Here is a 71,899-nt window from a genome sequence, read left to right as displayed (position 1 = left end):
AGCTCTAACCTTCACAAGCTCTCTTTCCGTTCACATTTTCCATCGACACTTCTTTACACTCCTTGCCAATTGTTCTAGGCCCGGCGCTACGTTTTCAACCGATCGCAGAGCTTTTTAGCTATGGAGGTTTATGAAGGACTGCAACGCATGCTTCCGTTTCAACTTTAGTTCAACAAACCAATGGCTTATCAAGTTCAGCTCTTGGTCGTCATTCTTTCATGAGTTAACGGGTGATCGACTCGGTTCCCACTCAGTTTTGTGAAGTTTGCTCAATCTGCTCAATTTGAAAGGTTTGATGTCGGCAATAACAACCCTCTTTTTGAAAGATATCCTCTGGCTTCCGAAAATGCTTAGGTAAAGTTAGCTTCAAGTTTCTTCAAGTTGCTCGATTAAGTGTAAGTGCTTAGGAATACAGCCACCTATCAAAATCTTCTCGATCACATCATTGCTCACCTTGACTTGGCAGATGGACAAGGACTTGAGCGAAGTCTAGTCGATCCTTGACCGTCTAGCTTTGATACCACTTATTGAGGGAAAAAGTATCGAAAAAGTCATAAACATATTGTATCGGTACCAATTCAGTTCTAAACCTTTCTATTGAATCAATTTAGCCTTAAACATTTTTCACATTGATACCAATTTAGTTCATCAAGCCAATTTAAGCTAGAAATTGTTGACATGAATGCCGATCGGGCAATTGGCACTAAAATGGACATTTTAAATAATTTTTTAATAATTTTTTGAATTTATTGATTTTTTTTTCTTTTTTTCCTTTCCCTTTTGTTTTCTCCAATGGCCATTGCCAATCATCAGCCAGAGCCATGGTTGGCGAGGGTCGGCCTTATCAAGCCACGCTTGGGCGAGGGCAAACGTTAGCCATGCCCTGCTAAGGCGAGGCCCCCCTCCCCGAATCTAGCAAGGCCGACCAAGGCATTTTGAGCAGAAACTATGGGCAATCAAAGACTCATTTATAACATGCAACGAACTTTAGAAATTGACGATAAGTATGCCTAACATATACAAATAAATAAACATCTATCCACATCTCAATTTTGTAGGATAGACAATTTTCATCACATTAATGTCTAAGATCAATGTGACACATGAGTAGAGGAACATTGCCATTTATGTGAGTCCTGTAAGGGCATACACAGTTACTCTTGAAAACATTCTTAGTAAATAAATTTACTCTATTGTTTCTAATTAAATAATTAAAATAGAATATAAAATATGGTTGATTAATTAAAGCCCTCAACCTTCTACCCACAAGACTGCACTGATAACTAGCCCTAATATCCATTGAATCATCCCCTTTAAAAGCATTTCCTTCCACTTTCCAATCCCATAAAGTGTCACACCAATGCGTGAAGTCCATGAGAGCATGCAATCTAAAATAACTAAGGCATGATAAACTAAACGCTGAAATAGGCCAAAAGCATCAACGTGGGTCCAGTAATTTTTGTTAAATTTAGTCTAGATTCTTTTGTATAACTTTAAGTTTAACATGATCACCATCATTCAAAAAGTGTCTCTTAAGGTTTATTTGTATTTTTCGTTTCCTAATACATGGGAAAAACTAAAGAAAGGACAATTTACCATATCATAAAGTCGAAATATATTGTAAGACTAATTAGGAAGGAAAGTAAAATTAGTCATAACAGAGCCAAAAATGCCAACTATCATTAACCCATAGTTGAAGGAACACGGAGGCTCGGAAGCGACAATGGTAATACTGTACCTTCTTAACAGAAGCATTCACAAGTCGACAATTGGCAGCCATGCCTTATATACGATAAATTGTAAGGTGCTAGAATTTATTAAAAGTATTTTATATATATAAAAAAATATAAATCATTAAAAAAGGGGAAAAATGGGGAAAAAAAGTGAAGGGGGTCCGGACCGCGAGGACAGAGACGCGAGGGCACGGCGAGCGTCTCACCGGAGTTGGTGGTCGGAGAAAGACCGGCAGCGACAGCTTGTGTGGCAGGAAGCCATGCGCGCCGGGTAGAGAGCTTAAAAGGGAGGATTTTTGGAGAGAAATAGAGTGAGAGAGGGAATAGAAAGGGTTGAGAGACCGTGAGAGCGACCGAGAGAGAGAGAGAGAGAGTTTGAGAGCGAGGAGCCCTCCGGCAGTCCGGTCACGCCCGAACCCCGTCTGACGACTCCTGGCCGCGCTCTCGAGCCGGGTAGGGACTCTCGGCCGACACCCCTGTTTGTGCCCCTGCCTTGCCCCGTTTCGGGCTCGCCGGACCAGGCTTCCTCGTCGTCCGGTTCGCGCGAGCACCGGCCCCATTCGTCTGTGCGCTGCTGTTTTGGATCACTACTGCTTGTTGATTATTATTGCAAGTCCCGGCGCGAGTTGGTACTCGGTTTTTCCCCCCTTTCAGCCAGCGCGCTTCAAACGTTCGATGAAATGCCCGAACCAAACCCCGTTCGGTTTAATCTCTACTCGAAGTTATCGAAAGTGGTTTGGACCGTTCGAGGCCGTAGCGGCCCGTTGGGTCATCTCTTACGTTATTTTTCGTATGATGAACGAGCCCGGAGAAGAAGTTTAGCCCGACTTATGGCTCAATCCGGCCCGGCTCGGCCCGTATCCTCTCTCTCTCCTCTTCCTCATTGCCTCTCTCCCGCCTGTTCTTCCTCTCCCGCAATTTTCTCTGCAAAATTCTCAGGCTCCAGTGCACTTCGTTACTCTCTCGCTCTTCTCTTCCAACAGGCTTTCTTCTGGGGTTTTCGGGCTCTACCCTCCGCCATTGGCTCTCCCTCTCAGTTCGCATTTGCCACCGGACGCTTTGGCCACTCCCGGATCTTTTTCGGCTATGGAGACCGACGAAGGGTCGCGGCACGTGCTTCCCTTTCAGCTACAGTTAGACAAACCTCTGGCTTCTCAGGTTCGGCTTCGGCCCGCCTTCTTTCACGACCTAATAATGGGCGGGTCGATTCGATTTGTTTTCCCATTCGGTTTTGTGAGGTTTTTGCTCAATTTCTTCCGATTGGCAGGTGAAGATGGCGGAGTGGAATCCGGAGAAGGATTTGCTGGAGATGGTCATGGAGGACTCGAAGGTGGTGCTTCATTGCTTCACTTGGCAGAGGCTGTGGACGATCTCTCCTGGTAATTGCTTCGACTCAAGAAAGTTCTCCTTTTTTTATTTTTCTTTTTTTTTTTTTAAATTCAGTGTCTTCCTTTCTTCAACAGTGGCTTGGTGTGCACCCTTTGAGTCATTGGCCTTATTCCCCCTTTGCTTTTCCTTAAATGTGCTACGATCTTTTCCTCAAATAAATCACTTCAATTGCCTACCCCGTTCAAATTGCGTTTGATGGAGAGTTGGTGAATATAGGGGTAAGGTGCTTGAAAGTCTAAATGAGAACATGACATTGAACTAAGGAGTTGGCGTTTTACACAAAAATGAGGAGTGAATGATGGTAATGGGAGTGAAAATTTGGATGCGACATAGTTGCAAGTAAAGAATCCCAAGCTGATATTAGTTGAATGAAGGGATTTTTATTTACAAGCACGATAGATTCCTATAAACTTTTAGACAAGATTGGTGCCTTAGGAGATTTCCAAAACATAACTGACAATCATCTAGACCAACCTGAAGTGTACCCTACTCCTGTATTGCCATTTTGCTGCCCTTTTTGGTACACCCGTCAAAGTGTTCACGAAGATAAAGAACTTGAATTTGAGGGGATGTCATTTATGTTAGATAGACTAGCTATGTCAGATGCAGAAATGCTAGATGCTCACATGGAGTCGGCAGGTTTAACCCTGTTGTAAAAATGGTAACTTGGAGTTACCAAACACATTTTCTGGACCGTTTACATTCTCAAATAAAATGAGAACAGATTTCTGAGAATCTTTATCGGCCGAATACCTCCTTAGATTCTCAATCCCTTCCTATCCGCAGTAAAAATGAACATCATCAAGTTGCTCAACAGGCTTCCGACATTGAAGATTTACTTCATGTTGTCCGGACATCATCATTGGTCATGCACAAGCAGTGGGCTGATGCCATGGACATATTTCATGAGAAGTTTGATTTGTTATGAAGCTTTATTAATGACCATGGTTAGTGGTCCTGTTAATACAGAGCAGTAGATGGCTTTCCATTTGTTCTTCATTTGACTGTTTCTGTTTGCTTATCTAGGTCTTGGCTCTTCTCCTCAGGAGGAATTTTTGAGTCTTCTAGGTGGTGCTAGGACCAGTCCTACAGTCCATCAGTTTCTTGTTAATTCTCTGGGTGAAGTGGTACGACTGGTTTTTGAATCTCCAGTGTCGCTTTTGGACTTTGGTTCTTTTTGTTGGTTTTATAATCTTAGTCAGCTGGTTTGTTCGATGATAGGGTATGAAGTGTGTATCAAAAGTTGGTTGTGCTGCTGGAAAAGAACTTCTGCTGGTTGTCCTCAATCATCTACAGGTGCACGTTATTACCTTTGCATTTGGCCTTTCTCTCTGATAAATTATTGAGTTTAAGTATCACACAGAACAGTTATAGTAAGTTATGCTTTGCACATCTTGAGACATGCTGTATCTTTCAGAGCATCCTGATGTTAAACAGATAAAATAACTGGCGGGTGCTTAGATGATAGTGAATTGAGCCAACATTGATCTCATGTGATGCTTAACCTTGGTTATGAGAGCTTCTGTTCGCAACAATTTGTTAATGTACTTAGATGTAGGAATTTGTTAATTTATATTTTTTTTACCAACTATTTTTCCAGTTAGAGCGCCATCTTTTTAAGCTAATGACCATTTTTTGGGAGAGTAATGTTAAAGATGTTTAGTCCTAGTAAATGAAAATGGTTTACTAAGTCACATGCAATATAGATCTGTATTAGGTGTCGGTGATCTACTTGCCTAATTACTTGGATTTTACCGTGAATGGGTTTTGTATGCTAGTCTTTGTATCCATAGTATTGTTCTGTTTTGGGAATGTGTTGGTATCCCTTTGGATCCAAAGTTTCTCTTGAACTTTTTAGATCTTGACTTTAGGCTGTAGAGGCACCCTTTTGTCACTATAAACTTACTCATAAAAGGAACTGCAACTGTGAGTTCTTTTTTGCTTTTTGGTCATACAACTGTGAGTTCATGGAGTGTTTTTGCGCTCAATAAAAACATGCAATGTCCATGAACGGTGAAGGAGGAGATGCTGCAGGGATTCTGCCTCCTTCTGGAGGAAACACCTGATAACCAGTGTTTTGGCCTCTTCATTTTAGGTTATCTGAAGCAAGGATATGTTCCCAAGTTGCTTCCCAATCAGAAAGAGAGACTCTAATCAGAACCTTCACTTTCCGGATGGCTTCTCATGGAAAATCCGTTCTACCACCAACAATCTCCCTATTGAGCAGCTTGTGGTGAGACTTTACCAGAAAGATTGCATCTAGGGTAGAACCAGTCGTGGCAAGGACTCGAGAGATTTCGATTGGTGTCCTCCACTGCTCTTGACGTTTATGACCTTCTCCAGCAGGAGTGCATCCCTTGGTAAAAGCAGCATTGGCAAGGCGAGCTTACATCCGTCACCTTCTACTTCTTCCAAGTGCAGGAATTCTGCAGAGGGCAAAATTCCTCTGCATTGCAGACATGAGGATGGCTGGATCAGACATGGCCTGCACATATATTGCTAACTAGACTTAGTGATCCATCCGAAGTGTTGATGAGGATTAAGCATAACAGGAATGATGTTTGCCGCTCGGCTAGAGAATGATTGCATATGTTCAAATTCGATACCCAATCATCACAAATTGGAAAATAAATAAAAAATGGTGTGCGGGAAGGGATTCGGTTTCGGACGATGATGGCAAATGACGTGGTTTGAGTATTTCTATCCGGCTGAATGTTTGGAGCTTGGGTGGTGATGGCTTGGTCAAGTTCGAGCAAGGCCAGTCGTCTCGACATTTAAGCAAGCGTGAATGTTCGCTCTTGTGAGATGTTGATTTGAATTCATCAGCATATGTTTTTTAATTCAAAAGTAAATGAGGATGGATTATCACATTCCTTTTTGACAAATTACATTCGCATCTATGTGATGTCCCATGACCCCTCCTATGCTTCTGTACCAGCTCTGCTGGAACAGAGTGAAGCCACTTCGTTCTATTGGGGGCGTGCAACGAGATTACCAATTGAGTGTATGGACCCAAATTAAATGATATCGTTTCTCAGACAATCCTGAGGATCATGCCATATGTGATGTTATTTGTAAAATGACGTAAATTAAGGTATTTTTTGTTCTCCAAAAAATGAGTGATTTAGAAAATACCTTCTTAAAAGTTATCACTTGTATTGTTAGAAATAATCGATCAATGAGATATGTCTCAATTATCCAAACATTTTCATGCACAACGAGAATTTTTCGCATTAATGGATTTTTGTAACTGATTAAGTGATTAATTTTTGAAAAATATTTTTTCAAATCCTGTTCTTTCCACGAAGGATTGCGGCTAGCAATTCAATACCGGATCATTATTTCAGAATTGTTCTTGGCTTTACTTTTTTATCAGAAATCGAGAGCAATAGATATGTATCTCACTCGCTGGTAGATAAAAGCGCAACGATTTGATCCATCGCAAATTTTGTATGATCTCAACATACAAGCATAGGCTATAAGATCATAACACGAATGGATAGACTGCTCGATCCGTGCTTAACTTATAAATTTTCTCTTCTTTATATATATAAATAAGCGATGACGAATGTTAGCGTGCAAGATTGCATCATTTTTCTCTACAACGGCAGAACCCACCTAATCAAAATTCTTGTTCGCAACCAAAAAAAAAAAAAAATTGTAAAAAGCAATAGGATTTCATAAGAGAAATGCCTAAACGCTTATTAAGCGACTATGCGAGGAATTTTTGCTTTTTACAAATTTTCTCTTTCATTTTTCCATATTCTTTTTCGTGTTGCTGTGCTGTTCTGTCTGGAGTTTTTTTTTTTTTTTTTTTAATTCATTTTGAGAATATTTGCAATTTTTTTTCTGGATAATTTGTAGAGCAATTAATCAAACGTTGATATTAGGTATAAGCAATGAAAAAATGAATGAACATAAGACAGACGATGACGTATTTTTGCGACCGGCGAAGGAGGGGTAGCCGGCGCGTGCTTCCGATTCAGCTTCAAGTTCCGATGAACCGCTTTGGCTTCTCACGTTCGGCTCCCGTTCGGGCGTTCTGTCCAGGACCTCCTAATGGGCAGCGGCGATTCGATTGTTTTCCGATTCGGTTCCGTGACGTTTTGGCTCGATTTCTTCCGATTGGCGGGTGAAGATGGTGGGAGTGGAATCCAGCCAAGGATTCGTGGGACTCGAAGGTAATTGCTTCGAATCGAGAAAGCTCTCTCCTCTTTCTATTCAGCGTGTGATGTGCTTGGAAGTCTTAAACGAGAACATGATGTTGAACTGAGGAGTTGGCGTTTTAAAGGAAAAACCAAGAGTGAATGAAGGTGATGCAAGTGGAAATCTAGATTATGTTCTAGTTTATGTGGTGGTGATTGGACTTGATATTAGGATTATATTAGGTTGTTCATGTGCACTCATATTTGTTTTGGCAGTATCTAATTTTGTTTGGTCATAAGGAAAGTAAAACTCGTATTAACTCAGGATATTATGATCATCCTTAAAAAAGAAATGGATAGTTAACGTGGAGCAATTTTGAGGCAGTTTTCTTGGAAATAACTTTGAACTTTTCATGATGGAAGAACTTTCCTGCCTATAATTTTAAATGCTTGAGTTGACTTTCGAGAGTTGCCATAAGCTGAACAACATGATGCCTCATATTTAGGAGCCAATCTGTAATTTTCATACTATCTTTCAGTAAAAAGCCTCTAAAAATCTGTTAATTCGGATGTTGAAAGTTATGATGTAAATTTGTTGCAAAATTTTAAACATCGTCGCATGATTCACACGTCACTTTTGGTCTCAACTGTTTAAGGCCTGCTTACTTTTAGAAAAGGCCTTTAGTTTCCATTTTCATAGAAACTGTTTTCGATGTTTTTTTGACAAAATATTTGTTCAATGAAAATGATATATGTCATTAGGGATGAAAATTGTGAGAATATGCTCGGCTTACATCACATACAAAAAACAGGCTTAGTTATTCCAAATCTCCATGTTTGCATGTGAAATGAAAATACTAAAAAGTCATCTTAAGTTTGTGATTTTGATTTTGATAATTTTCCTTTTATTCATCAAGTGCTTTTGGAGTGTTACCAAACACATTTTCTAGTCTATTTTAATTCTCAAATGAGGAGCGAGAATCTTTAATAGGGAATCGTTAGCTTCAACTAGCCAACATCTATCAATCTCAAGCTCTTTCAAGTTTCTCGATTAAATTTAAGTGCTTAAGAACAGGATCACCCATCAAAATCTTCTTGATCACGTCATCACTCACCTTGACCTGGCATATGACAAAGACTTAAGCAAAGTCTCTAATACCAGTGAATGGATACAAGAGCAAGGTACTAGTAATATTAGAAAATTGTAATAGGTAACTTGAAATACATATATACTGATACAAACAAGGCACAAAAAAATGATTGTTTACACAACTAGTGTACATTATGAGTAGCAAGACTACACCTCACTATTATAGTTGAATTTCTCGCACCACTATAAAAACACTTGGAGCAAACTAGCTCATACAAAGACACATTCTCTAAGCTTCATTCGTGTCTTGAAAAATCAATATTTGGAAAAGATCTTTTCCTAATTTTGATCATTTACATTTCCCAGAAAAAGAGAAAGCAGAAAATATTTTCATTATCAACAAAAATGTTTTAACACGAATTGTTGTTAATAATGAAAAATACTTTTTTATCAACTCATTTTTAAAAAATAAAGATGATTAAGTTTAGGAAAATATTTTCTAAATTATTAATTTTTTGCAAAAAAACGGAGTCGTGCTCTTCATTTTACCCTCGGTTTCTCCCGCGAAGCCCAACTCTCTTTCTCTATTGTTCTGAAGTTCACTGGTTCCGTGGCTTACTCCTAAACTCCACGTAAAGAACTCTATAAATGGGCCGCGCCTTGACATGATCAGTAGTCTGACGGGCCGGAACCCGGGCCCGAAGGGCCACTTTATAAGCCCGACTTATGGCCCAATCCGGCCCGGCTCGGCCCGTAATCAAATTCTCTTCTCTTCCTCGTTGTCTCCGCCGACCCTCGCTCCGGCCGCCGTCGGCACGATCGTCAAGTTGACCTCCAGCTCCTCCGCTCCCCGTCGGTCCGAGTTTCCGGCCTCCGGTCCGTGCTCTCCGTCGAAGGCGACTCCGATTCGGAGCGCGATTCATCGAGGCGGTCGGGATCAGAGGAGCTCGTGATCGTGCGCGGCCTCGGGGAGGCGTAATCGGCTGTCGAACGAGGGACGTGGGGAAGGGCTTGAGGCAGAATGTCTTGGTCTTCAAGCTTTCTTCTAGGGTTTTCGAGATCTACCCTCCACTAGCTCTCTGTACACCCCCTCGCTGCTTGCTCCAGCAGCTGGTGGGGCTGCGTTTTCGGCTGCTCCCGGAGCTTTTTCAGCTATGAAGACCGACGAAGGGTCGCGGCACGTCCTTCCCTTTCAGCTTCAGTTCGACAAGCCGCTGGCTTCTCAGGTTCGGCTCCCGATTCGATTTGTTTCCGATTCGGTTTTGTGAGGTTTTTGCTCGATTTCTTGCGATTGGCAGGTGAAGATGGGGGAGTGGAATCCGGAGAAGGATTTGCTGGCGATGGTCACGGAGGACTCGAAGGTGGGTGCTTCATCGCTTCAATTGGCGGAGGCTGTGGACAATCTCTCCTTGGTAATTGCTTCGGAACGAGAAAGTTCTCCTTTTTTTGTTTATTTAGTATGTTCGTTTCTTCGACGATGGCTTGGTGTGTGTGCCCTTTGAGTCATCGGCCTTGTTGTTGTTGTTTATGAAATCACTTTACGTTTCACATTCCATTGTATGTCGTTATACTGGATTATCTTAACTATTCTAATGTACTCCAGGTAAATGTATAACATCATTATGCTGGCTTCCTGATGGCAAAGTTGTTGCCTTGGGACTAGAAGATGGTACAGTTTCACGTTGAAGTAAGTTTTCTATGTTATTACTTTCACATATTACTTTAACATTACCCTCACAACTTCTCAACTAGGAATCTTCCTGCAACAATCCCTTATCATCACAATGTGTTCTTCTCTAATCTCTCTTCGGAAAGATTCTGAATTGCTCAAAAGCCGCATGATGCATTGCAAATGGAAGCTTGCTCAGCAAACATTTAGCTGCTAATAGAGATGGCAATCTGTGTTTATGGGTCCTGTCTCCCGATGTCAAATTAACAGTGGACTGCTAGATAGGTCATTCTGACTCTCTGAGCATAAAAACTGAACAAATCTTGTTAGAACACTCTTTTCGAACATGCCCCCTTTGTTAAATAGATCAACAAGGACATGAGATGAATAACCCTTTGAACTAATTAAAGTGAATTTTTCGTTTCAATCCAAACATGACCGACACAGCATGAATAACTTGCTAAAGTACATCAATATGCATATAATGTCATATAATTTTTAAAAAGAGTAGCTGTAAGCTTACAAAATCCTAGGTTTAGATGATATCTTGTATCTTATATATTCCCATTTAACTAATTAAAGTGAATGGTTCTTTCCAATCCAAACATGACGGACACTTGTACAATACATGCAATATGCATATAATGTCATATAATTTTTAAAAAGAATAGCTGTAAGCTTACAAAGTCCTAGGTTTAGATGATATCGTGTATCTTATATATACCCATTTAACTAATTAAAGCAAATGGTTCATTCCAATCCAAACATGACCGAGACAGCATGAATAACTTGTCCGATATGTACGGTATGCATATCTTCATCAATGTCATATAACTTTTAAAAAGAATAGCTGTAAACTTACAAAGTCCTTGGTTTAGATGATATCTTGCATCTTATATATACCCATTTAACTAATTAGATTGAATGGTTCATTCCTATCCAATGATGACTGAGACAGCATATAGAAGCAGTCATCCATGACATGCTCATTTTCATCAAATTAATAGTTTCTTTCTATTATTTAAAGTGACATATGTCCAGTTCAGTCATATTAGGAAGGTAATAGTTCGGGTGACTCCTAAATGATAGAATTTGTGTGTGCCTCAATTATGCTTGTGGGTGGAAAAGTTCGTAGATTACCAGTTACGTCATTAAGCCAGCTGTTTGGTCATGGGTACAATTGCTCAGAACTTGGCTGATGCTGCTGCCATAAAGTTTCTTTGCAATGCCTACCAATTTACTAATCATTATCCATTTCATGGATTATGTTTTGCTCTGAAGAGCTTATTTTTACATATGAATGTTATCTTACCAATCTAGCCGTCTTTATGGAACCATGGATATGCATTGTGCTGCTTTTTTATGCTACTGCTTGCAGCAGTAAATTGTACTGTGGTATATTTATTTCTAACTCGGTATAATTATTAAGCAGAATGGAAACTATTAAGAAGAGTGAAGTCCCATGTGGCAGTTCTGTGGTGTGTCTCAATTTGGAGGAGGATGCCCAAGTGAATAGAGTATGCATCTTTCAACTTAAAAAAATTCATCTGACTTCTCGATCTTGATTCTTAACAGACAATATTTTATTGTTCATAATGTTCTATCTAATGCTTTGTTTGCAGTTAAATAGTTATTTTAGTCTGGTTTACTAAGATATTTCTTTTCTCAAACTTAGAATTATTCAACAGCTTTAATATGGGTTTATGGAAGGTTTTTTGAAAACGTATGTTTGGTGTCAGCTGTGAGTTGTTAATTTACTGATTGTTGACTTGACTCCTTAACTTTAATCTCTTGTTATACTTATCTTCTTCTTCTTCTTCTTCTTCTTCTTCTTCTTCTTCTTCTTCTTCTTCTTCTTCTTTTTCCCCCCAATTGGATAGATAATAATCCATTTTTTAGTAGGACACTTCTGGCAACTCTCTGACATTTGAAGATTGCACTACTCATTTCTTCCCTCCAGCTCCAAGAGTTCCTCGCATGCCTGGCGTAGCACCTGGAAACTGGTTTAACTGACGATGGTCAAGATTCATTCGTAGAGCTCTCAAATTCTTCCAAGCAATGTTTGAATATGCTTTGCAGTGGAGATAAAGATGGGGCTTTGTGCTTTAGTATATTTGGTGCCTTTCCAATCAGAAATGTTGTAAGCCTTCTGTCTGTTCAGATCAAACATTTAGCTATATATTCTATTAGATTCAGTCAACGACTACTTCTTTCCTTTCTTGCTTCCATAGAGCAGTCTTTTTAATAAATGGATCTGATTGCAGAAATCAGTATTGCCTGAAAGTAATGGGCTGGTTAATTAAATAACTATACTAGGTGAAGTTATTCTTGTAAAGTTCTAGATTTCACTTCTGTTGGTCACTTCAGATATGACACCTCCGACTTCGATATAGCACAATTATCCAAAGCTTTTGTTGTTTGCCCTGAGTGCTCCTTCTACCTATACTGCAGTTGAAGCACCTAAAAGTTTGGTGTTTTCTGGGTTAGTCTGCTGTACAGACTTTCTGCTTTTGTTTTAGACTTTTGAGTTTCTGCTCTTTTTAGGGAGATTGAGAGAACCTATACGACCGTTGGTTGGGGAAAGTGTTCTGTGAGTTTGTATGCTTGTGTATAGGTAGTTCTCTCTGTGTGTGTGCAGCTACTAGAAGATTTAGAATTTTAGGAACTCTTCTGAACTTTCCTGCACGTTTGGGTTTGGTACTGTTTCAACGTGAAAACATGATGAACTTCTCTCTACAAACATTTGATTAGTCTAGAAACGTGTGCCGGAGAATTGTTCTAATCGGTATCATTTTAGTTCCTATCAGTTGTCTCTTTAGTTGCATGGAGCAAGTCCTTATAATTCCTTGTTGGGACTCTCCCAAATGGACTCCCTTGGGCCCATTGCGTATCACCAGATCTATAAGTGTGGAATATGGTTTCCCAATTGGGAGGTTTTTTCAGATCTATGTACAAGTTTGTGAATTGTCAATGATGATTTGATCACAATGTCTTGACTACAGGTAATTTTCACTTTAAGATGAGATATTTTAGATGGAAAATTGAACATGATTGGTAGGAAATCATTTGTTATGAAAATTGATGTAGCTCATTTAGTTCAATGTTGAGTTTCTAGGTTGTCCTTTTTCCTTTTTTCTTTTATTGAAAAGATGCTAGTGGCATGACTACTAAGTTTCTTGCTCCATAAAAGCTCCAATAACCCAAAGATAATTTGGTGCAAGCATAGGAAACTGTCCAAACCATTCTTGTCCACCGACTTCCTCCCTATTGAGCAGCTTGTAGCGAGACATTACTGGAAAGATTGCATCTATGCTATGCTAGAACCGGCCGTGGCAAAGACTCGAGAGATTTTGATTGGCGTCTTCCACTGGTCTTGGTGTTAATGACCATCTTCTTCAGCAAGGGTGCATCTCTTGGTAAATGGATAAGTGTTAGGAAGTCCTGCAAATTGTCACGAAAATACATTTGAGTCCTAAACTTGCAAAAATGCATTTAAGTCCTAAAACTTGTCAAATTGTTTCAAATGAGTCCTAAGATCGACGCCATTAGCATTTTCCGTTAAAAATGTTGACGTGGCATTTTAAATAATTTTTTATTTTCCAGGTTTTTTTAATTAATTTTTATCCATTTTAAAAAAATTAGATTTAAAAACTAAAAAATTAAATTTATTCTTATCTTATTTTCAACAAAAACTAAAAAGAAAAGTTAAAAATTTTATTTAAAATTTTTTTAAAAATAAATTAAAAAAATAAGTTAACTTTTTAAATATGTTTTTTTATAAATATTTTAACTAAAAAATTATTTTTAATTAAATTTTTTTAATAAATATTTTAACTTTTTAAAAAAAAAATTTGGTGAAAATAAGATAAAATGAATCAATTTTATTTTTTTAGTTTTTAAATCTAATTTTTAAAAAAAATAATTAAAAAATAATTAAAAAAATTCACGTGGAAAATAAAAATTATTTAAAATGCTACGCCAGCATTTTTAACGGAAAAGGCTAACGGCGTCGATCTTAGGACTCGTTTGAAACAATTTGACAAGTTTTAAAACTTAAATGCACTTTTTGCAAGTTTTAGACCGAAATGCATTTTCGTGACAAGTCAGACTTCGAATACTTATTCCTTGGTAAATGCAGCATTGGCATGGCGAGCTTACATTCGTGGCTGTAAGAAGAACGGGCTGTGAACCCAGTGATCTCCACGCTCTTGCCGAGCCAAGGACGTGAAGTTTTGCAATGTGCGAAATTCCTCTGCATTGCAGGTATGGGGAATGGGCAGATTAAACATGGCCTGCATATTTAATGGTAACAAGACTTAGTGATCCATCCAAAAGAATGATGAGGATAAAAAGAGACATGAATGACGCTCGCTGCTTGACTGTAGAATGATCTTGTACATTAAAATTTGATGTGCAATTATCACAAATTTGGGGAAAAAAGAAAGGCGCATGGAAAGGGGCTGGATTTTGGGCGGTGATGGCAAATGACTCAGTCAGAGTATTTCTATCTGGCCGAGTGCCTGGAGGTTAGTTGGTGTTGGTGATGGCAAATGGTTTGGCCACGTTTGAGTTTGCCCTGTCATCTCGACATGTTAAGCATGCGTGAATGTTTGTTCTTGTGAGATGTCGATTTGAATAATTCATTAGCATATATATGTATATTAATTCAAAAGTGAATGGGAATTATCTCATTGCTTTCTTCCAAATTACAATTTCAACAACTAGATCTATCACCACATTCACATCGATGTGATGTCCCACGAGTCCTCCCATTAGGCCACTTTTGTTGGGGTGTGCGATGAGATTACCATTGAACACATGGACCCAAATCAAACAATACCATTTCTTAGACAAATTTGAACACATCATATCATATATGACATTATTTATAGATTACATTGAGGCTTCTTTTGTTTTGCAAAATGATGAATGTTGGAAAATACTTTCTTAAAAATGATCACTCGTATTGTTTGAAATAATCGACCAAAGAAATAGATCTCCATTATCCAGCATGATCTTTTTGCATTTGCTTATTTTTTTAATTGTATGGGTGATTATTTTTTGAAAAATATTTTTCAAATCATTCGCTTTTCATGAAGGATTTTGGCTGGCAATTCAATGCAGGTCACTTTTCCGAACTTGATCTCAGCTTTTTCTTTTCGATCGGAAATCGAGTGCGATAGACATGTATCCCACTCGCCGGTAGCACACAAGCGTACATGCAGGCTATGTGTAGTCTGAAGATCAAAACATGAATGGGCGGACCACTTGATCTAGGCTGAACTTATACATTTTCCTCTCTTTTTCTAATCAACCACGACGCACGTTAGCCTGCACGAGTGCATCATTTTTGTTTACGGCAACAACACCCGTCTAATCAAAATTATCGTTCGCAACCCAAAAAAAAAAAAAAAATTTGTAAAAAGTAATAGGATTTCGTTGGGGAAATGCCTAAAAACTTATTAAGCGACTATGCCAAGAAAATTTACGATTTTTTTTTCAATTGGCTTCTTTTTCTTTTCTCATTCATTTTGTTCATCTTCTTTCTTCTTCGTTTTTTTGCGTTGTTGTGCTGTTCCGTTTGGAGTTTTTTCTTTTTTTGTTCTTTGTTCATTTTGAGAATTTTTGGGATTTTATTTCTGGATAATTTGTAAAGCAATTAACAAAAGTTCATATCAAGCATAAGCAATGCCAAAAAAGGAACTCCGTGATTACATAATACTGTAGCAATTTCAAAGAACAAACTATTGTGTACTTTCAAGAGATTACTGACCATCGATCCAACCAATCTTTGCCATATCAAGCATTACAAACTTTCTTCCACCAGAACAGAGAAGATTATAACAAAGTCCGGTAGTTTTCGAAACTAGTCAGTAAACAATCACATGCATTCTAAAGAACTCACGACCCATTTGACCTGATAAAATGGAAGGTACGGAATAGAGAAATTGAACGGAAAAATAAAATGAAATCGATAGGGGAGTAGTAGAGTCAAATGAGGGTTTCTTTGTTTCGTATCTGGTCGTGACCGTGAAAGTTAACCTAAAAGAAAAAAAATCAAAAGATAAGTTAACCTATTAATTAAGAAAATTCTTTATGAAAAGAAAAAAAACAAAAGATTCATATTCCAATGTGAAACACGGTCTTAAAATAAGTAAAAGAGAGGGAAAAAGAAAAGGATATTTCAATTTTCAAAAACAAAAGAAAAAGAAAAAGGAAAAGATCCGCCCCTACCCCCTTCCTCCAACTATCAGATCTTAGGTTCGGCTCCCTTTCGACCTTCTTTCTGCAACCTCCTAATGGGCGGTGGCGATTGGATTGTTTTCCGATTCGGTTTTGTGAGGTTGTTGCTCGATTTCCTCTGATTGGCAAGTGAGGATGACGGAGTGGAATTTGGAGGAGGATTTGTTCCCGACTGTTTAATGCATGTAGTTTCTGTCTTCATAGAAACTGTTTTCGATTTTTTTATTTTTGACAAAATGTTTGTTAAGTGAAAATGATAAATGTCATTAGGGATGAAAATTGTAAGAATATGCTTGGGTTATGTCACATTCCAAAAACAGCCTTAGTTATTCCAAATCTCCATGTTTGCATTTGGAATGAGAATACTAAAAAGTCATCTTCAATTTATGAATTTGATTCTCTGAATAGTTTTCCTTTTTATTCATCAGCTGCTTTCAGAGCGTTACCAATCGCATTTTCTGACCTGTTTTAATTCACAAATTGAAATCAGAACGGACTTTTGAGAATCTTTGTCAGCTGAATGCCTCCCTAGATTATCAATCTATTCCTGTCTGTAGAAAAAATGAACTTCATCAAGTTGCCATCAAGCACGCGCTATTACATATGGGCGTGTGTATGAAAACTGCAACTGAGCACTCAACCAGGTAGGAGTGGATCAGCACCAGCTTATGGGGACAAGAAGGCCTTATCATACAGCAACCTTTAGCTGAGGTGAACTATTATACACATAGGGTATCGAAAAGGAAGAGCGACCAAACAAAATCAACTCGCACCTCAAGGCCCAAGCTTCCGATTGTGACTTTTGCGAAATGTTGCAGCTGCTCCAGAAGTCTCCTCAACTGGTCAGAGAAGCAGCCGGAAAAAGCAGTTGGCTTGTCAAAATGCAATTTGGCCTCGGCCAATGAGGATCCGCCACTCAGTCTAAAGCCTATGAGGGAAAACCCACTGGTCAAACACGTTGAAAGCATATTCGGAGCCGATATATGGAGGGGCGAAGTATAAAACACTTCAATCACCAACTCTTTTAGACATCTTGAATCAATCCGGACGTCGCACGGGTCATACAAGAGGCGCAATGTAAGATTCAGGAACAGGGCACCCGCTCAGGATTCTCATAATCCCAACATAACATCATGAAGGCACAATTTTCTTGAGTGAAGGCAAGTCGATGATGATATATCATGAAAAACAACATATAAATACGTGCGAGCTCACCAGCAATGCGCAATCGCACAAGAATTGAGGTACTACGTGATACCAGTGTCCAAAGCCCAAGGAAGCCTCTTCCACTTTGCGCTCGGCGGCAAAGCAAAACCACCGTTCGAGCTCAATGGGGATGTACAAATCAGAAATAGTAGCAGCAAGATGGAACTGCTCTACCTTAGCAGCAGTACAGAGTCACAGTGCTCTGCTGATCGAAGGAACGACACCCTCTGAGGGGAAGGAGGGATCGATGTATGGAGTGGAGGTCGAAGCGAAACGCCATTGCCTGGACAACACGCTGGGAGGGCAAGAAGGAGAAGATGTGGTGGATTATGGCGTCAGGCAAGAGGGTGATGGAATCAACCTCCTCCGCCTCTGGTGGAGAGATTATGGTCGGCGTCTGGCGACGCCATCTCCCCGGCATGAATGGATTGGGCGCGGGACTTGGAGGGTTTATGAAGGTGTTAGTGGATTGAAATAGAAGTCAAATCAAATCACTGAGATCCACACAAATCCGATTTCGAATATCTTTGTCATGAGATTTTGAACATTATAGCTTGGTCTTAGTAGCATCATTGTAATGAGATTTGGAGAGTTATTTTAATAAATGATTCCATATTATGGTAGCATGAGAAAATTATAACTTATTTTTAGGGCTATCTTTAAATTACCTTTCTATCAATTATTTAGTATATACTTTTTCTATTCATCTTATAGTAGCCAATAATGTTATTGAAATTCTTGGACCGAATTGTGAAGTCGAAAAATGCTTTAAATTGTCTTTGTATCATTGAGAAATTATTTATATGACATTTTTAAGTCAAAAATAGTTCTTACTACTGCCGGATAATACAATAAAAAATATCAAATTGATATTAAATGAAACATTTAACTCAAACTAATTCTCGTCTTACATAAAATCTCTAAGTAATCTAACGTAACATATTTATTCCAAACTCATTTTCCTTTCATGAAAAATCTCAATCCGTCACCCAAATCTACCTACATGTAAGACTCAAACCGTTAAGAAATGATATATTTGGTTAGGGACACCATTTTGGAATTTTTAGTGAGATGAAAATTAATTAGGGTAAATGTTTTAGGCTACAAGTTTGGAAATTTTTGTAAGACAAATATTAATTTGGAATAAATGTGTCGTGAGGTATCAATTTGGGATTTTTAATGGTATTAAATCAATTATTTAACGGATTATATGCCTCCTAATATGAAGCAAAAACCAATTAAAAAGGAAATGATACATGTTTTCCTAGATTGCAAAGGATAGTGTGTAATCACCATAATCGAAGTAATTACGTGTAATATAAGGAGACAGAGCATTGTTCATTTGTAGAATAGGCCTTCTTCAAAATTCCAAATTAATTAGCATAGGTCGATTTTAGGAAACAAATACTCAATATATTAGTGCAGAATAATATATATATATATATATATATATATATATATATATATATAGAGAGAGAGAGAGAGAGAGAGAGAGAGAGAGAGAGAGAGAGAGATTTTCAAGTTGCCCCATAGGATTTTGTTTATTTAATAGTTTCTTTAATACAAAAATTAAATATTTATGATTTGCTTTCTAAGAGACTTTAAAATTTTATTTTGTTATCGTTCCTTACCTTTCCTATTTCCTTTACCATAACAAAACTAATTAAAGCTTTGTCCTTTTTACGGAAAATATGATGTTTAAAGAAAATGTTTTTTTACCAAAAAAAAGAAAATGTTTTCCAAAAAGCCATTTTCCAAGAAAACAACAATATTTTCCTATGTTTAGCTGAAACTTGAAAATTAAGTAGAAAATATTTTCTAACGTTTAGTAAGAAAAATATTCTTCTCCAAATACTCTTTTCCAATTTTTTATTATTTTATTATTTTAAATCAATTATTGGTTATTTTTTCTGTTCTTTTTTTCTTCTTCCTTGGCCGGCCGCCGGTCATGATGGTGATCGGTGACCGACCCATGGCCGATATAGGCAAGGTCAAGCCTCACCTAATTTGGCAAAACCGATCTTGCCTGAGGCCAACGAGTTGGATGAGGCTCAAGCCTCACCCAAGGTTACTAGAGCCTTGCCGACCACTAGTGAGCTCGAGTGATGTTTGAGCCCCACCCAACTTGCCGAGCTTGGAACTACCTTGGTGAGGCTGAGCTTGCCTAAAACCTCAAGCAAGTTTTGGCATCGTAGGATTAGGCAAGGCTTGAGCTTGCCCTTGGCCGATCGTGTGGCCATCACCATGGCTAGTGACCAGCTGATGAAGAAGAATGAGAAAAAGAAACAAAATGGGGAAAAAAATAGAAATGGAAAATAAAAAATAAATAAAAACTTGATTTTTAAAAATATGTAAGAATTAAAATTAAAAAATTAAAAAGGAAAATGTGATTTATTTAAAGAAGGTGAAAGAAGATATGGAAAATGTGTTTCCTCACTTGAGAAATGGAAAACATTTTCCTCTATTTTAGAAGACTTTTTTCTATTGATGGAAAATGTCTTCTTTCATCAATTCATTTTCCGTGAAACAAAGATAGAAAAATTCGGAAAACGTTTTCCTAAAAGTTATTTTCTGTGAAATAAATGGAAGTTCTAACAAATTTCCCATTTACTGAATTTACGTTTTATATTGCATGTGCATAATTTTAGATGAACTTGCGCATCAAAGAATTCATTCTATTTATCTAAAGTTGTCAATAGTCTCGACGCACCTTATTCAATTTGCATTTCAAATAGATATGAATATGGCCTGTGAAGAAGCAAAAATTACAAATTGATATAAGTACTTTGCTTCTCATCCTTCTCGAATAATTAGCATGAATTAGATCGAGATATCTAATCTTCTTGTCTGCAATAATAAAGCAACAACAAATTTGTTTCCTATGGGAAAACCATGCTATCTACCATAGTTACTAGATCAATCTCCACCATATGAGCAGCATACATGTAAACAAACGGATAATCCAGAAGTGAACTTAGAATCGCCTTGTGCTTTCTAGTGAATAAATTCCACAAAAATATCCTTTGACTGCGATCTTCAGCATTAGCCTCAACAAAATAGATCAATCTATTGTACGAACCCACAACACCATAATAGCCCATTGAGCTAATAAATGGAACTTCAATTTCCGACTGAGAAGCCAATGTAAGAGACTTTTGTGGATATAGAGAGCTCCTTTGATCGCTAGAAAAGTACCAATCTGTAAGAAGAATATACCAATTCGTGCCACTCAAAGCCAAGGGGTTCAAGTGCAAGGCCATGTGCTTCAAGTGCAAGGCCATGAAGTCAAGATCTTCAATTGTGCAAAGCCACAATTTGGAGACACATTTGAATCTCATGAGAGGCTTTACGGGTAATCTCTTGAGAATTTCGAGCACTATCTCATGAGGGAGGTTGTTCTCCAGCCTCATCATCCTTGGAGCTAGGTGAATCAAGGCAAAAAGCTCTAAACAAAGGTTGATTTTGATCGGATGAAGAGTAATTTTTGTGAGATCTAAATGTTCTAATCTCCGGGAAAAGGATTAAACATTGCTCACCATACTTAATCTTTGTGTTGTGGTTCAATTTTGTAACCCTAGACTTCTTATATATTGGTCTTTAAAGGGAAACAAATCTCAAAGTCTGAAGAGAGGGAAAGAAATCTCAATATCAGGGGAGAATTTAGTTGTGTTAGATATAGCGGAAGCAGATCTATTCATCCATCTATGTCTCATGGTTGTCTCCTATGAAGCACGGACACTCTCCGGGACCCTTCGTGTCGTGTCCGACATTCCGACACGTGTCCGACATGCTCCGACACGTTCCGACACGTTCCGACACGCGGTCAACGCGAGTCGGAAAAACCGACACGCGGTCAACTATTTCCGACACGCTCCAACACGCGAGTCGGAAATTCCGACACGTGACTCCGACACGCACGGGGTTATTTTTATAAATTTTCAAAACTTCTGGGGTCTAAATATAAATATATGAAAAAAATATAAAAAATATAAAAATAAAAGCTAAACTTCAATCACGCACGGGGTCTGGAGAGTGGAGAGTGGAGACTCGGACTCTTCTCTTCAGTCTTCATGGGAAGTAGCTGTTGGAGGTGAAGGGGCTAGGCGAGGCGCTTCTTATTTTTATATTTTGTATTAACAATTTATGCATTGTGTCGAATCCGAGTATTACATTGATGCTTATTAGGAGAACTGGGATTGCTGAATTGTTGCTTGCAATTATGGTAGAAGGATACACGGACAAGAGTAAGGAAATTCTGAAACCTAACAATGATCCAGAGATTAAGGCGGAGTTGAATTTGCTAGGCATTATAAAAATGATTTCAAATGGGAAGAGTTCTTATTTGCTGCTCTGCACCAAGTAGGATTTACCTTGAGTGAACGGACTGATTTTTGTCATTTTTATGTATTGAGCGCTCTATTTTGAATAAGTCATCTATGAAGTAAGTGGCATCAAAATTGAAAACCTGAAGGGCATATCGGTTTTGATATGATTTTTCTCTATTTTTATTTCCTTTCCACTTTTGATATGATATTAACAAATGTAGGATTATTGTTTTTAGTATAGATTAATTCTAGGCTCTTTTTAATATTATTATTTAGTTATTTATGCATTTTTATATAAAAATATTTATTTAATATTTAACGTGTCGGAATTCTATATTTTTGAGAAATGACGTGTCGCGTGTCGTGTCGTGTCGTGTCGCGTGTCGCGTGTCGCGTGTCGGTGCTACATAGGTTGTCTCAAGCCAGCTCGAAGGCCACACTTTCGGAGAAAATATTCAGTGGTTCGTGCGCCCCACGTCATCTGCTGACTTGGCGCGCACGAACCACCAAATACCGACACCTGTCCCGAGCGGGACCCCCTCGAAAATGAGAAGAACTCGCTCGGCTCGGCTCGGCTCGGCTCGGCTAGCTGCAGAAGAAAAGACACGCTCCCGCCACGCTCTCTCCTCAATTAAATTTTATGCAATTTTTCTCTCTTTCTCCGCGACGAGACGGACATTGGTCGTGACCCATTTTCGACCCACCTCCGCCACTCGCCGCCACTGCTCGCCTCCCAGTCGCCTCCGCTGCCCGCCTCTGAGGCTCGCCTCCGCCGCTCCCTCGAAGGTCGACGACCTCCGTCACCCACCTCCGCCGCTCGCCTCCGCCACTCGCCTCCGCGCCGCAAGCAACCGACCGGCGTGCGACCTCCCCCTCTCTCTCTGCCCTCTGGCGTGCGACCTCCCTCTCTCTCTGCCCTCCCTCTTTCCGACCGGCGAACCACCACGCCGCACCTTTGGCTCCGGTTCCGGCCCCCACTCGTCCGTCCCTTACTTTTTCTCTCTCCTCGCGTCTTTGTCTGCCCTCCCTCTCTTCGACAGCGAACCACCGCGTGACCGGCGAACCAACCCGCCCCCCTCCGGCTCCAGATCCGGCACCGGCTTGTCCAGGTAATTTCTCGCTTTCTCTTTTCTCTCTTTCTCTCTATCTGACGGGCTGACGGAAGGGATTTTATAGGAGTTCAGCGATGCCTGAAAAGTCATTAGTAGTATGCTTTTCGCTTGTAGTTTTTCTTTAATCTTGGGTCTGGCTATTCATTATGCCAGTAGGACATACTCCGAAAAGGCTCTAAAATGAGTGCTATTGTTGCAAATCATGGATAGTCCTTGAAAAGCCAGATCTGTTATTCTTCCATATTGATGTTTATATGTATATTCCCCAAAAACTTTGCTAAGATGCACTGCAAATGCATCCGGTCTCAATTGATTATTTTCATGCAGTGTAGATTTTTCTTGCTTCTGAGATCATTTGGTCATATTTGTTTCCGTGTGTTTGCGATGCTTATGGTAATAAACTCTACTCTCTTAGTGTTCATTCTGATATTTAGTCTGCCGTTCCTCCTCTCTCAGGTTCTTGTGGAACTGTCTATCACGCTCTGTTAAATTTAGTTTAACAGAGTGATGCATGCTGTCATGATGTAAAATGCATGTACCTCACTTCATGGTATACGTACTACTTATCTCACTCCTCTAATAGCGTTTGGCTATCTCTCATGCTATTCACTTACGGACTTCAGGTTCTCTTTATAATATGTAATGCATGATGGTGGAGTGAATTTTACTCATGTGCCGACATGAAACACAGGAGAAATGTTTACTTATTTTGCTAAATGAAAGAGGAGATTTAGTGCAATGCATTTGGCTTCTTACTTTATCTCACTGTTTGGTATAGACCTATGCGTTTTGCTATATGAAAGAGGAGATTTAGTGCAATGCATTTAGCTTCTTACTTTATCTCACTGTTTGGTATAGACCTATGCGATCTCCTGATGATGATTTTCTTTTTTTTTTTTTGGATTTTAACTTTCTCTGCATTTAATCCAATTGCAGGATGTGGCGGTGAAGGTATTCTCGATGCAAGAATATTCAGAAGAATTGATAAACTCCTTTAGACAAGAGGTTTGTTTTCTTTTTTGTTTTACTATGTCTCATGAGTTCTCTTTGTTTCTAATATTATTCAGCCAGGACATGCTGAGGGTCGCTTAGACTTTTTTAATTTGAATAAGGCATCTCTCGTAGGACATGATATGCAGGCTATATCTTGCTCTAAGCCTGTTGGCCTGTCCTTGACTTGTTAATTGAAATCATGAAAACATTGTTATGATAGTGTTTAGTGATTGCTAGATGCGAGGTGGCTGGTTTAATTTTGATAAGGGCCTTCCTTGACAGGTTGTAATTGCAGTTGATAATCTAGATTCAGAGGCGAGGCGGTGAGGGATAATGGGTTGACCTTTTAGTTGATAATGAGCCCAAAAAGTGATCTATACTATCCCCGGATGAGACGAGTCAACATCGAGGTGCCAAATGACTCCATCTATGATGTCACTTGCCCCTACATCTTCTGATTGTTCTTTTTTTCCTCTTTCCTTTTCCTGATAAGAACTGCATAGTCAGATGGTTTAGGAAGAACATTCTGAAAACCAGTGTGATAAAGAGATGAAGTAAGATTGACCAATATGTTCGAACTGCATGCATTTATCTCTATCTCTCTGCACTTGTATGATGAGCCCGTATTTTATTATTTTATAAAATTCTGAAGCCTTTTAATGAATAGAATTTTTTGTGCTTATTCTGTAGCAACTGGGATTTTTTCCCCAAAGCACGGATATAGTTTATTGGTGTCAGCTCTATTAGTGATGGCATTGGAGATTCCTTGTAATTGTCTATCCAAAATGAATTTATATAAATGATTGACTGACTGGGTCATAGCTTTCCTTCCAAGTGTGTCTGGGAAATGAGATGGGCGGAGAAAGCTTACTCAATGGTGTTTTACATTCAGCGTGGTTGTATGAGTCTGTTCTTCCTTCTTTGAAACCCAATAGGCTCCTTATATGTAATGTTCAATTTGCTCCTTAAAAGTCAGGTGCTACTCTAGCTACGGCCTTCTTCCAATATGCAGTGACAATTGGTTACTGAATTGCAGGCATCGTGTCAGAGGAACTTTGCGTTGGACATTGTCTTGCTAGATGCCTTTGGCCAGATTGTGAATAAGGAAATGGAGGTTTGCTTCTTCTTGCTTCTTACTGTGGCTCTCTCTCTCTCTCGCTCTCTCACCAACCCCACCTAAAAACAACTATCATAAGAGAAAAAAAGGAAAAAGGAAAAAATCATAGATAAGGTGCTGTTAATAATTGACTTTTTTTGTGTTTTTTTTTGGTAGGTTGTTGCTTCACTTTTGTATGCTAACAGTGGGTCACTGGTGGAGAAAACCAGTGATGATGAAGCCCAGCTGTTGACAAGCTATGATGGAATCGAATTCAATTCCTATGAGAAACCTAGCAAATTAATGCATGGCCGCGCTTCTTTTAAGCTCAAGATATCTCAGGTAGATGTTGGTTGGGTGATTTGTATTATGCTAATGATAGCTTGTCATCTGAATTAAAGATTGCATTAGTGGCCTGCAGTTGTTTCCAAATATTTGAGTAGGACTGTATCCACGAAAAGTAGATGGCATGGAGTAATTGCTAGTAGCATCTCATTAATATGTTAAGCAGTAATAGCATGCTCTGGAGATTGCCTAATCCAAGTAAATAGAAAAAAGCTTATCACTAGCTGGGCAGAGTAATCATGTGCGGAGGTTGTAGATTAAATTTTTCTTTGGTTGAATATTTTCTTAAACATTGTTAGCTATAATGGTTAGATCACCTCTTCAAGAAAAACTTACAGTAGAACTGCAAGAACTTGGACCAATTTTTCCTCTTTCATATAAATACATTTGGGCATACATAAGGTGTTCATACTTAATACAGTTGATCAACTTGAATCAATTCCAAAACATTTTTTGAATTCAATTCCTAGTAAAAAAGAATATAATAATACATGCCTAAGAGTAGCTGTAATGACCTATTATTGATTCAAACTTTTATATGTGACATTTCTGCTTGTATGTGTGTTCTCCTCTGCATTAGCATGAACTACATTTACTAAATTATCGGTGTGGCAAGTTTAGTGCCTTATTGGTTTTCTAGTTTGCCACCACCAGGATAATAGTCTTTGATTTGCCATTGCCTCATTTTATGATTTTATGTATATATATATTGAGGACAATTGCTTCATTTAATGATGTTTTTTATTGAAGACAATCATACAGCTTACATGGAAAGAAAATTTTCTTGTCCCTGAAACTTAGGCTCTTTTTTTCCTTTGGAGTTAGCTGGTTAAAAGACCCTTACATAAACAGACTGAAAAGTTAGCGGCTTTCTTGTTCTTTCAGCAGTTTAATTTGAACACGGGACATGTTTTCTTGTGAATTACTAAATCCCATTGCTTTTTGTTTGGAGCTTTTTCTGCCATCAAATTTTACCTTTTTGGAAGAACTGATTAGACCTTGGTCCTCATTGATGCAGTAATAAACCAAAGACTGCATATCTTTCAAAGATTTTGATTGCACTTTTAAGCTATGGCGGGGTCCCTAATGAATTTCTTTTGGACATGGTGGAGAATGCTCTGGGAGATGCAAATAGTGTCTTCTCTAGTAAACAAGCAGCTCTAACTGATTAGTATCTTCATTACGATCCATTAGAGTATTCTGTTTTATAGGTCTTTTGTCTTATAAGGCAACTGATTAAAAGATTTGCTATTGTTCATTTTTCCAAATAAAATCATGTTTTATGGTTTAAGTAAAAGGTCAGTCTTCACAACTATTAGATACGCATAATTTTTTTTTTATTTTAATTGTTAAAATAATCATCATCCTATCCTACTTTTCTACTGCCATTTGTAAGTGCTTTTGCTTATTCATTTAATCGGCTTGCCAATTAATAACTGTACCTGTGCTTGTCTGGGTCTTAGATGTTTAATTTAGTTACATGCCTCCATATGCGGTCCTTGGATTTAGACATCAATGGTGTTATATTGCTTTGATGACATCCCATCTCTGGTTCTGTTCTTGTTAACCCATGTTTGAGTTTGATATTCACAACTTTGGGGAAAAGGTGTAATTACCTATTGGGCTTTGATGTTATAATGCTGTTTCGGGTGTCTTTACTATTTAATAGTTTGCTTGAATCATCAATGCAGTGACAGTGGACATTTCAGGGAAGGTATTAATATACCGCAATCCTGGTTTGCACTTCGGAGATATTCATGTTTTGAACGCTACATATGTGGAAGCTCTGGAAACAAAAGTTGGAAATTCAAAGTATGCGATATTTTTCCCTACTAGTGGACCGCGCTCCTTGGCCGATGAAATAGCTGGTGGGGATTTCGATGGGGATATGTATTGCGTTTCATGGAACCCTCAGGTTGGTGTTCATATGAGATTCGCTCATTCTTGTTAGATGTCTTGTATTACATTCGAATGATCACATTGGTGATTTGCACAGTTTTCAACCATGAGGGGTGGTGATCTAATTGGCCCAAGGACCCCCAACGGCCTCTATTGTACTAATCTATCTACAAATTGCCTAAGTAAGGGGACATTATAGGAAGTTTGGGATAAGAACACTATGAGTGCTTGAATTTTCGTAGAGCACTTACTTGAGTATTGAAAATCTTAAAATCGATGACTTGAGTATCATTAGCAATTTATCTCATTGGAAAATCCAATGTGACATTAATTAGGAACAAATCATATGATGTGGCTTGCTAGTGAGATGAAGTCAGCAATTGAGAGAGCAAACAATGTTGTTTAGACATCTAATTGGAGAATCCTAACCTAGTTTAAAGAAATTGGGGAATGATTCATCTTTTCTTCTTGACCCTTACCAAGCCCTAATACTTCATAGTGGGCCAAAACACTTTATCAATATAGGAGTAACGGCTCACCGTTATATAAAACAAACCAAGATAAAAGTCAACCTTTTTACTACTGGGGCTATGAAGTCTAACAAAGATTCGTTGGGTACCAAGCCCTGATTTCTCCCTCCACGCCGTCGCTATTTCGCATGCCTTTAGTCTCTATCGAGTCAGAAAGATGACATTGAGTGAGTGAGTGACGTGAGACAGAGGAGGCGCGCAAGAGGAAGCTTTTTCTTCTATGGGTTCTACGACTTTCATAGAGGAAACTTTTGGGGAGACAGAAATTTTATCGTTTGACAAAGCATTTAGAGAGAGATATTGTCGTTTAAGTAGAGGAAGTATTTAGAGAGAAGGTGAGAGGTACATACATTTTTCAAACTCACCATGTTGGACAAAACGTTGGACTTAGAAAACCACGTTTGAATATAAAATTAAATAAAAAAAGTCACCTACTACGAATTGTCGAAATAATCACTCAAATGAACGATTTTACACCGATGTGGTAATCAAGTGAGCGGAAAAAAAAATTATATCAGTCAAGTGAATGCCGCATGACAGTTATGGCAATATTAAGGTTCTTATTCCTAAGAAGTTCATATTGAATTTCATAGAATACAGTTGCTACTACATATATAGTAAAAAGATACAACAAACATATCGGCGTTTTCTCCAATAAGCTTTCATTACCCTCTGTCCGTTGATTAAGTTGACTTTTTACATATTTGTTTAAAAAAATGTACCACACACCAAATAGCCAAAGGGTGCAATGACCCCCATTGACTGGGGGTGTCAAAAATGCCCAAACCAACTAGACTCGAACCGAATATTTTGGGTATTTTCAAGTCGAGATTTTTGCCGATTTCTGTAATATCTCAAAACATTGGGCCTCATGGAGGTTCCATGTGGGTAAAAAAAATGCTTTTGGATTTTCACTTGCATGAACGTGATCATCGTCATTCGAGCAAATGAGGATAGTCACATTCCTTATTCCAAATTACATTTTCAATAATTAATTCACCCCATTCGCACCAATGCGATGTCTCATGAGTCTGGCGAGCCGGGACCCTTCAGCCTCCATGGGCCCGAAAGGGCGGTTTTCGGGCGTTGTTTGACAAGGCTGTATGGTCTTAAAGTCCATCCCAGCCCGGCCCGGCCCCGTTGGACCTCCTTCCTCCCTTTACTTTTCCATTCTTCGTCTCACTCTTCAATTGCCTCCGTCATCACTTCCGTACACTGCGTTTCCGAGCTACTTGCGGGGCCTTTTAGCAATGGAGACCGACGAAGCAGGGTCGCCGACGTGTGCTTCCGTTTCAGCTTCAGTTCCGACAAACCGCTCTGGCTTCTCAGGTTCGGTTCTCGTTCGAGCGTTCTTTTTGCGACCTCCTAATGGGCAGGTCGATTCGATTGTATTCCGACTCGGTTTGATGAGGCTTTGGCTCAATTTCTTCCGATTGGCAGGTGAGGATGGCGGAGTGAATCCGGAGAAGGATTTTGATGGCCATGGTCACGAATGACAGGAAGGTGTGGGTGCTTCGTCGCTTCAATCGACAGAGGCGGTGGACAATCCGTCCTGGGTAATGCTTCGAGTCTAGAAAGTTCATTTCTTCAATGATGGCTTGGTGTGCCCCTCGAGTCATTGGCGTTATCTCGTTCTACTTCTTTAGCTTTTCCTAAATGTGCTGCGCTTCCTTTTTTCCACAAGAACAACTGTAAGTGGCAATCTAGCTTGGATTGCGTTTGATAGAGAATTGGACGAAAATAGAGGTATAAATTACTTGGAAGTCTGAATGAGAATGTGGCGTCGAACCAAGGAGTTGGTCTTTTACACAGAAACGAAGAGTGAATGATGGTGATGCGAGTGGAAATCTAGACATGACTTAGTCACGAGTAAAGAATTCCAAGCTGGTATTAGTTGAATGAAGGGATTCTTTTATAGGCACAATAGATTCTTATCTACTTCTCGACCAGGTTGTTACCTTGGGAGATTTTTTCCATAGCCTAGATCTGCACCGACCACAGGCGTACCACACTCTTGTATGGCCATCTTGTTCCCCTTTGTACACCAATTAAAGTGTCCATAAAAATAATTAACATGAATGGGGGGATGCCATTTATGCTAGATAGACTAGCTATGTTGGATGCAGAAATGCTTGATGCCCACTTGGAGTTCGTAGGTTTAGCCCCAGCAGAATGCCATCTAAATGTCAACAGGCATCTAAAAAGATCTTAAATTTCTGATGGTGATTCTCTCAATGTAATTTTGCTGTCGACTCCTCTTCTTTTACTGATTGAGCATTCTTTTTCGACTTGCGTGTGCCCTACAAGGAGGGATTTAGTGGATATTGAAATATAGACCATGGGCAGAAAGTTTCTCACATTTTGTAGCACTTGAAGTTTTATTTATCTTCTTCTAATTACAGAAGGGCGTTCTATCACATCATTTTGATTAATCAAGCTCGCTGGTGGTAGTTTAACTTTTGAATAGGATGTATCTCAAGCTGTGCTGCATACTTGTATGACAATCTGGTTGAGAGGGACGGAGGCAAGAATTGGGGAAAGCAAAGAGATTAGGAGGGTAAGGGGAGTTGCGTCCTAGTATGTTAAGTTCCTGCATGACTTAATCTTTTCGTAATTCAAATTAGTAAGAGCTTAGGATTAGATGCCCAGCCTTGGTAGATCTTGTTGTCTATTGTCACTGGAAAACTTTAGAGAGGAGATTTTTTTCCCAGGAACATCGTGGTAGTTTAACTTTTGAATAGGATGTATCTCAATTTTGTCTTTGCATACTTGTATGACCGGTTGAGAGGGACGGAGGCAAGAATTGGGGAAAGCAAAGAGATTAGGAGGGTAAGGGGAGCTGCGTCCTAGTATGTTAAGTTCCTACATGACTTAATCTTTTTGTAATTCAAATTAGTAAGAGCTTAGGATTAGATGCCCGGCCTTGGTAGATCTTGTTGTCTATTGTCACTGGAAAACTTTAGAGAGGAGATTTTTTTCCCAGGAACATCTGAATGCTTCACTCGTCATATTGTCTTCTAGATATGGAGAATGTTTTTAGTGCACCATAGTACTTGAGCCAATCCTTTAATGGTTTCTGTTAAGACTAAGTTGTAAATACTAGTACACTTGTAATCCTCGCCTGGAGTAAGCTTTCGTGCATCCAATCCACCTTGAGGTTCCATTGTTGAACAACAATTTTTTTTTGATTTAGTTATTGGATTGGAGCCCGCCAACAAGATATATATTCCCTCACTTTAGATGACCTACTAGCCCAAAGAAATCCTCTATCACATTACCAATATCCCTCTCAGTTATTTTGTATAGTTATGACATTTTGCCTCACTTCACAAATTTTGATTAACATTTGTTGGATAATGTGTGAGCTCTATCCTTCCTCTTCTTGTGTTAATTTTACTGGGAACAGATTATTCATTCTCTGTTCTTTTTCGTTTATAATGAAGTCACTTCATTTGCACATTTCAATGTGTGTCATCAATACTGGCTCTTCTTGATCATTCTAATTTACTCCAGGCAAATGTATGACATCTTTATGCTGGCGTCCCGATGGCAAGGTTGCTGTTTTATGACTTGGAGATGGTACGATTTTACTGCATGATGTTGAAGTAAGTTATCTATGTCGTTACTTGAATGTTACCCTCATTACTTCTCAACTAGAAATTCCTCCTGCAATAGTCCTTTATCATCAGAACGTGTTCTTCTCTAATCGTTTGTGGGAAAGATTCTGAATTGCTCGGAATCTGCATGATGCAATGCAAACAGCAAACTTGCTCAGCGAACATTCAGATGCTATTAGAGATGACAATCCATTTTTATTGGTCATGTCTGTCAATGTCAAGTTAACAATGGATTGCCAGGTACATCAATCTGAGCAGGACAAGATTAACAAAAAAAAAAAAAAAAAAAATTATTTGAAAACTCTATTTGAACATGACCCTTTTGTTAAATAGGTCAACAAATTACAAGAGATGAATAACCCTGTTAACTAATTAGATTGAATTGAAAGTGTCATTCCAATCCTAACATAAAAGACACAGCATATGTACAATATGCCTTTTGTCATCAATCTCAAATAAGTTTGAAGAGAAACTAGTCATAAGCTTACAAAATCCTAGGTTTACATGAAATGTTATATTTATATGGTGTGATCAATTTGTAATTTGTAACCACTATGGAAACAAAATTATTGTATGATTATTATTAGAGAACTTAATGAACTAAATATAGACAGATCATGATAGGTTAGGTTGTTAATCAAGATGACACTATTGTTTAGTTGGATAGATTACATGAGTCAATTTCTGTTCCGTGGTCTGAACTTTGAATTCGGGACAATATTTGTTTATTAATTGTGTTAACTATTAGTAGGTAGCCACAATTTTGATATGACACGATAACCACTTAGGGTCACCTTTAGTTATCACATGGAAATCTGAGTCATGAATCAAAAAATTAAATGTATGGATTGTGGATCATGAATTTCATCGAATAGAATCATAAAATCTAATATAACGAATAGAATCATTTAGATATGGTCAAGAAGCCGATTCCTAGTGAGTCTAACGTTATCTCGGGAGCGATTCGGTTTGAGATTGGTATTCAGTGGTATTCCATGACAGATGTAGTTTAATTGTAAAGTATGGTGTTATTTTTATTGTTAGGTAATAACTAATGATGAAGATACTTCAAAGTCGATTAATGTTATTATTTCCAGACATGAGATATTGCTACATTTTATTTTTCTTTTGTCAAATAAGTATCCATTTGACTATAAGGACACAAAGATCGTGTACATAGGGTTGTTATTGGATTCCCATTCATAGAATTTAGTATGAGACAATTAGGATTAGCAAGGATTTGACTATTAGTAGGTATTGTAATTGGATTCCCATTCGTAGAATTTAGTATAAGACAATCAAACCATTTACTGAGCTTAATGCAGCCAACAAGTCATGCAAGGTGACTCCCAAGTTTTTGGTGAAGATTGACTTTGAAACTCAAACAAGGATCAGGATTCTTCTTGAAGTTTAATCATTTAATTCATCAACTAGGATTTGAGTATTATTAGGCTTTTGCGGAGTTTCCTTCTTCATTTTAAATTTGAGTAGTAGGATCTTTCGTATACTCCAACAATGTTTCTTGTTTAGAGATTTCCTATTTTAGCTAGGAGTAGAACTTTTAGAGAGTCTACAAAGATAGTTTAATTTTTACTATTCAATGGAGTTGATAATTTATTGAACTTGGCAAGTGTTTGCTTTGCAGAATGTGTGATGCAATTTCTCTTTAATGTCTTGCTTAAAAAACCTTAAGCAGTTTTGCATGTGATGCCTAAATATATATTATTTACGGTGGGACTCATCGTTCTACATCAAAGCCATTAAATGTTTTTGACGCTACATTGTTCGATGCATGAAGTATATTATGAATCAAGGAAATTGATTGACTCATATCTAATCAGTGAAATCAGCAGTGAATTACTTTAATCACATATCATATAGAATTTATATACTATTCCATAGATTTGTATACTTTAGGACTTGAATCTGATTGATATGCTTAATTGCATTCTTGTGTAGTGCAAAAAAATTTCACCTTGATGTTAATGTCGTCATTAATGATTTGAACTAATTCAATTGTCAATGACAAATTAAAGCATAATATTTACTGGGGTCCAGCTCGTTGGAAGAATCTATGGTCTAAGTGGATGGTGTCATGTAGAAGCATTCATCTGTGACATGCTCATTTTCATCAAAATTAATAGCTTCTTTCAATTTTTTGTAAAATATGTTCAGTTCAGTCAAATTAGGAAGGTAATTATTTAGGTGACTCTTAAATGCTATAATTAGTATGTGCTTCAATTATGCTTGTGGGTGGAAAAGTTTGTAAGTAATTGGTTATGTTTCTATTAAGCTATAGCTGCTTGGTCATGCATAGAATGGCAGAGAACGTGGCTGAACTTGCTCCAATTCTGTTTCGTCCACTTCATGGATTGCATTTTGCTGAGAAGAGAGTTTGTTTGTACATATATGAATGCTATCTTACCAAAATAGCTGTCTTTGTGGAACAATGGATATGCGGTGTGCTGCTTTTGATTTGCTAGTGCTTGCAGCAGTTATGCACACTGTGGTATAATCATTTCTAGCATGGTATAAATAATAAGCAAAATAAAAAACTATTAAGAAGCTTGAAGTCCCGTATGGTGGCTGTGGTGTATCTCAACTGCCAGGGGGATGCCCAAGTTAATAGAGTGTGGCATCTTTCAACTTAAAAGTTGATACAACTTTGTGATCTTTATTACCAATAACAGATATCTTAATGGCTCACACCTTTCGTAATGCTTCGTTTGCAATTAAGTAGTTATTTTAGTCTGGTTTTTCTTAAATACTTGTTTTTTCAAACTTTGAATCTTATTTCACAGTCCAACAACTTTAGTATGGATTTTATGGAATATTTTTTGAAAGCTTATGTTTGGTGTCGTCTATAACTAGTTGATTTGTTTGCCTCCTTAGCTTTAATCTCTTTTATTTTTTCATCTTTTTTATGTTCCAACTAGAAAATAATTATTCATTTGTTTATAGAACGCCTCTGGTAGCTCTTGGGCATTTGAGGATCGCACTACTCAATTCTTCCCTACAGGTCCAAGAGTTCCTCGAATGCCCGGACTAGTACCTGGAGATGCTGGTTTAACTGATGATGTTCAACATTCATTTGTAGAGCTCTCAAATTCTTCAAAGCAATTTTGCATATCTTTTGCAGTGGAGATAAAGATAGGGTTTTGTGCTTTTGTATATTTGGTGTCTTTCCAATCAGAAATATTGTAAGCGTCCTATTAGGTCAAATCAAATATTTAGTTGTATGGTCTATCGGATTCAGTCAATGAGTCCTTTCTTTGTTCTTGCTTCTCATACAATAGTTTTTCTTAATAGGGGAATTTGATGGTAGACTGATAGCAGATTGGTATTGCCTAGAAAGTAATGGGCTGGTTAAGTAAACAACTATCCTTGGCGAGGTTATGCTTGTAAAGGTTCTAGATGTTTATGCCATTTCTTAGGTTAGATTTCACTAATGTTGCCTCCAACTTCGATATTGAACAATTATCTAAAGCTTTTTGTTGTTAGGCCTGAGGTTGGCCTGCCTTGCATACTTTCTACTCCTCTCCAGACAATTGGGTTTCTTCTCTATTCTAGGAAGATTGAGAGAGCCTATGAAGATCTTCCCGTTTCTAGCAAGTTTAACCAAGCATGGTCTAGACTTCATAAGAAAATTTATTCGAAGGGCCAAGATGTTTGTCAGACTTTTGCACAATATGATGTCGTAAAAATGAGTGAAAAAATGTACATCGCAAATACAAACTTAAAGCAACATTTACAAAACTAATTATGAATAATCGATACGATAAAGTTAAAAACATAAAGGCATGGCATTACCTTTTTGTTACCAAACAATATTGTGTCAAATTCGAGGTCAACTTGATTACTTCAAATTGATGATGGACAAAGTATATCTCGATAGGCTGAGTATGTTAGTATCGCAACAGTTAACATGGTAAATATACCTAATACCCTATTACCAAAGTGGTAAACGTGCATAGGCTAATATATACATTCATATTTGATGCCTCTCAGGTTAGATGCATTTTTGGCAGAGTACTCTTACTTATGAGCTACAGCTGATTAGCTTTAGACAATAATGCAGTTAAGCTTTTGAATTAATGTGATAATTTAGCACTTATAAAGTGTTGTAAATTAATACTATAAAAGGAAGTGCTCGAGAAATGCACGAGCACTCACAAGCACTCTTTTTTTTTTTTTTAACATTCCACAATTTCAAGTGTCAGCGGTTTAATTTGAATTGTTGGTTTATAAATAGCATTGGTAATTCTTTTAGTTGGCATTGTCACACAAGTGGATATCGAGAATAAAGCTTCTTTCTATTAAACATACAAATTGCTTCACATCTTGCACCAACCAAATTGAATAACAATATTCATATGCTTAGATACATTTTGAGTGATTAGTAAAACCTATTTAACATTTTGGATGAGAATAATATGCCTAGGTATATTTTGGGTGGTAAGTAAAACCTATTTTACATTTTCATTAACATAGCTATCCCTCATTATTTAAGAGGAACCGCTTATATCTCTTATTTTTCTTTTTCTTTTTCTTTAAAGCCCACTTTTTGACCAAGTCAAGAAGAAGGGCAAAATATTAGGGCAATCACTTAAACCAAGAAAAAACATTTGCCTTTATTAATTTGGCTTTTGGTTAATTAAGAAATTGTGAAAGAAATAAATAAATTTGACTAAATGAAATCGATGATTTGACATCCAAGAGTTCTTCTAATGCCTCGACTAGTACTTGGAGATGCTAGTTTAACTAACGTTGGTCAAAATTCATGTGTAGAGCTCTCAAATTTTTTCAAAGAAAATGTTTCGATGTCCTTTGTAGTGGAGATAAAGATGAGCTAGAGTTGATTAGCTTTAGAGAACAATGTAGTTAAGCTCTTGAATTTAAAGTGATAATTTAGCACTTATTAAATATTGTAGATTAATACTATAAAAAACGGTGATGGTGAAATTCACAAGCACTCTTTTTTCTTTTTTCACACTCCAAATTCCTTTTTTTTAATCAATTATGTTCTCAATCCATTTCTTGTAAATAATATAGAGGAACAACTCAAATGAGTTTCAAAACAAAGAGCATCTAAAAGAGATCGTGGGGGGGCTTGAAGCCCAATTCCAAAATAGATACTGGCGTAGTAGCTTTAACAATCCAATCTGTGGTTTTATTTAGGTCTCTCGGTCCATCGGTCAAGCATAAAAGAGGCAGTGAAGATAGCACGGCCCGGCCTTCTTTAACAATATCGTTGACTTCCCAGGGGGCAGGATCTATCCCCAGAAGCATCTGAACTGCCGTGAGGCAGTCAAATTCTATAGCAGATACGCGTGCCCCTCTTTCTTTTTCCCACTTCGCAGCAAACTCCAGAGCCTCACAAATTGCTTGGGTTTCTGCGTGGAAAGCTGATTGGAGTTTGGGGGTGTTTGGTTCAGCTTTCCCAAGGGGCTTTCAGCCCCGAAAGCCCCTTGGGAAAAAAAGTTAGTGTTTGGTTAAGCATTTGGAGCCCCCATTCCCCAAATGCTGACCTTTAGAATGCTGAAAGCCCAATGCAGGTGGGGACCTGCTTTGGGCATTTCAGCATTCTCGGCATGCCGGCCCTTTGGTTTAATGAATTTTCGCGAATGCCTATTTTACCCTCAATATTTCATTAAAATTCCGATTTTACCCTATATTGAACAAAACCCTAACTTTTTTCACGTTTCCTCTCTTTTGCAGCGTTCTCCGTCGACTCTCTTCTCCTCGTCTCTCTCTCCCTGCAACTTTGACTACTCCATCACGATTTGATTCCGAGCACCACTCCATCAAGGCCAAAGTTCGTCGCGATGAGGAGCGAGATCTGATCTTCTACCCTCTTGACGAGCGAGCGAAACCAAGATCCGAGCAATCCGAGCAAAGACTCTTCCTCTGCCTCCCCTCTCTCTCTCTCTCTCTAGAACGGCATCCCTCGCTTTCTCTCTCTTCCTGCCTTGGTGGGTTCCTCGCTCTTCTTCTTGCTGGCTGAGCCGCCGGTTGTCCAGGTATGGATCTTTCTTTCTGTGCTTGCTTGTTTGGTTCATGTGTCGAAATCAAGATCGCTTGTGGTTTCGGTTTATCGCGTGAAGATCTGATTTTGAACGCTCCGGCGTTGGTTTTGGTACTTTTTGAGGTTGTCCATGATCGATCGCCTCCTTGTTTTTTGGTGGAATCGGGTGTTGCAACTGCGCGTATGTCAAGGCAGTGGTTGTTTAATCTTTTCGCTTGATGAATTCACTTCGTTCGGCGGGGAACGTTCTGGGTTCTGCTCTCTGAAAGGGTGATATGTATAGGGTCACTGGCGGTCTGTGGGCGCGACCGCTTCGAGTATTCCCTGATCTCGGTGGTGGCGAGTGAGAGGATTTGCTGGGTAGGTCGGCTCTTCGTGTTTCGCGGAGCTGCTCTGGTGTTGTGAGCTAGTGGATGGAGTGTTGTAGAGATTACTACTGATGCACCGTTTTGTATGCTGAGATGTGACAAGTACGAGATTTTGTAAGGGTCAGTCGTGGAGGAGTGTAGGGAATTGAAGAAACTAATGCCCGTTCTGTTTCTTCGCTCTGAATTTTAACTATGGTGGATTGAAGTTGAACCAGAAAATTTATTGTGAAGTTTGGTTTAAAAACAAGTTATGTAGTTGATGGCATTTGACAACTTGATTATGCTAGTATGATAAACGCCATTCTTTTCCATGGGAACTGATACTCCCTGGTATTTTCTGCTGATAGCATAGAGAGAAGAAGCTTATTTACAATTGCGTAGGAAATGCGACTTTTAGCCAGCACAACTTTATGCCCATTTCCTTTGAAGATTCCTTTATCTATTGTGCATATGAAGTTACGATCTTTTTTCGTTTGTTGTTTTATTCTTAAAATGGTGAATTTAATTTTGGGTGTGATTAATTGTTTTGAGAACATCTAACGTTTTGTCCCGATAGGCTTCGAGGAAGGCGAGCAAAGACTCTTCCTCTGCCTCCCCCCCCTCTCTCTCTCTCTCTCTCTCTAGAACTGCATCCCTCGCTTTCGCTCTCTTCCTGCCTTGGTGGGTTCCTCGCTCTTCTTCTTGCTGGCTGACCTGCTGGTCGTCCAGGTATGGATCTTTCTTTCTGTGCTTGCTTGTTTGGTTCATGCGTCAAAATCAAGATCGCTTGTGGTTTCGGTTTATCGCGTGAAGATCTGAGTTTGAGCGCTCCGGCGTTGGTTTTGGTACTTTTCGAGGCTGCCCATGATCGATCGCCTCCTTGTTTTTTGGTGGAATCGGGTGTCGCGACTGCGCGTATGTCGAGGCAGTGGTTGTTTAATCTTTTCGGTTGATGAATTCAATTCGTTCAGCGGGGAACGTTCTGGGTTTTGCTTTCTGAAAGGGTGATATGTATAGGTATGTGGACGTGACCGCTTCGAGTAGTCCCTCATCTTTGGATTGTCTCTCACCCATTACTGTGATCGTAGGTCCTCCTCTTGCGAATCGACGGCGGCGACGGCTTTGCTTCCTGTTCTTGCGACGGCGACGGCTCTACTTCCTGCTCCTGCAACCGACCTTCTGACCCAACTGAAGGAACTCAAGGCCGAGCTCGCCGGACATGGCACGTTTACGTGATGAAATAGCCATAAGTTTACAAAGCCGTTGATGTTTGTAATACTTATTATGACGTATTTCTTTTTTCTTTTTTTGGACATATATGACAATGTTTAATATCATGAAATGACTATTTATAGTCAAATTTGTATGAGAGGAACTTGATTTTATTTTTCTTAATAAAGACCTCCCTTTTTATATGCGGTGTTTACTAAAAAAAAATAGCATCCACAATCTGTCGCTTTATCATCCGCCGAATAAGTTCACCTTTTTTTTTTTTTTTTTTTGCTATATCATTTTTATCTTTTGACAATCAATAGCCCAAATTTTTATTAATATACCAGGATGATAATTAATTAACGAATATGATTAATATTATAATAATTAGAAAAAAAAACTATTCAAAGTTGAAAACAAACCTAAAAGAAACATTGGCCAAAAGTTGAGTTTTGTATCTAATCTATAATCAAATTCTTTTATTATAATTTTTAAATAAATTTACTAATATGTATCTTTTATGTTATTCTCAATATGAAAATATAAAATGTTATATAATCATTGTTTTTTTTTGTAATTTCAAAAATACTAAAATTTAAAAATTTAATTTAATCACACCAAATGGCTTTTCAAATATATGTTTACCAAACAGTCTTACATTTCCTTAAAGCACAGTTATAGTTTACCAAACAGTCTAGCATTTTGGAAAGCCCCTTTATCTCAAAGGTATTTGCATTCTGCCAAGGGCATTTCTAGAAAGCTGAACCAAACGGCCCCTTTCACCGCTCGAGCGAAGCCACCAAACAGTACACCGTGGGCGTCCTCGCATACTTCAGCCACGAGATCCGTCGTTTCTTGCAGCTTTGAAAGCTCCGTCAACGTTTATCTTCACCCATCCCAGATCCGGCGGTTTCCATTTCACAGGTATGTCTTTTGCTGTGCTGGTGTGTCGCTTCTGCAGTGGGATCTGATCTTTGAAGTTTTATTTATAGCAAGCATATCGGCTACAACTCCCTGCGGATCTGGCGTTTTTGCTCGAAATACAGCGTCATTCCTCTCTTTCCGAGATGAACCGAGAGAGCTTCGCTCACTATTTCGGGTTCGGGGGCTTGAGGAAGGTTGCTTTCATACTCCATAAACCACCGATCCATGCTTGTTAGTCCTGTACTTCGCATTTGTACCCATAGTCGTTGATCCGACCATTTTCCTTTTGTCCAGGGGCAGAGCAGGAACAAGTGTCCTGCTGTTTCTGGAGTCACTTTACATAGGGAGAGCACATTGGCTTAGGTAAGACTCTCCTCTTGGCTAAATTTTCTTTAGTGGGTAGGGCATTTTGACAAAGGTTCCACATGAACACCCTGATTTTGGGGAGGGATCGTAAATTCTAGATTTTGCTCCATAATGCTTTGGGTTTTTGGTATGAGGATAACACTCCGCAATTTTAATTAGTGACATTTTAGTATGGATTGTTGGTATATAAATAGCATTGATAATTCTTTTAGCTTGCATTGTTACAAGTGGATATCAGGATAAGCTTCTTTCTATTGGAAAATGTAGTAATTATAAAATCGATCACCCCTAATTTACGATAAACGATACCATATTAGCAATCCTCTTTTATTTTTGGTTTTTTTTTTTTCATTGCTGTGTATCAAAACTTGCTCACGTGTTACCCTCTTCCTGGGTAGGATTGCCTTGGATTCTCCTGTGCATTGAAACTTCCACCACATGAAGGCAATGCTTGAATATTTGGTGCATGCCAACTAGTTGGATTAGATAAATCAAACCAATAAAGAAATATATGTATGATAAAGAAAAGAAAAAGCATTTAGATTTATTTAAAAAGGCATTAAGGTTTGACCAATTGTGTAGAATGAGAACCAAAAATATATGTGTATAAATAAATATATATATATAGCAATTTGATAATATTTATTATCATCGACACATGTAAACAACATAGTTCTTTTTAGGATATGTGATTGTTATAATACAATATTTCAGTATTAAAATGAAGTTTATCGGTTTGATAGTATAATATTTACAAGGCTCAAAGTAAGAAGGGTAAATTCCATATGGGATTATGACCCAAAAAAATTTCAAAGTGGGATCAAGAGCTGAAATATAATTAACAAAAATACCTTCTCTTATGGAAAATAAATGAACAAAAGAAAAGGACAGTTCAATGGTGGAAGCAAAGTGGACTAGGCGGGGACTCTTCTTCGACGCTTTGATATTTTCATCTAGTCCGAGCACTTGCTTGGAAAATATTGGACCGGACGAATCTCCATCCTCTCTCTCCCCCAAAACACGCCCCCACCCTCCCCAAAAAAAAAAAAAAATTCATCTTCTTCCGCAAATCCATGTCACTCTCGTCATAAGTCTCTCTACACTTTTCATCTTCCGAACAAATCCACCGCTTCATATGTATTGAAATTTTAATAGACCACAATAGAAGAGACAAGAAGGCATTTCCTGTTCTCTGAGGGGCATTCTAGTTTTTTTCTCTGTTAGGGCTTGAAAGCTGAACTCAATGGCAGAGTCAGAGGCCGAAATGCATCGTCTCATTAAGAAGAGGAAAACTAATGCGAGTGGAAATGCAGAGGATGTTGATCTTTTGGTGCATCGGTTCGATGGCTATCTTGTGACAGAAACTAATTTCGTTGGATCTAATTCGTCTCGACAGAAAATAACAATAATGCATCGGCTGGAAACTGCTATGAGGTGTTCTTGAGCTTCAGAGGCCTAGATACTCGACATGGCTTCACCGATCACCTCTACCATGGGCTCCTAAGAGGTGGAATTCACGCTTTCAAAGATGATGATGAGCTTTGCCAAGGCAAGGACATCAGGCCAGAGCTTATGGTAGCCATCACAAATAGTAAGATCTTGATCCCGATTTTCTCTGTGAATTATGGTACAAGCAGTTGGTGCCTGGATGAACTGGTTCAAATAATGGAGCGTAATAATAATAATGGGCAGATAGTTTTGCCTATATTCTACAAAGTGAAACTAGCTGAAGTGCAATATCAAACCGGGAGATTTGGAGAGGCATTTCATGAGCGTGAGAGTCGTTGGCATGAGAGGTCTTCTTTTGACCCAACGACTTTGGACAAATGGAAGCAAGCACTCCTTGAAGTCAGCAACTTGAAAGGATACGAGGCCGATGGGTAAAATTTCTCACCAAGGCATTCTCTACTTTCTTTTAATATGTGCGGGTGTTTATTAGTTGTTCTGATTCTCACCTGCTTCATTTTCGCTCTATATATATAAACATAAAGATCATGTTGGCAGTAAGATCCTGCATGAGTTCGATAAATTATTCTTTTTCTTTTTTTTAGTGTTTTGCTTTAATGATATTGACAGATTTACTTATAAATTTTATTAGCATGATCCCATTCACTTGAATGACAAGATTTTTTGATTGAGTTTTTACTCTTATAGCCAAAGATTTTGCAACATTGCGCCATTTTTTTCATGTTTACAGTGTACATCACATTAGTCATGGTCACAAGCTTTTCTAATAACATATTTATTTGAGATTAATGGTACAACTTATTGGTGATTTTTATTTAGAGCTGTAACATGATATACCGTGTATAGTGATTGTCAAAGCCATAATTCTTTATCTTCCCAAGTTACATTTATTAGATCATTAATATTGTTGACTGGTTGCTATTAAAATTATTTTACAAAGAAATGTTTCATTAGTTATATATGATGATGAAAAATATAAAAAACAAAAGGGAAAAAAGGGGTTATTTCTATTATATATTTATTTGAATAATTTTCAATGCATTTTCTATCTTCAGCAAGTATTTTCTATCTCATATACCTAAATATATTGAATCAATGTTCTTATTTTGGGAAAAAAAACTATTCTTCTACTTAGATCAATTAAAATCAAAGAACATAGTTACTCCAAAGGAAAATAAAGTACTAGAACTTATCATCCCTAGAGGCAATGAAAATTGTAAGAACACCAATCTATAATGATACACAAGTACAAACTTGCGATCGTGTAGAATTGTGCAAACAAGGAGAAATCCCCCCGATTGCATTCAAGTTGTTTACAATATCACAATCTGAATGACTTTTTGGATTGTTATTACAGGAGTTGAAATTGTCTTGCACCAAAAGTTATGACTTGTTTATTGATTAATTGTTGACTCTCATACTGGGTTGGCTTATTGGATTTTTTTATTATTCAAAGGCTCTAGAAAGTTTTCAAAGTTACGTCCACGTCATCCCTAATATCTTTAACAAACAAGTTTAAAATTTGGTTCAAATCCATAACATCTACAATATTCAAGGTTCATAAGTGATGCCCTCAAGTTTCTTCTAATTTAATAAATTATGTTGGAGTAATAGTGGAAGGGGGCACGCCTTGTGAAACAACCACAAGCATTTCTCAAACTTTATTCTTAGCGTATATGGAGGTGTGACAAAAACGATTTTTAATTTTTTTTCAATTTATCTTGGATTCGTTTATTAGTATGTTCTTAATAGATAAAAAATATAAAATTATTATTGCCACATATTTGAACTCTTGTCACATTTGACAGGTCTGAAGTAGAGTTGGTGAAATCGGTTGTTCAAAAAGTGTTGAATGAACTAAAGAAAAAGTTTGAGTTGATTATTTCTGAGAATTTGGTAGGAATTGATAGTCATGTGAAGAATGTTATGGAACTTCTGGATGATAAATCTCATCCCCTCCTATTTGTTGGCATCCATGGAATGGGAGGCATTGGTAAAACTACTCTTGCTAAAACCATTTACAACATGCTATTCGATCAATTTGAGCATCATAGCTTCATTGCAAATATAAGGGAATCATGGAAGCGTGGTGCTCATGACTTACAAAATCAGTTGATCTTTGATTTATCAAATCAAAAAAATGAAGTTCGTAATAAGGATGAAGGGATTAATTTCATCTCCTCCATGTTTAAAGATAAAAAGGTCCTTCTTCTTCTTGATGATGTGGATAAGGTCGATCAAGTGAAGTGTTTGGCCGGTAATCATGATTGGTTTTCTTTGGGAAGTATGATCATTATTACCACCAGAAACAAGGGAATTCTTGAATTAGCTGGGGTGGATCACAACTATGACCTCACGGAATTGGATCACCATCAATCTTTGATTCTGTTTAGCAAACATGCGTTTCGAAAGGACTTTCCTCCAAGTGAATTTGAGGACCTCACTCATGAAGTTGTATCCACCACCGGAGGACTTCCCTTGTCCCTTGAGGTTTTAGGTTCATCATTGTGTGGAAAAGAGTCAAAAGAATGGAGAGAGATGATAAAAAAGTTAAGAAAGGTCCCTCATATAGAAGTGCGAGAAAAGTTAAGGATAAGTTATGATGCATTAGAATATGAACAAAAAAAAATATTTTGGATATCGCTTGCTTTCTCATTGGCACTGACGGGACAATTGCATTCTACATGTGGGATGCTTGTGACTTTTTTCCAGGGGAGAATATTGAAGTATTGAGATTTATGTCTTTAATAAAAATTGGAGATGATCATGAGCTCCGAATGCATGACCAATTAAGAGATCTTGGTAGGGCAATTGTTTGTGAGGAAAACCAGGAACAACCTTGGCACCGTAGCAGGTTATGGGATTCTGTGGAAGCCTTGAATGTGCTAAAGAGAAATAAGGTAACCGTTTCTCTTCTTTTGTTTCCTTAGTCCATGTTCTCTTGTTAGAGTAGTGTTGGTCCTCAACTCAGTGCTTGCTCTAGTGAACATAGAACCTTCTAATATTAGTTTCCTTCATTCGTTTCATTGACATGATTAGAAAGTAGAGGAGGTTGCTTCTCTCTTGATAAGTATCGCAGCTTATCTAAGATATTTCTTAAGTTATCTCCAAGAATGAGTTCCTTTAAAATATTTTAGATATTGATTGGGGTATTCTATATTGACAAAAATCTTGAATTTCTATATTGATTTAGTTGCACCCTTGACACATGCAATAAATAACTTGACTATACTACTGTAAACCGTAGCTACTCGGGATATGTAAATCATATTTTAGAATTAATATAATAGGACTAATGATGCCTGCATTTCTCAAGAATTTTAGTCACTATTCCATAATAGAGAATGGAAGGGATACTTATTTTCTACATTAAAGGTCAAGGAGATAAATACTCTAAAATTCTATCATGTATAATTAAGCATGAGATTGTATTTGCATTTGTGAATTAATCATGATTGCGACTACTCTTTTTTATCCATCATTTGGTTTGAATGTAGTTGTTGATCAAAAGACTTGCACTTATTTACATTCTCAATGTGCGCCGTATGTATAATCACAAGAGCCAATTCATAGATTAACAAGTTCGAAGCCAGTGTCCATGTATTGTCTTTTGTACCACATGATAAAACAAACTAAACTAAGCAAAAGAAAAATGAACATGCTGTATATTTTATATACAAATATAATGGTATAACTAAATTTTACAACTAAAAAGGTACAGTTTGATATAATTATGTCAGTATTCTTCCATGATTCGATTTCGTTCTTCATTTATGGCACTATCGTAAGTTGAAATCAGAGTGGTTCTGCTAAAAATGATATAAGTTCTTATTTTCAGTTTATTCCAACATTGAATGAAAATATCCGAAGTTATTTTCATATATATTATCTAAAATACAAGCAGCTGAAAGAACCACAATATCCACCACTACCGATAGAAAAACAAATGCCAAATATCCTTCTTTATTTTGAAAAAGTACTGCCACCCCTTGTTGGTCCCAGGGGACGAAGGAGGCTGGGTTAGCCACTCACAACTCTCAGCCTCTTCCTTTTACAATTATGCCGAACCTTTAGGACCCTCCAGCGTAGGCTCGATAGAAATGCCACTTGAGATCTATCAAGGAAATGAAGAATTTCCTCCACATCCTTCTTCTAAAGTGTTGCACCTGAAGTGCATTGCAGAAAGATTGCTTGTACAAGACGTCCTATAACATGGCAAAGCGACGTGAGAGGTCACTCAATACTCTCCTTTGTCGAAGTGTTTATGCAAAAAAATGCATGACAAGTGCGAAGCAACGACAAAGGACTAGCACGACTTACTAAATAAACAAAAAAATGAAAGACATTTAAAGCATAATTGAAACACACTCATAACTCACCCGTTGGATAGTAATGAGTACATACCAAATAAAAGAAGTACGACTTTTTGTGATTGGGATAAAGATTACACAAGTTGAAAAAAATCTTTAAAGGACTCAGCATTTTGAATGTGGAACGAAAATGACGTTGCGTTTCAAACTAATCCTTTTATTCATGGGACAAAAATGACGCCCGCCATCAATTCTGCTTATTTTTACTTTAAATCACCTCGAGTCATTTGACATAGCTGATGCACAATGAATTATGACTAAAACTTTTTTTCTTTACAAAAAGCCAGGAATTTTGAAACAAATTGTTAACTTATCATAAAATAAAACGCAACATCCTTTTTGGTGTGGGTTGACATGGGTCACTGTGTACGTTAGCACAATGAACAATGTAGCTCATCCATGGCGATTTAATCATTATAATAGATGAAATTTGTACTAGGTGTCAACTTTGTTCTACGGTTAAACAGTTGGCTATTTTTATTGCGTTTGAAAGGTTATGTTATCTTTGTCGTAGATGCTGAAGGTTAGGCTTGATAGATGTTTGAAAGGTTTTGTGACTTTTGTCTGAGTACAAAAGGTTGGCTTATTTTCTGGATTTGGCCACACCCTAGCTATCGATTTTTTTAAGTTGAAAAGAGTTACACACCACACAAAGAAGTCTTGAAGATAGATTGGGCATTCTAATATTTTGAGAGGGGAAGTTTATGGGGGAAAAGTCCTGCTAGCATAATAGTCTTTGGGATACCATAATTATAATAAAATGTAAGCCACATATTCTTAAAGGAGTGAATCTCCCATTAATTTTTAATTATCTATTATTTGTTTTTTTGTGACCTAAACCAACTGTTAATTTTATAGTCAATTAATAATAGTTACTTGAGCATTTCTTTGGAAGCAATGACTAATCTAAGTAGATTACTTATGTTGAAGATTTCTTACTTTTTCATGGATTCCTTTTGAGTGTTGAGATCTAAATCCTTCCCAAATTATTATGTTGTTCACATATGAGTATCCATGAAATCTTGTACAACATTGTGAAGTACAATAGCAAAATTTTTGGTTCTAAGAAAATGACATGTGGAAGTCCATGAACTTTCTGTATTACTTCTTGACTTATGCATAATAATAATAATAATAATAATAATAATAATAATAATAATAATAATAATAATAATAATAATAATAATAATAATAATAATAATAATAATAATAATAATAATAATAATAATAATAATAATAATAATAATAATAATAATAATAATAATAATAATAATAATAATAATAATAATAATAATAATAATAATAATAATAATAATAATAATAATAATAATAATAATAATAATAATAATAATAATAATAATAATAATAATAATAATAATAATAATAATACTACTAATAATATTATTATTATTAATAATATTATTATTATTATTATTATTATTATTATTATTATTATTATTATTATTATTATTATTATTATTATTATTATTATTATTATTATTTATTATTATTATTATTATTATTATTATTATTATTATTATTATTATTTATTATTTGTCAAAGCTTGCTACAATTTGGTTCTCAGGAATAACTATTCTATTTCCATTCTATTTTGATGAAGCAATTATTCCTTCATTTGATTAAAAAACATAGTAGAAATTAGGCCTCATTTGGTTCGACTTTCCTAAGGAGCTTTAAGCCTCCAAAGCTCTTTGGGGAAAATATTTTGTGTTTGATTCACATTTTTGAATCTCCATTTGCCAAATGTTAGCATTTGGAATGCTAAGCGAACTCGCTTTGGGCTTTCACATTTTCGGAAATACTAGTCGAGGTTTAATGAATTTTTTTCTTTCCAATATTACTTTTATTGATAATCATGTTTTCCCTTTTTGCCCTCAAAAAACACTATTTCTCATCTTTTCCTTTGACTTGTTGCTCCACCGTGAAGCTTAGCCGGCGGGTGCCGCTCAGCCACGAGTGACCAGATCTGGCCATCGGGAAGCCTCACCTAAAGTCACGCGACCTAAAGCAAGAGAGCTTGGTGACCTCGAGGCCTTGGGCAACCCAAGCATCGCCGCCGAGGTCGTGTGACCTCGGGGACGCAACCTCAAACGGCGTTGCCGAGGTCGTGCGACCTCAATCGATGCCTTGGGTCACTCAACCTTAGGTGGCGTCGCTTGAGGCCACGTGACCTCAAGCATCACTTGAGGCCACCTCAAGCGTCGCTTGGGTCGCAACGCTTGAGGTTGCACGGCCTCGGGCAACACCGCTTGAGATCGATGACCTAGGCAATTGGGTTGCGCGACCCAAGGTGTCGCCGAGATCGACCTCGCAACCTCCCCCATCACCACTACCACCGCCACCCCCTCCCCACCACCACCACCACCACCAACGCCACCGCCACCAACCGCTACCCCATGATTTTCCCCTCTCCATGCAGCTGCATCTCCTCCTCCATTTTCTTTTCTTTTTTTTCCTTTTTCTTTTCACCTTAAATTTGTTTTGCAAAATATACACAAAAAATGAGTTTCTAAATACACTTGCCTTCACAAAATGCCCATTTATTCAAAGATACTTGGGGAAATGGCTTTGCATTTCCCAAAATTGAACCAAACAGGGCCTTACTATACTCTTGAAATCAGGAGTAGCTATTTGTCACGGACCGAAAGATGAACGACCCGAGAGGTTCCCCAAGGTCGACCCCAACTCGCCCGTGGACCTCCTGCTCTCACTCGGATTCCCACCAAGCCTTCTCTCCAAATTACAAGAGCGGGCAAACCTGTCATTTAGCTAGACTACAAAAGTCTGTTCCGTTTAATTATGTTGGTAGACGGTAGTTGGCACTTATGCCGGTAGTTGGGGCGGTACGATCTTGTCCGCTGATAGAATACTAAATCAATGGATGTAAACCGAGGCCCTCCACTATAAAAAGAGGTGTCCTCCTTTATTTGTAATCATCCACTACTTCCGCAATACAAAACAAGTCTTCTTTCCAGAGCTCCTCTCTCTAGAAATCTTTCTCTCTCTACGATCCGGGTAAGGCGAGCGAGTGAGCGTACGACTGTGAAAGGCTTGGCTTAGGTGCTTCGGCGATCCATCCCGATCCTAAAGTGCCCGAGTCGCCGCACGGTCACGATCCCAATCGATCGGCCCGTGACAAGTGGTATCAGAGCTAAAGAGAGATCTGTTTCCAAGAGATTGAAGAGCACCAACTGTTTGAAAGAATGTCGAGCCATGATGCAGCTGTGGTTGGAGAGAATGCGCCTGGCATAGACACGCGCAGCAAAACAAAGAAGAGAGATCAGTCGGTGGATGCTGCGGCTACGTTCGATGAGAAGATCGCGAAGGTCCGGACTGCTGTGTTCGAACTCATGGAAGGTCTTGACGACGTGCGAGACCGGATCATGGAGGTTGAAGGCTCAATCCGTGAAGACTTCACGACCGGCATCAACCAAGCCACGGCTCCATTGTTCGACAAGGACGAAGCTCTCGAAGCATCGATTGATGGTTTGAATGAGCGAGTCCAAATAATCGAGGAGGTAAGCCCGTGTAGGGACGAGGTCGAAGCCATGAAGGCCGAGATCCAAGAGCTCAAGACCGAGCTCGCCCTATGCAAGTTGAGCATCACGAATGGTGCGGCGCCTGCTCAAACGGTGACCAAGATCGAGGTCCCAAAGCCAAAGGAGTTCAAAGGCAACCGATCCGCCCAAGAGGTGGACAACTTCGTGTGGAGCATGGAGCAGTACTTCGGCGCCGTCAACATACAAGACGAGTCGATCAAGGTACGAACCGCTTCCATGTTCCTGTCTGATACGGCAATGCTGTGGTGGCGCAATAGGTGCGATGAGAGTAGACGCGGTGCTGATCCCGTGAACACGTGGGACGACTTCGTGAGGGAATTCCGCGACTACTTCTTCCCCGAGTTCGCTCAACAAGAAGCTCGTAGCATGCTCCATCGCCTCGAGCAAAGAGGCACGATCCGAGAGTACGTGAAGGAGTTCACGGAGCTCAAACTCCAGATTCGCAATCTGAGCGAAGAGGAGGCTTTCGGAGCGTTCATGGATGGACTCAAGCCATGGGCACAACTTGAGCTGAAGCGGCGGGATGTGAGTAGTCTTGCACGTGCGCTGAGCATGGCCGAGTCACTCGTCGACCGCACCAGGGTTGAACCAAGAAACAACCGAGCAAGAGACTGGAGGTCGGATCGACCCGACGACGAAGGAAGAAACACTCCTCGAGGCGTGCCCGATCAAGGCGGCCGAGCCAAGACGTGGGGAGAAGGGTCTTCGAAGCCGTCCTTCCAAAGAGGTCGACCACCGATCGACTACGCGAGTAAGTTCGATCAACCTCCACCCTCTCCTTGCTTTCTCTGCAAAGGTCCGCACTGGACCCAAAAGTGCCCAAAGAAGAACCGTCTCAACGCCCTCCTTGCCATTGAGGAAGAGAAAGAGGCACAAAAAGAAGATAAACGACAGATCCGGATTGGGGCTGTGAAGATGATCAACTCGGCCCGAGCCCGATCGCCGACCAAAGGAGAAGGAATCGCTCCAAACACCGACATGTTCTTCGTGGAGGTCGAAGTGGGCGGCCTAACGCTTTACGCTTTGGTCGACACCAGTGCATCCAACATGTTCATGTCGACCGAGGTTGCGAAGACCTTGAGACTACCCGTCGAGCCATCCGAGAAGTCGTACAAGCCGATCAATTCAGGCGACTTCCATGGCGTAGGATCAACACCCGACGTGGACGTCAAGATTGGCGGATGGAAGGGTCGAATGGCGTTCGAGGTAATCCCTCTTGACGACTATGATCTCATACTTGGAATGCAATTTTTCGATAGTGTGGGAGCCATGATCGACATGAGGACCAAGTGTTTGATGCTCCTCGATCAAAAATGCCCGTCCATGATCCCCATGATCAAAGGAGTGGTCGACACCAAGACCATCGCGTCGATCCGTCGCCTTGACAAGAGCTTGAAGGCCGTCATGCGCATCAACAAGCTATCCGAGGTGAAGCCGAAGGTTGAGTTGGATCCAACTCCAACGAACGCTATGCCCATCCAAGCGCTCTTCCCCGAGGTTGAGTGCGCGCCGTGTGTTCCGTCCAAGCCAAAGACCGAACCGCGTGCGTCCGACTTCATCATAGAAGGATGCGGCCCTTCGTTCATGAGCGTTCGAGCGAAGAGAAACAAGAACAAGAAGGCTCGTGCCAAAGCTCGCAAGGCTGCTCGCCGAGCTGAGAGCGACGAGGACGTCGCTCGAATGAGTGGGGGAGAATGTCACGGACCGAAAGATGAACGACCCGAGAGGTTCCCCAAGGTCGACCCCAACTCGCCCGTGGACCTCCTGCTCTCACTCGGATTCCCACCAAACCTTCTCTCCAAATTACAAGAGCGGGCGAACCTGTCATTTAGCTAGATTACGGTATTCCGTTCCGTTTATTTATGTTGGTAGACGGTAGTTGGCACTTATGCCGGTAGTTGAGGCGGTACGATCTCGTCCGCCCGTAGAATACTAGATCAATGGATGTAATCCGAGGCCCTCAACTATAAAAGGGGTGTCCTCCTTCAGTTGTAATCATCCACTACTTCCGCAATACAAAGCAAGTCTTCTTTCCAGAGCTCTTCTCTCTAGATTCTTTCTCTCTCTACGATCTGGGTAAGGCGAGCGAGTGAGCGTACGATTGTGAAAGGCTTGGCTTAGGTGCTTCGGCGATCCATCCCGATCCTAAAGTGCCCGAGTCGCCGCACGGTCACGATTCCAATCGATCGGCCTGTGACATATTCCTGTCGGGGCCAAGGAATAGCTATTCCATGTAGGCTTGTAGCCAAAAATAGCTTCAATTTTCTCATTTCTAAAAAATGCTTTGCACTTTCCACAATTTTTCTAATATTTTTATTATATTTGAGTAACTCGGTTATTTATGATTATGATTATATCAAATTGTAATTTATATTTAAACTAAAATTTATGATAAAATCGTAAGTTTAGAGATTATTAATATAGCTAATAAGTTATTTATGATTATGAATATATCAAATTGTAATCTATAGCTAAACTTAAATTTACGATAAAATAATAAGTTGTAGAGAATATTAACATAACTAACATTATTGTCTTAGTTGTTTATGATTATAAATAATTAATTAAGAATATTTCAAGTTACTACTAGTAAATAATAAGTACATAATATATAAATTTAACTATTGTCACGATATTCAGTTTCTTGTAATTAGTTATTACTCCAATGGAAAATAAGAGTTATTTTTTTTATTAAGTAGCATAGTCTAGTAATATACACAAAAAATTAATGTGAAATTTACATAGAGAAAAAATATTTCTATTAAAATAGATCAAATCAACTTTTGATTTTGCACATTGCAATTTGATTAAACTCCTTGCATTGCACACTTGTCTTAACTAGTATGGTAATGAAGCTACAGTATGGGAAAGAAGAAAATTACAAGTTGTGAAGTTTTTACTTTGAATGAACCATGACATCATAATTCTTTTTCAGATTCGAATGTATATGGAAAAATTTCAAAATGGAAGTTGACATCCTTCACTTTGTTAGCTTTTATAAATATTGTTTATTAGTGTAAAAAGAAAAATCATATCTTCGCATTGCTAGTCTCTTGAACACATTAATGCACGTCAATCGCAATATCAACAAATAATATTAGATTACTTTAGTTGGATTTAGCATTAATAAACGTTGATTCTTGCTTGCAGGGAACGGACAAGATTGAGGCCATTGATCTAAGTAAAGGCAACTTAGAAGGCCCTGGCAAAATAGTCGAGCGAGATGGTGACAATTACACAGCAAAACAATTCAAAAAATTGACGAGTCTAAGATTCCTTTTCATGAAAGGGGCATATCTTAGTGGAGACTTTGAGGACTCAATGGAAGAGTTAAAATGGCTTCAATGGCAAGAATGTCCCAAGAGTTTTGAAGTAAACAATTTTCACATGCAAGAATTAGCTGTACTCGAATTAAAATATAGTAAGATAAATGAGAAATGGGAAGGATGGAATTTTTTCATGGTAAGAACTAAAGTCTTTTTTTTCTCTCTTTTTATGCTTTCTTTTGAATCATAATTACTCTAGACTCACCCCTTGACAATCAATACCTTTTTTTTTTTTTTTAACCAGATGGCAGAGAAGCTCAAATATCTGGACCTTTCATATTGTAAATCCTTGGAAGATACGGACTTCCTCTCAGCTTTTAAGAAGTTAAAGGTACTCGTCCTCAATGGGTGTAATAGACTGAAGCAAATTGACACTTCCATTGAAGACATGGAGGGCCTCCTTCGTTTGGAGCTGCGTGCGTGTTTCTACCTCACGGAGCTTCCAGCAAATATAGGTAAATTAAAAGCATTACAGCAACTCGATCTTTGGCATACTAAATCCCTTTCTGCATTACCAAATAGCATAGGGTCTTTGGAGAATCTAGAGATTCTAGAGATTTCTGGAAGTGGTATAGAAGAATTGCCCAACGGTATTGGAAGTTTGAGAAAGCTCCGAGAGTTACGTGCTTCCTATTGCAATAATCTGAAAGGGATAATGGTAGAAAGCATATGTAATCTTTCTTCCCTACGACGGCTTGATTTTCTTTGCTGCTACAAGCTCCAATCGCGCCGGACCTTCCTTCGGCTTAACATATTTGGGCATCACTTGTCAAAGTCGCAAATTGCCTTTGCTTTCCCACTTGGCCCATCTCAAGGAACTATGAGTTCACAATTGTGGATTTCTCCAGTGCATCCAGGAGTTTCCATCAACGCAATTAAAGAGTTAGAATGCTCCCAACTGACGGACATTGAAGAATCAGAATCACCACAATCCCTAAACACGCCCTTCAAGTTGGAATTCTTGCAATTCTTGAGCTGTGGATCTGTCGAAACGCTGGACGTTTCACAGTCAGTCCATCTAAGGACATTAGAGGTTGACCGTTGCAAGAATCTACTTGAAGTTGGAGTTCTTGACAAATTGATATATTTGGAAAGCTTGATTATCGGATTCTGCTATTCAATTAAACGGTTGGACCTTCCAAAATTCGAGGGTTTAAAGAAATTGAATGTTTATAGCTGCAACAAATTAGCCAAAATTCAAGGCCTTGATAGGTTGGAGTATTTGGAAAGGCTAGATATCGAAAATTGCGCTTCAATTAAAAGGCTAGACCTTCCAAAAACCGGGAGGCTTAAGAAATTACAGGTTTGGCACTGCAAAAACTTAGCCGAAATTCAAGGGCTCAATAGTTTGGAGCATTTGGAAAGTCTAAATATGTCTAGGTGCACTTCAATTGGAAGGCTAGACCTTCCAAAATCCATAAGTATGAAGAAATTAGATGTTGATTGGTGCAAGAAATTAGCTGAAATTCAAGGTCTCGATAGGTTGCAGTCCTTGGAAGAACTAGATATCTCTTGGTGCGCTTCAATTGAAAGGCTACTCCTTCCAAAATTCGGGAGTCTGAAGATATTAAAAGCTAGAGACTACAAAAACTTAGTTGAAATTCAGGGCCTCGATAAGTTGGACTTTTGGAAGAACTGAATATCATTGGATGCAAGTTGCTCAAACAATTTTGGAATTATCTAGAACATGCATTTATCAATATTATGAGATTACAGATGGTAAAACAAGAGGATTTATATCAAACTATATGGACGACTCGAATGAGGAATAGATCCACATTTTCTAATGAAGGTGCATAAAGCAAGTAATCAACCTATGCTCTTTTGAAATCTACTACCCAATTTTCATTTGTATTTCCTGCTTGCAATATCTTTCAAGATTTATGATCTTGTCATTATTATTTCCTAGTTGATAGTGTCACCATTGTTTTCTTACTTGAATTCAAGGAATCCAAAGGAGATGTTTATGGAAGTTAATGTGTGTTGGCAAAATGGTTATGCTTGTCATGCCAATAACGGAAATAGATGATAAGGCTTTCAAAGCGCATCATTTGACATTAGTTTTCAAGTAAGATCCTTCATCCTATGTAGAAAAATAGAGATTCTTGACATTTGATTGATTTTGGAATGCTGGAAGTACTAAAAAAACTGACGTGTGCGGGTTTTTGATAGCATGCCAAAGGTCATTGTATAGGTCGAAGAAAATGCTAAATGAAGGACCCTATGTGGCGATCCTTCTAACGTGAGGTTTTAGTTTGCTCTACAATTATCATGCAATTCATGACTGCATATTTCTAAGGTACACTAAAGAGTGAATTTACAGTGCAAAAGGAGCATGTTGATAGGGCATCCCTTAGTATGCATATGCTTTTGACTTTGGGATAAAATTTGCCCAACCATTGTGTTCCTCCCATTTTATCTCACAGAATTTTCTTCACTAGCAAATTAAGATAATCATATTAGTTTAGAAGTGCTAAATGCAAGCACAAGCTCTTTGCCTAGTGGTGTGGCCGTGAGTGAACTAGCAAACAGGGTAGAAGCAAAAACATCTTGAAATATTTGGATTGAATGAGAAAATTACAATTCGAATTTTTCTTCCTATGCATCCATGTTCATTTGGTTTGAGTCCACAATATACCTACTCCAAGCCTCCCAAATAATGCATCTTGATGTTTGTAGAGTAGGTAAAGCCATCTGTCATATACCTAAACTATTGAGTTAGGCAATACATTAACTAGAATGTCTCTTGACATAATTTGTTGTGCTGTGAAATGATTGCTTATAATTTGCATAAGCTCTTGTTAGTGCACTTGTTGAAAAGAAAAACACAGGAAGAATTTCCATAAGTTTCATGAGGAAACTTTTCTGTATCCTATATACCATTTGAAAACCGTCTTGCATTAATTCTAATGCATGAATAGCACATAATGATGAGGAAAAGAATCATATCATGTCCCACAAAAGCAAGCATCTTGAGTTGAATACACTATGCTAATTTGATCAAAGCTTTTGGGGTTGATAGTGTTAGAAGCCCCCTTAGTTGGATCCAAAGAGTTCAAAAAGAATATCAAGTTTGACAAACAGAGTTCCATAAACTTTGGAGTATTATTAGTAGTCCGTTGATGTTAGTTGTTGGATTGATTTCATCTTACTCTAGCAGGATTCGATTATCATTCCACTGATTAATGTTAATTATCCAAGAGAGCTTTCACAAGGCTATTCTAAAAGGAATTGAAATCATAGAAGGATCGGGAGTTCAATGTTTCTTGAACTTCTCTGAACCCTGACAATACATCTTGGAATGATAAAAGGTTGTTTGCATGTTGTCAGGCCACGCTTCCTCTGGGCTCTTTGAGCTCTATCCTTCACAAGCCCTCTTTAGCTTGCATCCCTACGATTTGTTAAAGCGCCAGTGTTGTGTTTTCGGCTGCTCACAGAGCTTTAGCTATGGAAACTAGCAAAGGAACATAGTCCGTCATGCTTCCATTTCAACTTCAGTTTGAAAAACCACTAGCATCTCAAGTTCGGCCCTCGGCATTCTTTTGCAACCTAAAATGCGATCAACTCAATTGTTCCAACTCGGTTTTGTGAAGTTTGGTTGATTTTTATTAGCGTGAAGATAGTGGAGTGGAAACTGGAGAAGTGTTTGCTGGCAATGGTCACAAAGGACTCAAAGTTGGTGCTTTGTCGCTTCTATTGGTAGAGGTTATGAACAGTCTCCTTGTCTTCGAAGCGAGAAAGTTGGTTAGCTTAGTATTCATTGGATACTGTGTGGTATGGATAGCTTAGTTTTTCCTTCATGTACTCTAGCAACTATTTTGGTAGGCCTTCATTAGGTTGTGCTATTCATTTACGTGCCAAAGAATTCTAATACTATGATGTGATGGAACTTGGTCATGCTTTAAATGTCAGAATGATATGCCGTCAAGCCTAACATTGTTTTCAGCGCTCTAGCACCGAATTAGTAGCTAAACTGATGATGTGCAATTGTAAATGACTACTGGTTTGTGGTTAGTTCTTCATTTCATGTCATCTTGTTACAATTTTCATAAATACTTAAAGAGCACTTCAAATAGATAAAGGTGACTCAAGTTAGGTGGTTTGCTGGTTGTCAATCATGATTTTTATTTTTATTTTGGTCCAGCACTATTTTAATTTTCCACATGGTAACAAGGGTTAAAATTGATGGGTTGATTGTCGTTCCTCATTGGATTAGAAGGTCTCACTTTTTGAAAGATAAGTTGTAACTTCTTGCTCTTTTTGCCTTGATGTATTTTGTAGGTCAGGTCAAGTCAGTGAGATGTCTTACACACCTTATTGTGCCACAAAATTACTGCAATTTGGAGGATTTAGGGACAATGAATATTTGCAAAGGACACTTGCAGGGAATTTCAACAAATGGAACATACATATTAGCAAAAGAATGCATTTTGATATTTGTAGAGTTGGTAAAGCCATCTATTATATATTGGTACTTTTGAGCCAAGCAAGACATTAGCAAAATGTCTTTTGACAATATCGGCCGTACTGTAGAATATTTCATTATATTGTGCATGAGCTCTTGTTAGTTCATGTACTTGCTAAAAAGGAAAACTCAGGAAGCATTTCCATTAAGTTTCTTGAGGAAACCTTTCGGTACCCTATATGCCATTTGAAAACTGTCTTGCATTAATTCTAATGCATGAATAGAACATAATGATAAAGGTAGAAAATCGTACTATGTCCCACAAAAGCAAGCAACTTGAGTTGAATACACTACGCTAATCTGGTCAAAGCTTCTATGGTCAATGATGTTAGCTACCCCATTAGTTGGATCCAAAGAGTTCAAAAATAATATCAAGTTTGACAAATAGAGACTTGTAAACTTCTTTGTACTATAGTAGTTCATTTGATGTTAGTTACTGGGTTGATTTCATCTAACTCACCGGTAGGATTCGGTTATTATGCCTCTGGTTGATGTAAGTTCTGTAATATCCAAGAGAGCTTTTGCAAGGCGCTTCTAAATGGAAACAAAATCATCAAAGGATGAAGAGCTCGATGTTTCTTGGACTTCTTTAAACTCTAGCAATGCATCATTGGAATGGTAAATGGTGTTTGCATGTTTTTTTCACATGTCATACATTAATAATAGATTCAATAGATATACACTTTAGGACTTGAATCTTATTGATGTGGCTAATTACATTATCATGTAGGATAGGAAATTGTCACTTTGCTGCTGATGTTGTCATTGATGATTGAAAATGCTTCAAATGTTGATGACAAATTTTAGCATAGCATTTGTAGAGGTCGAGCTCATTGTTAGGATCTACACTCTCAGTCGGTGGTGTCAATAGAAACAATCATATGTGACATGGTCATTTTCATCAAATTAGTAGTTTATTTTGAATATTGAAACTCAAATACGTTCAATCAATTTTAAAAGGTAATGGTTTAGGTGACTCTTGAATGATAAAATTTATGTGCTTTAATGGTTATTGGTGGAAAAGTTCATAAATAACTGGTTATGTCATTAAGCTATAGCTCTTTAGTCATGAGTACGATGGCTATGAATTGGTTGATACTACTGCATTTCTTTCTTTGAGACTTCCACAAATTTATTAACCATCATTTGATTCATAGACTATGTTTTGCTTGGAAGAGGGTTTGTTTTTACATAATACATAATGAATGTTATCTTACCTGTTGGGATATAATACACGAAAACGATAGGATCTTGCAATTTACGTCAACGTGAAATCACCAGAGAATTAAACGAGAAAATCAGGATACCAGAAATTTACGTGGTTCGGTCTGAGTATCGGTACCTACGTCCACGGGGAGAGCCAGCAGCAAATAATCCACTAAAATCGGAGAATTAGAGTTTACAATCGCTTAATTGCTCAATCGCTCAAGTGTTTCCGTATCTAGATTTAACCCAAAACCCAAAGTGTATAAATAACAACTTTGATTGGGTATAAACTCACGGCACAAATTACCGCGTTCAAGTCGTACGCCAAAAGAAAAGATTCCCAAGCTCTCTTATGCAGCTCCTCTCTTTCAGCGGCGTGCGGCTTCTCACGGATTATACGTAGGGCTTCGGCGGCCTTTTCCTACGTAGGTTGCAGCGTCTTCACTTCGGCGGCTTCGTTCTGTTTCCTCCTCGTAGGGTTTTATTTCTTTTATACGTGTGCCCCAAAAGTCAAAGCTTGACTTTTGGGCCCACCATCTTCTCTTTTTGATTCTACGAAGTAGAAGACTTTATCTATAAAGGGTTCCGGCTAAGAGACTTCACGCGTGGACTTGTTCCTCACGCTAAAAGGAATTCTTCACGCGTAGGGACTTCTTGCCATAAGGAATTCGGCAGTGCAAGAATTCAAAGGATATAGGAAACCTGGGCCCACCGTGGATAACATCTTTTAGCGACAATTCCGAAAGAAGGAATTCATATACCGTGTGTCCAAATATTTATTTTATATTTCCTCTTTTCCAGCGAAAACTCGAGACATAATTTAACAATTCTCCACCTTGGCTCGATGTTTGAAGCCAAGTTATAGTGCTTATCATCTATGCTGCTCTCCCAATGACCCGACAAGCGCTCACTCTCCACAGACGTCAATAGAGCTCAAGTAAAGCTTGAGCTTCGTCACAAGAATAGACTTAGTCATCATGTCTGCCGGGTTATCTGCTGTAGCAATTTTTTTACTTAACAATACCCTTAGCTAAATATCTCGGATGAAGTGGTGCTGATGTTGATATGCTTCGTTGCTCGTGATAAACTGGATTATACGCCAAATATATCGCACCTTGGTTATCACAGTGTATATCCACACTTTTCTATTCTAACCCAAAGTCCAAGAGCAAATTTTGTAGCCATATCGCCTATTTCGCTACAAAGGTTAGTACCATGTACTCTGCCTCAGTTGAAGACAAGGCAATGTGATCCTGTAATGACGTTTTCCAACTAACTGCACCACCCGCTAGCGTAAACATGTACCTTGTTAAAGATCTGCGATCATCCAAGTCACCGGCGTGATCCAAATCCACAAAACCAGTGGTCTCACTGCCATTGCTGTCCTTCCGGTATACTATACCCACGTTTGTTATCCTCTTCAAATATCTGAGGATCCACTTCACAGCTTCCCAATGAGCTTTACCAAGACGCTTCATATAGCGACTAACTACGCTCACAGCTTGTGAAATATCAGGCCTAGTGCACACTATAACATACATAATACTACCCACGGCACTAGAATAAGGAACACGGGACATATGCTCCTCCTCCTCCTCAGTCTGCAGTGATAATTTATCTGAAAGTTTAAAGTGCTTCGCTAAAGGTGTACTTACAGATTTCGCCGACTACATATTAAAACGTGCCATAATCTTCTCAATGTATTTCTTTTGAGACAAACATAAAACTCCTGCAGTTCTGTCACACAAAATCTCCATGCCCAAAATTTTCTTTGCAGCACCTAAATCTTTCATCTCAAATTCAGCATTCAGCTGCCTCTTCAGCACATCAATATCAAACATATCCTTAGCTGCTATCAGCATATCATCAACATATAAGAGTAGATAAATCAAAGAACCATTCTCCAATCTCTTAAAGTAAACGCAGCTATCCATTTGACTTTTTGAATAGTCTTGACTAGCCATGAAAGTATCAAAATGTTTATACCACTGTCTAGGAGATTGTTTCAGCCCATATAAAGATTTGTTTAACAAGCAAACATGATCTTCCTTACCCGGAATAGCAAATCCCTCTAGTTACCTCATGTAAATCTGCTCCTCCAACTCACCGTGAAGAAACACAGTTTTCACATCTAGCTGCTCTAATTCGAGATCCTGTGAAGCAACTAAGGCAAGTAAAACACGAATAGAAATATGTCTTACCACAAGAGAGAACACCCCATTGTAGTCAATGCTCTCACGCTGCCTCGACACCGAGAATGCCCTCTTTCCGTTTGAAGACCTATTTACTTCCAACAATCTTTTGGCTTTTAGGTACTTCGACCAGCTCCCATGTCTGATTTCGATGGAGTGATTCTATCTTTTCACTCATAACCCCTAGCCACTGCGATGACTCTGAACTAGCCATCGCCTCAGAGTAAGACGAAGGCTCATCTGTCTCCACCTCGTCACCTACAGTCAATGCATAAGCAATATCTGTATAACCATAATGTACCGGTGGTTTAATTTGCCTTCTCTCTCTATTTGCGGCTATAGTCTCCTATGGCTTTACTGGTTGTTCACTATCACCGACTTCAGGAACTGCGGCTTCATCTGCAGTCTCAACTTCTATTACCTTCGAGGTCTCCAGAGTCTCCACCTGAGGCTCCACCTCACTTATGACACCATGATGTCTTTCTCGCTGGTTGTGTCTCAGAACTCCTCTGTTGAAGCATTGTAGTCTCGTTGAAGATCACATCTCTGCTGATTAGAAAATCGGGTGATCTGGGATCGGTGCACCACAGCCGGTAGCCTTTCACCCCATGTGCATAACCCAGAAATATGCACTTCTTCGCCCTCAACTCAAGCTTACCATCACTCGCATGAGCATACGCAGAACATCCGAATATTCGTAATCCGGAATAATCAACAGGTTTCCCCGACCATACTTCTTCAGGAGTCTTCCACTCGATAGCAGACGGTGGAGATCGATTTACTAGGTAACATGACATGTTCACTGCTTCAGCCCAAAATTCCTTGCCAAGTCCTGCATGCGAAAGCATGCATTGAGCTCGCTCAAGCAAGATTCTGTTCTTTCGTTCTGCCACGCCGTTACTCGTCGTGGTGTCCTGCTTGTGCGGTGTCTTACAATACCTTCTTTTCGAGAACTCGATAAAAACTTTACCACAGAACTCCATGCCATTATCGGTTCTCAGGCACTTGATTTGCTTATCTGACTGCTTTTCAATCAATGCCTTAAATTTCTTGAACTGATCAAACATGTCATATTTGTGCTTCAGAAAGTATACCGATACCTTTCTTGAATAATCGTCGATAAAAGTTAGCATATATCAGGCACCTCCTTTCGAAGGAACCGAAGACGGGCCCCAGACGTCTGAATGAATATATTCAACAGGTCGTTTGGTCTAATGAATAGCTATAAAAACTTAAACCGATGCTGCTTTCCATAGATGCAATGCTCACATAAGTCCAGCTTTCCTGTTTTCTGACCACTCAACAACCCCCTTTCACTCAGATCATCATACCCGCCTCACTCATGTGCCCTAAACGCATATGCCATAACTAAGTCAATTTAGAGTCTCGACTCACCCGATGAAACCGCAGCGGGGAGGCCAAGATGCCCAAGATGAAGAGAGTATTCATCTTTCTTCCCTTTCATCACTGTCATGGCACCTCGAGAGATCTTCAGTACTCCACCTTCAGCGGTGTACTTACACCCGATGTCATTGAGTGTCCCCAGAGAAATAAGGTTCTTCTTGAGCTCCGGTACATGCCTCACATCTGTTAATGTGTGAACCACCCCATCGTGCATCCGGATCCGAATTGTCCCTATCCCCACAGCCTTACCCCAAAAGAACTCTACCACCATCTGCAGCTTGGTAAGTAGTAAACCAGTTCTTATGAGGCGTCATGTGATAAGAACACCCCGAATCCAGCACCCGTTCGTCTCCTAACGAAGTAGCGGTCACACATAAGATAGCTTCTGCATCCCTATTGCTCCCCTCAGCAACGTTTGCCACATTACTTGTAGAATTCTACTTATCAACTTTATTTCTCTGCTTTGGACAATTTCTCCTGATGTGCCCCTCCTCGTGACATTTAAAGTACTTCACGCGTCCCTTGGACTTTCTATTGTGTGATTTTGATATGCTTTTACCTTTGCTACTAGGCTCTCGATGTTGTTCTCTACCCCCCGAATCGTCAGTGCTTGCGTTGCTCCTTTCGCCATACCGTCATCTCGCAACTTTCTCTGCCTTTCCTTAGAGAATAAGGCGGACTTACCTCCTCTGAGGTAATAGTAGTACGCCCCTGCAACAACGAATCAGTAAAGTGCTCCCATGAACGGTAAAGAGGCTAACAACATCATGATCTTGATTCTTCATCATCAAGTATCTTTTCATTCTTCAGATCCAACATGAGTTTATTAAATTCATCTAGGTGGTTTGTTTGACACCTTAAGTTATCTAAATTGAAACATCTTCTTCATATACAAGCGATTGTTCAAATCTTTCTTCACATAGAGTGCTTGAAGTTTTGCCCATAATATGCGGCATCCTTCTTCTCAATAACCTCTAGTAAGACCTCATCCGACAAATTTAACAGGATTATCCTCTTTGCTTTTGCATAAGCTCTATTCGAGGCTTTCATTATAATTGGCAACTCATCTTCACCATGAGTGCTTTGGCCAAACCTTGTGTTGTCAATAAAGCCCACATCTTGATGCTCCATTAAGTTATTTTCCCATCAAACTTTTAAGATTTTCTTAGACATAATTGCAATAACATAATTTCCAGATAATAATCAAACAAGCAAAAGCCCCAAATCACAATCAAGAAAAATCTGGATACCAATTGTTGGGATAAATACGGAAAAATGATATTGCAATTTACATCAACGTGAAATCACCAGAGAATTAAACGAGAAAATCACGACACCAGAAATTTACGTGGTTCGGTCCAAGTATAAGTACCTACGTCCACGGGGAGAGCCAATAGCAAATAATCCACTAAAATCAGAGAATTAGAGTTTACAATTGCTCAATCACTTAATCGCTCAAGTGTTTCCCGCACCTATATTTAACTCCAAACCCAAAGTGTATAAATAACAACTCTGATTGGGTATAAACTCACGGCACAAATTACCGCGTTCAAGTCGTACACCAAAAGAAAAGATTCCTAAGCTCTCTTATGCAGCTCCTCTCTTTCAGCGGCGTGCGGCTTCTCGCGGATTATACGTAGGGCTTCGGCGGCCTTTTCCTACGTAGGTTGTGGCGTCTTCACTTCGGCGGCTTTGTTCTGTTTCCTCGTCATAGGGTTTTATTTCTTTTATACGTGTGCCCCAAAAGTCAAAGCTTGACTTTTGGGCCCACCATCTTCTCTTTTTGATTCTACGAAGAGAAGACTTTATCCATAAAGGGTTCCGGCTAAGAGACTTCACGCGTGGACTTGTTCCTCACGCTGAAAGGAATTCTTCAAGCGCAGGGACTTCTCGCCATAAGGAATTCGGCAGTGCAAGAATTCAAAGGAAATAGGAAACCTAGGCCCACCGTGGATAACATCTTTTAGCGACAATTCCAAAGAAGGAATTCATATACCGTGTGTCCAAATATTTATTTTATATTTCCTCTTTTCCAGCGAAAACTCGAGACATAATTTAACATTACCAATCTAGCTTTCTTTACTTAACTATGAATATGTGGTGTGTTGCTTTTTATATGCTAGTGCTTGCAGCAGTTATACATGTTGTGGTATAATAGTTTCTAACATGGCATAAATATTAAGTAGAATGAAAAATTATTACGAGGCTTGAAATCCCATGCGGCAGTTGTGTTGTGTCTCAACCGGGAGGAAGATGCCCAAGTGAAGAAGTGCACATCTTTCAACTTAAAGGTTGATATGACTTCTTGATCTTGATTCTTAACAGACAATATTTCATTCGTCATATCTTACATGTTTATTCTAATGGTTTGTTTGCACCTAAGTTTCAAACTAAGAATCTTATTTCACTATCCTAGTTCATTTAAGATTCTTCTTAGCCATATGCCTTCACATATTCCTTGACACATTGCTTTAAACTCTGCTTCAGCGCTACTTCTAGCAACAACAGGTTGCTTCTTGCTTTTCCAAGTCACCATGTTGCCCCACATGAAGGTACAATACCCTGTTGTCGACCTTCAGTCCATGAGAGATCCAGCCCAATTTGCATCCGTGAATATCTCCACATTTCTTTTCTCTGTTTTCTTAAAGTAGAACCATCTTCCAAGACTTTTCTTCAAGTACTGTAAGATTCGAAAAACTGTCTGCATGTGTTTCTCTGTTGGTTGGTTCATGTATCTACTAACCATACTTACTGCGAAACCAATTTCTGGCCGAGTGTGCGAGAGATAGATTAGTTTGTCAACTAATCTTTGATAACTCCCTTTGTCCGTTAATGGTCTTTATTCTTCCATCTCGGTTTTATTTGTAGAATCCATGGGTGTGTTAGCTGGTTTACACCCAAGCATACCGGTTTCCTTTAAAAGATCAAGAGTATATTTGCGTTGGAAAATTGAAATTTCTTTCTGTGATTGAGCTACCTCCATACCTCAGAAGTATTTGACTTGACCTAGGTCTTTAACCTCAAATTCTTCTGCCAAGATATTCTTCAATTTTCCAATCTCCTTCAAATTATCACCAATTAGGATTATACCATCGACATACACAATCATCACTGCTCTTTTACTTTAAGTTGACTTCTTGACAAACATTGTGTGATCTGTTTGACATTGAATGAAATTTAGCTTCTTAACGACCCTTGTTAACCTCTCGAACCAAGTACGAGGTAATTGTTTTAGGCCGTACAGGGATTTCTTAAGTTTGCATACCTTGTTGAAGCTCTCTTTAGTGTCGATTCTCAGTGGAACCTCCATAAAGACTTCTTCCTCCAATTCCCCATTCAAGAAGACATTCTTTATGTCTAATTGATGTAGGGGCCAGTCCAAGTTAGCTGCAAGGGAGAGCAACACCCGAATGAAGTTTCGTTTGGCCATCGGAGTGAAGGTTTCTTCGTAGTCTATATCATATAATTGCGTAAGTCCCTTAGCAACCACCCTTGCTTTAAAACAATCAACACTACCATCAGCATTGTGTTCAACTGTAAAGACTTACTTATATCCCACCAATTTCTTCCCAATTGGCAATTTTGTATATTCCCAAGTATTATTCTTTTCAAGTGCATGAATTTCCTCAAGAACTAATTTTTTCTATTTTGATTGAGCAAGTGCCTCCTAAATATTCTTAGGAATTTGAATGTTGTTCAACGTTGAAACAAATGCCTTGTATTTAGGAGATAATTTTTCATAAGACACAAAATTGTTAATGGGATGTTGAGTGCATTATCTCTTCCCTTTACTAAGAGCAATGGGTTGATCAAGATCATCAAGTATAGCAAAATTTTCTGAGCTTATAGGAGCATTACCTTCATCTATTGTGGGTTTTGAACTCACATTTGTTTCTTGAGCGGCTTTGATATAATACAGTCCTCCAACTCCTTTTGAGTTTTCCACCTAGAGTAGACAATTACCTCTTTATTTTTTGTCTTGTGTAGCATCTTGAATGGGTAGACATGGAAGACATTCGGATGTTGGAATGGGTAGACATGGAAGACAAGCAGAATTGGTATTTGTTTATTGTGACCCGAGTGAATGAAAAGTGTCTCAAAAATAATATTCCTCACAACTCTCCCCCTGAATGGTATTTTTTGAGTGAAATGACTGGTGCTCAAATAAGGTAACATCCATGGTGGTATAAAAACACTTTGTTTATGGGCTATAACACTGATATCCACTTTGATTTAGAGCGTATTCTAGAAACACACATTTGAGGAACTTAGGATCTAGCTTGCTACAATGTTGCTGATTTATATGAACAAATGCTATGCAACCGGATATTTTGAGTGGGATATGTGAGGTAAAATGAATATGTGGGTAGGTACGCAGTAGACTCTGAAATGGTGTTTGGAAATCTAGGACACGGGAAGGCTGCGATTGATGAGATATGTGGCTGTCAACACTGCTTCTCCCCAAAAATATTTAGGAACATGGGTGGTTAACATAAGAAAACGAGCGACTTCCAAAAGAGGCCTATTTTTCCTCTTTGCTACTCCATTTTGTTGTGGAGTTTCTACACAAGAGCTAATATGTATGATACCATGGCCGTTTAAATATTACCCAAGCTGTGAGTGAAAGTATTCTCTCCCGTTATCCATTTTGAAAACTTGGATTTTTGTGCTGAATTGGGTTTGGATCATTAAATTGAAGGTTTAAAAAATTTGGCCAATATCTAATTTTTCTTTTATTAGGAAAAGCCAAGTAAGTCTTGTATGATTATCAATGAAAGTAACAAACCATCTAGAACCAGAAATGTTATTGACATGAGAAGGCCCCCAAATATCGCTATGAATAATGTGAAATGAATGAAAAGACTTATAAGGTTGCAAAGGATACAAACTGCGAGTATGTTTGGATAAGTGACACCTCACATTGAAGTTTTATTGAATCTTTATTGAACAAAAGAGGTAGCAACCTTTTTAAGTACGAGAAATTTGGATGACCTAACCTATAGTGCCACAATCTTACATCACTCTCTTTTTTAGCACGAGATGCTACACATGACAGCTTCTTGTTTTTTCCATTATGAGGCATTAACTAGCAGAAGATAGAGACCCGCATCCATCTTAGCATTGCCAATCGTCATCCTCGAGTTCAAAACCTGAAATTCACATGAGTGTGGGAAAAATTTAGTAATGCAGCCTAAATCTTTGGTTAACTTGCTGATGGAGAAGATTATAGCTGAGTTTGGGAATAAATAATATTGAATTCAATGTTATATCTTTTGAAATAACCACCGATCCAACACTAGCCACATTTGAGCAAGAACCATCAGCAATTTCGAACACTAATGCCACTTTGACATGGATTGTACTCATTGAACACCGTGATATCTCCGGTCATGTGGTCGGATGCTCTTGAGTCTACAACCCAAGATGTGATCTTCTCCTATTTAGCACTAAAGGCATTTAGAGAATTACCTCATTGCGCTATCGTTGATGTACTAATCCCTTTTGGATGGGTTGCCTTCTGAACTGATTCTTGGAATTGCTTTTTTAGAATCTCCAGTTGCTCTTTGTTGAAGGGACTCGAATCTCCTGAAGCGATTGTTTCGATTTGGACTACATTGCTTTTGCTCTCTCGATTTTGAGTAGGATGTGAGATTGATGGCTTCCAATCATCTGGCCAACTATGAATTTTCCAGCATTTGTCTTTTGTGTGACCCGTTCGTTTGCAATGATCACACCATGGACGACCACCCTTTCACTAGTTGTTGTTTGATTGATTGCCTCGATTGTAGGATGGTTGAGATCCTTGAGCTATTAGAGCAGAATTTGCTGGATTGGTCTGGTTGTTTGAAGAACCAAGCAACACCTTTCGTCGAGTCTCTTCTCTCTTGACCTTAGCAAAAACTTCTCGTACACTAGCTAGGGGTTTTATGCTCAGAATTCGTCCACATACCTCATCAAGCTCTTGATTGAAGCCTAACAAAAATTTGTAGATACGTTCTCGATCTTGAATCTGCTTGCACCGCCTATTATCTTCAGGGAAACTCCACATCATATCTTCCAGCATGTCAAGTTGTTGCCAATGGCGTATGAGTTGGTTAAAATAATCAGTGACAAAAGATTCCCCTTGCCTTAGATCATGGAGAATGCCCTTGATCTCGAATATGGCTGAGGTGTTGTCTTTATTTGAATAAGTTTCATGAACAGCATCCCAAATCTCCTTTGTTGTCTTGTAGTACATGAAATTCTCCCCTTTTTCATTTGTCATTGAATTTAGCAACCAGCACATCACCATGTTATTTTCCGCCTTCCATGTTCGATAATTTGGGCTCATCTTCTCAGGTTGTACGATAGCTCCAATTAGGTAATCTTCTTTACCTTTTCCACAAACGAAAATCATGACAGAATGGGACTATCGATTGAAGTTGTGACCGGTAAGTTTATGACTGGTGATAAGAAGAGTTTCACCTTCGGATATATTGATAGGTTGGGTAATGTGAGGAGAGTTCTAAGCTCTAGGATACGAGGTTTCACTCTCAACCTCGCTTGCCATGGCAGCTCTAGGGTATTTTGTCATGGTGGAAACTCTCGGAAATAAGGTAGAAAAGAATGGTTCAGATCGTGCTCTGATACCATGAAGAAATTTAGGAGAAATTACTGAGTTTTTATTCTCCAAAGAATGAATATTTACATGAGGCATCTAACCTTTTTTATAGCTGCTATAGCATCCTAAACCGTAATAAACAAATTCCTAAAAGCTAACAAGCAAAATCTAGAAAAATAAAATCTGGAAAATCTGGAAACAAAATAACCACAAAATCCGATTCTAATTTTCAACATTGTCTTAACCTCAGTATTGCATCAGAGAAACGATGCAAAGAGTCAGAGAACTATTGCAGTTTGGAGGATTTGGGGACATCAAATAATTGCGAAGGACACTTGCAAAGGAATTTTAGCAAATGGAACAGAGGTATCAACAAATGAGTTAGAAAACTGAAATGTGATAGAATCTTTTTTGCTTATAAAAGTTCTTACTTGAATGTGTATTTTATTGCTCTTTCATTGTAGATTCTTCACATTAATGCTATATCTACTTTTTTTATTCATAAATGTCCTTACAAATGCTGCCTTAGTGGGAAAAATATGAACTATGGTATAAATCATTATTGTTATCTGTTATTTGCAGTGATTGCTTCTTCCCCCCATCAAGTCTGGTCCTCATTGCTGATATGTGTACCAAATGTGAAATTCTAGATCTCTTTGTAAGCATGACAGGAGTTTAAGTATGATTACTTGGGCTTAAAATTGGTTTCTATAAACAGCGATCATTTAATAAAAAGCTTTTGCTTTTGGGTTTAGCCAACTCTTCAATTATTTGAGCTGCAATAACCATTTCTCGTATGGCTAGTTTAGGACTTATTGTTGATAGGGTTTGTATGTAGATATTCTATCCAAATGCCTATTACCATAATTGGTTTCTGTAAACATTGCAATAATTTAATAAAAAGCTTTTGCTTTTGGGTTTAGCCAACTTTTTAATTATTTGAGCTGAAATAATTGGCTAGTTTAGGAATTATTGTTAATAGGGTTTGTATGTAGATATTTCTATCCAAATGCCTATTACCATAAAGTTGTGCCTATATTTTTCATTTCTTTGCCTGAGTGATCAGAACCTTGAGACTATAACGAGAGAAAGAGAAGGAAACCGTTGGGGGTTTGGGGTTGTCTTCTTGAGGTTGTCCTCAACAATGGTTTTTCAATTACCCTCCACCTAATAGTCTAGTTTTTCATATTTGATCTAAAGTTTGATCACTTGACAATGTACATGGAAGCTTTAGTTGGGTGATCTTATCGGATTGGGCTCTCTATTTAGCTTGTTACCCTTGTGTATAGAAATATTGATCTCATGTTCCCTGATTAAAACCTAACGTGATCATCACACTTTGAAGGAAGTTGCCCAGATGCCTTTCTCTTCTATTTTGAAAAAGATACTTTGTAAGAATTTATTATCACTATTCCCTCTTACGTCAGTTTCAAAACCCATCGGATACATTCCCAATTCATTGCCCTTCTATGGGGTATATACCTTTAATCTGTAACTACTTACGTGATCCAGATATCCACGTGTAGAGCAGAGCTACTTTTTCATGCTATTCATTTCTCCATGTGCCTCTATAGGATTGCTTATATATGACTTCTTGATCTCGATTCTTAATAAACAATATTATATTCTTCATATCGTACATGTTATTTCTAATTTGCAGTTAAGTTTCAAACTTGAAATCTTATTTCAAAGTCCAACGGCTTTAGTATGGGTTTATGGAAGACTTTCAAGATCATCAAATGAGGGGGGCTCGATGTTTCTTGAACTTCTCCCAACTTTGACTATGCATCCTTGGAATGGCAAAGGATGCTTGCATCTTATCATCCCACATTTCCCTAATTATTTTTTATAGAAGCTTTGCAGAGCTGAAACTGTCCGTTAACTTAAGAGGTTTCCAAAATACTGAAAGTCTAGCCAACTTGTTTGATATAATGGCCGACGAATGAGACGATTGTATTTTAAGTTAGTATCATACTTGACACCTGTATGCAAGTCTACTGGAGTCATTATTTAAAGAGAGTTATTTGTGATTCGGGTTTTGATCTTGGCTGGGTCGGCCTCTGTGTGGTTCAGCTAACATAACATGAAAGAAAAAGAAAAAGGCCAAAAAGTCAAAAGGAAAAAGAAAGAGAGGAGTTGTTCGTGAAGTGAAGAGTGTAGAAACGGGTGTTTGGGGGGGAGGGTCAGAGCGGGTGGAGAGGGAGTTTCCCAAGAGCACAGGAGAAAAAGAAAAAGGAGGAAGACAAAGATAGAGTGTTCCCCAAGAAACACACGAGAAGAAAGAAAGGGAAAGCGACTTTCCAAGTCCCAGGTCGAAGGCCAAACGTTGTTAAAATTAGCTCAAATTTTCAGTTTGTTATTTGTTAAATCGAGACTACAAGTTGATCAATTTCGCTCATTAACAATCTTCTAAATTCTCTCTAGTTTTTTCCAATCACGATTAAGGTTTCTTGCTCTATTTGTATTAATCCATCTGTATAATCTATTGCAATGTAGATGTTATTATTCCTGGTGATTAGTGAAAGTTTTTAAGTTATCTATGATTTTTTCCCGCATTGAGTTTTCAATGTAAAAATCTTAATATTATTTGTTGCATTGTTTCTTTAACATTTCAGCATTATATTTACTTATTTTGAGGTTTGTTGTTGGAAAACACTGCTGCTTGTTGCCAAGGTTAAGTCCATTTTGGTCAATTTAGTTTTCGGAAGAAATTGCTCATGGATTGGTTAGTCCTTAGTGAATCATTACCCAATTCTCCCCAATAACATCGTTGTTGGAACTGAAGTAGAAAAGGTTTCTAGTGTGAAAAACAAGGTCACTAGAGCCCAATTGATGTGCATTTGAGATTGTGCTTCTATTGGGATATTGAAGCTTGATTGATGTTGGTTTAGCTTTGTAACAAAGATTTAGCTCTAGCAAAGGAAAAAAAGACACAAATAATTTATGAACTTTAGTCAAAGGTGCAATGTCATCCATAAATTTTTTATTAGTTTAATGTTCAATTTAATCCTTAAGATATAT

The 71,899-nt window shown here is 38.4% G+C and overlaps 4 protein-coding genes and 3 long non-coding RNA genes across 8 annotated transcripts; 6 read left to right on the top strand and 1 right to left on the bottom strand.

The window, feature by feature from the left end:
• Positions 1 to 2,646: 2,646 nt before the first annotated feature.
• Positions 2,647 to 6,020, top strand: LOC108959733 (anaphase-promoting complex subunit 4-like). Its single transcript, XM_039308610.1, has 6 exons — positions 2,647 to 2,891; positions 3,001 to 3,112; positions 3,909 to 4,069; positions 4,169 to 4,249; positions 4,344 to 4,418; positions 5,218 to 6,020. Exons 1-6 carry the CDS (start codon positions 2,820 to 2,822, stop codon positions 5,224 to 5,226), a joined length of 510 nt encoding a protein of 169 aa, XP_039164544.1. The 5' UTR covers positions 2,647 to 2,819; the 3' UTR covers positions 5,227 to 6,020.
• A 3,111-nt stretch (positions 6,021 to 9,131) lies between these two features.
• On the top strand, positions 9,132 to 12,427 carry LOC104443300. Of its 2 annotated transcripts, none has more exons than XR_005548996.1 (5): positions 9,132 to 9,583; positions 9,656 to 9,769; positions 9,961 to 10,044; positions 11,459 to 11,543; positions 11,929 to 12,427. It is a non-coding gene; the product is annotated as an uncharacterized LOC104443300 (long non-coding RNA). The 2 variants fall into 2 exon arrangements; XR_005548995.1 differs by having other exon boundaries at positions 9,133 to 9,583; positions 11,926 to 12,427.
• A 7,927-nt stretch (positions 12,428 to 20,354) lies between these two features.
• On the bottom strand, positions 20,355 to 20,888 carry LOC108958072 (putative F-box protein At1g31090). The gene has a single exon (XM_018869904.2). The coding sequence runs from the start codon at positions 20,886 to 20,888 to the stop codon at positions 20,355 to 20,357; it is 534 nt and encodes a 177-aa protein (XP_018725449.2).
• An 8,096-nt stretch (positions 20,889 to 28,984) lies between these two features.
• LOC104435833 lies at positions 28,985 to 34,675 on the top strand. Its single transcript, XR_005549361.1, has 4 exons — positions 28,985 to 29,104; positions 29,216 to 29,331; positions 31,289 to 31,380; positions 34,412 to 34,675. It is a non-coding gene; the product is annotated as an uncharacterized LOC104435833 (long non-coding RNA).
• A 2,451-nt stretch (positions 34,676 to 37,126) lies between these two features.
• Positions 37,127 to 39,123, top strand: LOC120291127. Its single transcript, XR_005548981.1, has 3 exons — positions 37,127 to 37,412; positions 38,342 to 38,781; positions 38,853 to 39,123. It is a non-coding gene; the product is annotated as an uncharacterized LOC120291127 (long non-coding RNA).
• Positions 39,124 to 41,630: 2,507 nt separating this feature from the next.
• On the top strand, positions 41,631 to 44,844 carry LOC104435793 (TMV resistance protein N-like). Its single transcript, XM_039310418.1, has 2 exons — positions 41,631 to 42,146; positions 43,542 to 44,844. Exons 1-2 carry the CDS (start codon positions 41,839 to 41,841, stop codon positions 44,464 to 44,466), a joined length of 1,233 nt encoding a protein of 410 aa, XP_039166352.1. The 5' UTR covers positions 41,631 to 41,838; the 3' UTR covers positions 44,467 to 44,844.
• An 8,410-nt stretch (positions 44,845 to 53,254) lies between these two features.
• LOC120291349 (putative adenylate cyclase regulatory protein) lies at positions 53,255 to 54,649 on the top strand. The gene has a single exon (XM_039308591.1). The coding sequence runs from the start codon at positions 53,255 to 53,257 to the stop codon at positions 54,647 to 54,649; it is 1,395 nt and encodes a 464-aa protein (XP_039164525.1).
• Positions 54,650 to 71,899: the final 17,250 nt, after the last annotated feature.

Source organism: Eucalyptus grandis, chromosome 3, assembly GCF_016545825.1.
Source record: "Eucalyptus grandis isolate ANBG69807.140 chromosome 3, ASM1654582v1, whole genome shotgun sequence".
NCBI classification, from domain to species: Eukaryota; Viridiplantae; Streptophyta; class Magnoliopsida; order Myrtales; family Myrtaceae; genus Eucalyptus; species Eucalyptus grandis.
This window is presented reverse-complemented; position numbering and strand designations above follow the sequence as displayed.

Bases quoted from the DNA above. Each gene is read 5' to 3' on its own strand.
- LOC108958072 (XM_018869904.2), bottom strand. From the start codon at position 20,888: ATGATGAGGCTGGAGAACAACCTCCCTCATGAGATAGTGCTCGAAATT.
- LOC104435793 (XM_039310418.1), top strand. From the start codon at position 41,839: ATGGTAGCCATCACAAATAGTAAGATCTTGATCCCGATTTTCTCTGTG. The intron at 42,147-43,541 runs GTAAAATTTCTC...CACATTTGACAG, and splicing joins AAAGGATACGAGGCCGATGG to GTCTGAAGTAGAGTTGGTGA.
- LOC108959733 (XM_039308610.1), top strand. From the start codon at position 2,820: ATGGAGACCGACGAAGGGTCGCGGCACGTGCTTCCCTTTCAGCTACAG. The intron at 2,892-3,000 runs GTTCGGCTTCGG...TCCGATTGGCAG, and splicing joins ACAAACCTCTGGCTTCTCAG to GTGAAGATGGCGGAGTGGAA. The intron at 4,250-4,343 runs GTACGACTGGTT...GTTCGATGATAG, and splicing joins TTAATTCTCTGGGTGAAGTG to GGTATGAAGTGTGTATCAAA.
- LOC120291349 (XM_039308591.1), top strand. From the start codon at position 53,255: ATGGCAGAGAAGCTCAAATATCTGGACCTTTCATATTGTAAATCCTTG.